Source organism: Prosopis cineraria, unplaced genomic scaffold (assembly GCF_029017545.1).
Source record: "Prosopis cineraria cultivar Desert tree isolate PC_DT_omini unplaced genomic scaffold, ASM2901754v1 PC4, whole genome shotgun sequence".
Lineage (NCBI taxonomy): Eukaryota > Viridiplantae > Streptophyta > Magnoliopsida > Fabales > Fabaceae > Prosopis > Prosopis cineraria.
Window position 1 is genome coordinate 42,873,901 of NW_026555335.1, and position 71,063 is coordinate 42,944,963.

Here is a 71,063-nt window from a genome sequence, read left to right on the forward strand (position 1 = left end):
CCAAATCCTCCTCCACTTCTATCAAATACGGGGACGCGAGCGAGTTCCCAAGCATTAGCCTGGAAGATAGCTCTTGTGAAGATAATGGGAATAAGATAATGGTGGTCGTCAATTCCACCTTTGAAGCCAAATGTGCTCTTGACTGGGCTCTCTCTCACGCCGTGCAGTCTCAGGACACTGTTCTTCTTGTTCACGTACTCAAGCCCTCCTCATCACAGGGTCAACAACACTCACCGTTATAACTCCTTCTACCTTTCTTCTTCTGCTTCAAACATCAGGCATTCATACTTGTAAGCTGAATGATGTTGTGATTGCAGGTACGGAGTGTGGTAAGGAGCTTAATCCGAAGACGTATCAACTCGTGCTGGATATGAAAAATATGTGCCAGATGAAGAGACCAGGGGTATGTTAGAAAGAGCCCTAAACATATGTTTGGAAAATGATTGATGAGTTGAAGAGGCTAAGGTTGGTGTTGCAGGTGCAAGTGAAAGTGGTGAAGGTGGAAGGAGAGGAGCAGGGGAGAACAATAGTGGAAGAGGCGAAGCAACAGAGTGTGTCGCTGCTGGTGATAGGGCAGAGAAAGAGATCTCTGTGGCGGGGCCTCGTGCGGAGGTTGTGGGCCGGCAACAACAAGAGAGCAGCCTCAAACGGAGTTGCGGACTATTGCATTCAGAATGCTTCCTGCATGACCATCGCTGTCAGGAGGAAGAACAGGAAACTTGGAGGTTATTTGATCACTACTAAACGTCATAAAAAATTTTGGCTTTTGGCTTAAGCGTTGTTGTCCCTGGAAAAGCAATTGCAACGTCCATAATGTTGCAGTTTATTTCTCTATTTGCAATACACAGCCGTTTTTGTTCCTATATTATTTGCAATACCGGTTATACTAAGTTTCTGTTATGCATGTGGTTTGTCTATAAACGTTTCCTAACCAAACATCCACTGTGTGATGGTGGGAAAGTAGTGGTCTGGCCAACTCGTATCTAGCTGTCGCTTGGGTTGTCCGGTGTGATTTGGCCTGGTGCAGAGATAAATCCCATAACAAAAGAAAAGGTATATAAAAAGAATAAAAGATCCATAAATTTAATATCTTACATTTTTAGGTTAAGTTGTGGTATCATGTTTACTTATATTTATCCAAAATAAACGGCTAAGCTTTTATATACAAAAGAGTAGTAGGGTAGGCGGCGAAAACCCCAAATCTACAATCTATAATTAATTATAATACGTCATTCATTTAGGCGGGAAAAACATCAAATCCTCTTTGCAAGACTAACTCATATGATAAGGATGGTGGTGTAATCGTATGTAAGTGTGAAAGAGATCATAAATCCTAACATTGTGTCCGCCCAAAAGCCAAGTTGAGAGGGAGTCATTCTTGAGTCACAAATTATCGTTGATTCTTGTGAGTAGTTTTCTCACTAATATAAAATAAGCTTTTTATATTAAACTTTCTATATTGATTGGAAGACAAATAATATAAAAAATTAAGACAGGTGATATTTTTATAATATTTGTCATTGATTGTTGGACTTTTTATATCAAATGCTTTTGCAAGTGATGTAGAAAGTCAATTTTTTAAATTGAATGATAAGGTATCCTAGCACCTAATATTGAAAAACATTTTAATTTTTTTCATCCTCCCTCTCCTTTCTTCTTCGCCTCTCTCATCGTCACGCATCTCCCTCTTCCTTCCTTGTTGTTGCTGTTATCATCCCTCCTCCTCCCTCATCATTGTCCTCCTCCCCACAAAATCCAAAACCCCTTTTCCCTTCCCTTGACCTCCTCCTTCTCCCTTCTCTCTTGTCTGGATTCTTCAAGAATTATGGATATTTCTTTTCCCTTTCTTTCTTTCCTTTCTATTTTTTAATCTATATATATATATGATGAAATTAGGGCTGAGCAACAAGCAGGACGGGCTGGCCTGTAGGACTGCTCGTGGCCCGTCTCGTTTTTTTCAAAACGGGTTAGGCCAGCCCGTACCTGTTTACAGCCCGTTTGAAAACAGGTTGGGTGGGCTGCAAACGGGCTGGGGAGGTTGACCAGCACACACACACACACCCCAACCAACCAACCAACCACTATTAAAGGAAACAAGCTCTCATATTAGCAATTATATATTACAGTCATCCAAGCATCATTAATCTTCATAACATTAATCAAATCAAAACAACCACACAAGTTGACAAATAGTCTTACCACAAGTCACAAGCAAAAATCCAAAACAAGTAGCCTTGTCACAAGGCAACAACACAACTAAACAATAAGTGAAAAAAGTTCTTCAAACAATCAACCACATGTCTAATTTTGCATTAGGTCGTCGTCGTCGTCGTCGTCGTCATCATCATCATCATCATCATCATCATCATCATCATCATCATCTTCAGAATCACTAGAAATGGTTGAACGTTGAGTCCCTGATTCTTCCTCTACAAAACAAGTTAAGAAAATCATATTCATTAACATTTGAACAATATAAAGTAATATAAAGTAGTTAATGAAATTACCAATAATAAGATTATCAGACTCATCAAAATTATCAACATCAAGCTCTTTCAATTTGAAAGTAGGTTGAGAAAGCCAACTTTGACCACAAATGAGTGCCTCAACCATCTTTGCAGATAAGGAGTTCCTAGAAGTATCCAATACTCAACCTCCCGTACTAAAGGTAGATTCTGAAGACATAGTAGAGACAGGTAAAGCCAAAACATCACGTGCAATCAAACTTAAGACTTTATACTTGAAAGCGTTCACTTTCCACCAAGCTAAAACATCAAATTTTAGATCACGAGAAGCAACTAACTTAGCACGAAAATATTCACCCACCTCTAAATTTTTTTCCTCTTGGCGTTCAGTGCTTGCAATTGTATAAAATTGTCTTATTGTTTCATCATCCATGACTACCAAGACATCATCATCGAGAATTGACACTTGATTCCCCCCAATATTGTTATCTCCATGCTCTGCTCTTGCTTGAGTTTGAGAAGCTTCACCATCAGAGGCATCCTTTGAATATTCCTCATATAAGCTATGCAAGACATCCATGACATTTTTTGTGACTAGCTCACGTTGCATGGGCTCATAATACATATTTTTCAAAGCAACTTGGACATATTTAAATTTATATTCAGGGTCTAATATCACTGCTATCACCAACAACAGATTCATGTTATCTGCCTTACCCCAATACTTATCCAACTTACTTTGCATCCGTCTCACCATGTCACCCAATAGAGCACTAGAATTAGTTGCACTTTTCTTAAGCTTGGTTTGCATTGCAACTATTTGCTGAAAACATGTGTTGGATGTCACCAAATTTGATGCAGAAAATTTTAAAGTCATGGAGTAAAACAGCTTCAAGAAGACTATAAACTCCTTTGCAACACCCCAATCATATGGACTAGGAGGTTTTTCTTCAACTTTCTTTTTGAAGTATTTATTATAATCTTTATCCTCTTCCTCCATTCGATCAAAAACCTTAATGAACTTCACAGTATTTTCCAACATAATGTATGTTGAATTCTACCTAACAACATAAACAAAGCTTGATTAATATTAAAAAAATAAACATTAATTAACAATTCATAACAATAATTAAAATTACCTAGTGGGATAATCCATACTAAGCAAACTTTTTGAATCAATTATTTGCTTTCCCATGAGCTCCTTGAATCTATACAGCCTTACTAGAGAAGATCTAACAAACTTTATCGCATGCCGAATGAGTTCAATGGACTTATTCATTTCCTTCAATCCTTCAGAAACAATCAAATTTAAAATGTGAGTAGCACACCACATATGCATATACTCTCCATCACACACAAGGCCATTTCATTCCCTCAAATGTTTTTTTAAATATGCAATTGCAGTGTCATTGGAAGAAACATTGTCAACTGTAATGGTAAATACTTTGTCAATACCCTAACTAAATAAGCATCCCTCAATTTCCTTCCTAATTGTATCTCCTTTGTGATTTTCAATCACAGAAAAATTCAAAATTCATTTTTGTAATGTCCAATTCTCATCAATCCAGTGAGCAGTCAAGCACATATAGTTGGCATTTTGGATTGAAGTCCAACAATCTGTGGTAAGGGACACACGGACTTTAGATTTCTTAAAATATTTCTTTAAATGTCTTGCTTCTTCAAGATGTAGCTTGTAACAATCCTTAGGAACTGTCTATCGTGAAGGGATTTGAAATCTAAGCTCAAGTCCATGCAATAGATCTTTAAAATCCTCTCCTTCCACAACTCTAAACGGTATCTCATCTTTTATGATAAATTTTGCAAGATCCTTCTTGCACCACTCTTGATTGAACAATTATGTTGACATTGTTTAGCTAAAAGTAATAGAGAATAAAGACTGTGTTGTCTTGTTGGCTTTGTTTGGATTCTTTGGGCACTTTTCAAAATGCCACCAAAGTGCTTTAGTCCCGATGCTTCTCTTTTGTTTGCTCAAGTGGTATCCTTGTAAAATGCTTCCAAGCTTTAGATCTTTGCTTCTTCCTTTTCCTAACCGGTTCTTGTTTTTGTCCCTCATTATTTATGGCATTCTCTACTCGAGTAGTAGGACTGGGTGATGTTGCAGTAGCTCTAGTTTCAACATCACCTTCTTCCACATTTGCTTTAAGGGTTAGGATGTTGCTCATCTTTTTAAATTCTAAAAACAATTATAACATCAATAGAAAAAATTAGGAAGGCACAATTATTCCAATCAATCATGCAATCCCTTAAGGTTATAATATAAACAAAATCATATAATTTCATTCAGGCATAATATGGGTCAGGCAATGTACTTATGCGTATAAACTAAAAATTTAATCAGGGCACCATTTAATCAGAATATCAGATAATTTAATCAAAATAAACAAAAAATTAATATATATCATCATACTCAATTGTCTTTCATGCACATTGCACAAGTCACAATCACAGCAATTAGAGATAATCAGCCTAAAAAATAACTATACTTATACTGATACAATCACCAAAATCCAGATCAGAGGTAGAATCGAAGAATTATCACTACAATTATAGAGTTAAAACTTAACTTACCTGGTCTTCCTTGGCTTATCAGGCAGAGATGGATGAGCATAATAAACTGATGAAGTAGAAACGAGGGCGGTGTTAGGAAAGATGGGATCGACTTTGAGTAGGAGTGGGTCTGAGCAAGAGTCAAAGCTAAGCACGAGTAGCTATGAGCCATGAGCCTGAGTGAGCGCTGCCGGTGTGAGGGTGAATGAATAGTGTGAACTGCTTGATCAGGAGTCTATGGCTCTGTGACTGAGTATGAGTCAGTGGCTATGTGAACTGTGAGGCACTATTGGCTACCGCACTGTCACTGAGAATCTGAGATTGCAACTTGCGAGGGAGCGAGCAAAGAGAAAGCCAGTGCGAGTGACTAACAATAGCAGCGAGCAACAGATGTAGAGGCCATTTTTAGATGCAAGTGAGCAAAGAGCCGAGGTGAGGAGGCTTTAAAGTTCAGAGTCTTTAGGTGCAATTCAGAGTGAGCGAGTATGCATCTCTGCAAGATAAGATTTGAAGATTGCAACCGAGGGAGAAAGAGAAGCTGAGACGGTGAGAACTGAGAACTGAGAAGCGTCCGAGAGGGACGAGTCACGAGGGTTTCTTTTTTGCCTTTTTTCTTTTGATTTAAGAGGGAAAATCACGCAAGTTTAGGCATTTATACTTTAGCCTTAGGTCTGCCTACAGTTGCACTTTCTGACCTCTGTCTCTGCTCTCTAGAGTCTGACGACTGGACCAAATTTTTTTTTAAATTTAAAACAGGACGGGACGGGTAGCCCGGTGGCTAACCTGTAGCCCGTCCCGCCCATTTACAAAAAAAATGGGCTAGCCTATTTTTTTAACCCCGCCCGTTTTTTTCTTTATTAAATGGGTTCAAACCCGCCCGTTTTCAACGGGTTCAGGCGGGTCCCACGGGTTGCAGGTTGTCTGCTCACCCCTAATGATGATAGTTTAATTTAATTTTTAATTTTAATTTATTTTTTTTTGTTTTTTGATTAATTCTTTTAATTAGTTATTTACTTTAGCTATTGTTAAATATTTTGGTTAATTATTTTTAATTAGTTTTTATATAATTGCTTGCTAGGGAATGCTGTTAATGGCTGTTTAATGCCTTAGGTTATTGCATGTAATCAAATTATTGTTGTTGTTGACATTGTTTAAGCATATAAAATTGTGTATTTTTTGCTTCTAAAATTTTTAGAAGTTCAATTTCTAAGGGAGATTTTGCCAAATTTTTTTAATTTCATTCTTTTCCTTAAATTGTTTCAAATTTAATTGTTACTAATATTGATTGTTGCTGAGAGCATTGTTAGTAACTTCATAAAGCCTTAGGTTGTTGCAAGCAATCATTTATTTGGTATAAAATCATGATTTTCTCTTGTAAAATTTTGTACAAGGCCGTGGGAGGTTTAGTTTTTAAGGAAGACTCTGCCAAAATTTTTTTAAACTTTATTATTTTCCCTAAATTACTCAACTCTTAGGTGAATTAAGAATTTAGATTTTTAAAACAGTTTGAAGGTGGTAACCCATTCGTTCTAAATATTCTTCTTTAGGTAGTAACATATAGATTGTTTTTGGATAAATACTAGACAAATGAGTGATGAGTATGATAATGAGAGGAAAGAGTTTTTGGACTTTGCTAAGAACAAAGCTATTTCCAATAGTGAGACGTTCTATTGTCCTAGTGTAAATTGCTTGAATGAGAGAAGACTAGGTGTTGTCAAAATTAGAGAACATTTGATTTGTGATAGAATTTGCAAAAATTATATGGTATGAATTTGGCATGGAGAACGATTGAAAAATTATAATAGTATGTTTCATATGTGAAAGTTGATAACATTGATAATGAAGCAGATATAAATGATGATCGATTAGGGGACATGATTGTGATGTTGGGGAAGAAGCCTTTGAGCGAGAACTCATGTATGATAACTCGTACGCTGATGCGGAGAAGACCTTATACTTAGGGTGCACCAATTTTAATCTATTGTTTAGGATGTCAAAATTGGTTACCTTGAAGGCAAGAGGTAGGTGAAGTGACAAGAATTTTATATGATTGCTAGAGTTGCTTCAATAAATATTTATGAAAAGCAATGTTCTACTAGATTATTACTGTAATGCTAAGAAGATCTTATGACTAATAGGTATGAAGTATAAAAAGATACACGGATGTCCTAATTATTTCTTATTATACAAAAAAAAAGCTCGAAGGGGAGGAGAAGTGTCCAAAATGTGAGGCATCATGATATCAAAGGAGGGAGCTCTTGCAAAGGCAATATGATATCTTTCAATTATACCAAGATTCAAATAGTTGTTTGTAAATATAAATGATGTGAAGAACTTAAAGTGGCATGCAGAAGATATCAAATGAAAAACACTGACATCTAGTCGATTCTACTCAATGGAAGAAAATTAATCAATTATTTCTTGAACTTGGCAATGAGCTAGGTTTGGATTATCTACCGATGGAATGAATCCTTACAGTAATCTTAGCAATATATATAATTCATTGCTTATTCTTTTAGTGATTTACAATCTATCACTCTAGCTGTGTATGAAACAAAAGTATATAATGTTTTTTTAATTGAAACAGGACAACAATATACTTTTAATTATAATAATAAAATGAATTATATGTTATTTGATTAAGAGTTAATGAGCATTCTAAATCTTAAAATATAACATCATGGACTTTAAATTTTTGAAATGTGCAAAAACTTTCTTTAACTTTTAAATTTTGTATGCCTAAAACCTCACTTTTAAGTTAGAGAAAATAACTATTACTTTTGTAATTGTGAGCCTAGTCACACACTGATATGGCTCTTATCTTGGCTCTTAAAAATAATGGCTATTTTTTTCTACTTTAACGGCAGGGTTTCAATTGCTTGAAATTTAAAAATTAATGGGAGTTTTTATATATTTTAGGAGTTCAGGGTTTATGATATTATTCGTGCAATGATTTAGGATCTAAAATACCCATTAACTCTTTAATTAATTACAAACAAAACAGTTATTTACTGAAAATCTACATTTGTTAGAATCTTGATCCTTTCAAGAATTAGGCATATGATCTTTGATCCTTCAATAAATTATATTTTGACTACTTAGAATAAAATATTAAATTACCAATGAGCACATAACTCAATTAATAAGAAGTTGTGCTAGCTTAACTAATGGTTTTCAGTTCGAGTCTTAAGTATGTAGCTATATTAAATACTTGTTGGAAGAGCTTTGTTGCTAATATGGTCCTAATAATGGATAATTATATCAAAAAAATATTAAAATAATAAAACAACAAAATGCAAATAAAATAAATTTGATCTAAACGACATAAAATAAGGATAGATTCCATTGTATAAAAATATTTTTTTTATCATCCATTTAATTTCTAGGATAGCAATTGAAATTTGAAAATTCTATAGCTTTTCTAATGTGATTTTTTATTCATAAGGCTTGAAATATAATTAATTAATTTATGATGTTTTAAAATATGAATAAAAGTACTTTGATTCATTGTAAGTTGAGTTAAATATAAATATTTTTAATTTCATCAAAAAGCTTAATCAATTATATCAGCTGAAATTAAAAATTACAAATAATGGTCGTTTACACTAATATTTGCTTGGCAAAATTTCACAACCGCATAGGTAGAACGTGCATTTATGTAAACATAAATTTTCAATCATCCGTTTAAAACTAATCCCTTTTACCCTTTTCATTTAGGATGACGTATAAACCAGGTTTATAATGTATTTATTATTTATTTTTCTTTTACTCTTTTAGTTTTTATACAACCAAAGCAGCTCTATTTTTTAAATAATAAAAACTTGTGATTTTTTTAATTTTAATTTTATTATTCTTGGGCCTTCTCCTGCGCTCCCCGGGCTCTTGCAGTGAGCTCTCGCGCAGAACGTCGGTTAGTTTCTTTCTCTTTCTTTCTTTCTTTTTTTAAATTGATTTATTCTCTACTCGATTTACTGTCACTAAAAATGAACTGATCACCATTTCCATTGGCCTTTCGTGAACAAAGCCAACTGTTTTTCTGATTCCTGCTTCTTCAATTCCTTGTCCAAAGAAAATGCGTGAACTGGATCATTACATGGTGTGCACCATGAAGGTTAAGAAGGGCGTAGAGTGATATCTCTATGAAAAAAAATCTTTTTCTCGTTCTTTTGTGGGTTGCAAAACCAACCCAATCCATATTATGGGTCTTTCTGAATCCTTGATTCGGTGGTGAATTGTGGACGCAATCGGTGAAAAATGCGACGACGGGCGGCCGAGTATCGGCGCCCGGTTCGACGGAGGTTTTCATGTTGGATCTGGTTGCTTCTTGGCTTGTTCTGTGTAGCAGGCTTTGTCTTGTTTATTGTACAACACAATCACCATGAAGATCGGGTCGAGCTTGCCTTTCTGGTAAGAAAAACAGAGGAGCCGCATGTTTCTTGTTCCCCCCCTACATACATGTTTCTTTTATTGCGCCCGTTATTTAGTTAATAGACAAAGCATTTTTAAATATCAGAACCACTGGCTGTTTGAATTGGTTTCATAGTTTTTGTGTGACGTTGAAAAGGTGTTGTTGGTTTTTCAGGGTTCCTCCTTACGTAGTCTTCAAATCTTATTCATTCATACACAAAGTTCTATGAATAGCTTTTTCTATTAATTAATTGATTAATTGATCGGAATCGTTTGATAAGTGTTAACCGTATTAACTTCTAACAATTAGCTCGTGTTTGACGCTTCCCATTATGAAATTGGTGTATGAGGAGTCCTAGTTACGTCAGCATTTCAAATCAGTAGAATCTGAATGCTCTTGAAATGATAGAATTGACTTTGGCTACTATCTGCCGCTTAGCTGTAGTGTTCTGTTTTATAATGCAGTTACATTTTAGTATTAAGTGCGTTTTGCTTTCAATGAGGATCGAGTGTAATCAAGAATCTGAATCATTTGCACTTTCCATTGCTTTACATCCAGAAGTCTCATATTTGCAGACTGAAATTAGTCAGTAGCTCATATTGTTTCTTCTTCTTGCTTTCCTTCTTATATCTAGACTGTATGGAATATGCGACTGTGCTTATGGTCTTTGTTGTATGTGAGGAATCAAAGGTAGTTATTGATTAATGATGTTAAACATAAGCTTCTTTTATTTATTTAGTAAACTTTTCAATTTTGAGTTTATGATCATAACTTCTTTACTTTCATGTATCTCTACTTCAGCACATGATCTTCCGTTAATCTTTAAACGGATTTTTTTGTAATTTCTTGGAGACTAATCCATGGCTAATCAAATCAAGATGGAACGGGTTGTGTGATATTTCTCTGGTCCCAATTTGAGTCAGCTTCTGTTCCTCTACTGGGTCAGAGGTGGTTGCAGCCAACAATACAATATTAGCTTTGATCCATGACATCATCTCTAACAAAGAACTGAAATTTCAGATAAATAAATTTAGATTTAGTTCTTTGTTTCATAGAATAACTGACATGATGAAATGCAATGGAATTTGAGGATTTTGTGCATGCATATATGATCAAATGGTAAGCCAAATTTAAATTTTATCAGATGATGGAACAACTTTTTGTTGTTTTCTCTTTTAATCAAGTTTAGTTTAGTGTTGATGGATCTTCTTGTCACTGTGATGTATTTTGGGCACAAGGCTGATGCCCAGGCAATGGTCCAGTACTTTGAGCGGCGACTCAAGTTTTTCTCTAGCCATAAGACATGTTGCTGCGGAAAAAAAGAATAGGACTTGTATTTCAATTAATTACATTTTCCCTTCCCTTTTGGTGGATGATTTTTGTTTTATGGACATCATGGTGTGTTTTCCTTTGTACTATCTTTGAACTGTTGGCATTGCGTTTTTTGATCTTTTGATTGTACAATCTTTTGTTTTATTGCAAATGATATTCCTCTTAAATTCTGAACTGTCTCCTTGAAATATGCTTAGTTATTCTATGATTCTATCACTGTGTGACATGCGAGAAGGCAGAAAACCCCCTGGATTTTTTTTTAATTATTGTTTGAATATTTTCTCTGTTTATATGTTATTTGAAATTTTGGAACAAAGTACACTTTTCTTGTTACTAGCCAGCTTATTTATTGGTCAATTTTCCATGTAATTGAGTGTAATGCTGGGTCAACTTACTAGTAATTTTGGTACTCTTAGTCTCTGGCGTTTGTGTTTGTAATTTGTACCAAAAGAGAAGAAAAAGAAAGCTTTTGATTAAATCACCAAGCTTTTACTATATGAATGTGTTGTGCATAAGGATAGGAAACAACTTTATTGTTGGGGGCCTTTAAAGGGAAAGAGATTGAACTAATATTTTTGGTAGAATTCATTTAGTCACTATGACTACTATGATAAACAGGCCCCACGTATCACCATTGCCAACTGTTAAACCTGCATGACTCTGACACCACCCAGTCCACAGGAATTTTTATGCATTAGGTCATTGATACTTCCAAATAGAATCGTGCCATCTTTTCTTCATGCCAACAGAACTTCTAGTCTGTTTCAACAGCAATAACTTATTTTCAATCTATTATTGATTTAATTGTGTCCTGTTAATGACATTTCTTATGTATAACATATTCATTTGATCTGTTCCGGAAATCTAGTTAAATTGTTTGTGTAGCAAAGGTGATCCGTGTTTCAACGTTGTGTTGCAGCTATGAAGTTATCCTGTTTGTTATTTTCATTGTTGCAAGCATTATGGTATTCCTGCTGTTGTTAATTTCTTTGGAATCATTTAGTAAGATCCATAAAATGTCATAAATGATATCATGTACTTATGGAAGTTTTTTCATGAATATGGAGCTCATCATTCAAATTCTTCTATTGCATATACATGTTATAGGAAAAGGTTTATATGCCAAGGTGTCCTGCTAATATTATAAAAGTTGAGTGATTGGTCACTTGAAGCAGAAAGAATGAAATGTTAACATGACTGGGTGGCCTTAACAATTATGGAATGGATAAGGGGAGGAAGGATTTGGTCAATGGTGATGTCTTCCGAGATGGCTGTGGAAAGTCACCTAAATAGCTTTTGAATAAAAGACGAGGACCTTTGACATTTGATGCATCTTTACATTCCATTTTTACATATGCAACTGTAGCTGTTGATATTCTGTCATGGACATAGATGTTACAGTCGTGTTTTGTAGTCCAAATAACTGAATAACTCATAGTCTTAACTAAATGATATAACTCATTGTATTTAACTGCTTTCTTCTTGGCAATTCTGAGCACTAAGCGACATTCCTTTGCAATTTCAGGAGAGAGATGAAATAACGGAACCCACTGATAAGGATAGTTTGAATTTTACAGAAGAAATATCAAGTGTAACCTCATTTTCACGGCAGCTAGCAGAACAAATGATTTTGGCCAAGGCTTATGTGATAATTTCCAAAGAGCACAATAACCTTCACCTAGCCTGGGAGCTTAGCTCAAAGATAAGAAGTTGTCAGCTTTTGCTTTCTAAAGCTGCCATGACAGGAAAGCCCATTTCATTTGAGCAAGCAGAGCCAATTATAAAAAGCCTGTCTTCTCTGATTTTCAAGGCACAAGATATTCATTATGATGTTGCAACCACAATAATGACAATGAAGTCGCGTATTCAATTTCTTGAAGACCGAGCACATTCAGCAACAGTCCAAGGCAACTTTTTTAGCCAAGTAGTAGCTGAAGGACTACCCAAGAGCCTTCATTGCCTACACGTCAAACTTATGACAGATTGGGTCAAAATGCCATCCCTACATGAACTTGCAGATCAGAAGAGAAAATCTCCACATCTAACGGACAACAATCTCTATCATTTCTGCATATTTTCAGATAATGTGCTTGCTACTTCTGTAGTTGTGAATTCCACAGTCTTGAATGCTGACCATCCAAAACAGTTGGTCTTTCACATTGTTACTAATGGCGTCAATTATGGAGCAATGCAAGCATGGTTCCTAATTAATGACTTTAGAGGGGCCACCATAGAAGTGCAGAATGTTGAGAATTTTCATTGGTTAAATGAATCTTATTCTCCAGTTGTCAAGCAACTCCTCAATGCAGATTCACGAGCCTTCTATTTTGGAGCATATAAAGATTTAGATGTTGAAGCAAAACTGCATAATCCTAAGTATTTGTCATTACTGAATCATCTTCGGTTCTACATCCCTGAGATATATCCACAGCTTGAGAAGGTTCTATTCCTGGATGATGATGTTGTTGTCCAGCAGGATCTGACCCTTCTTTTCTCATTGGATCTGCATGGGAATGTGAATGGTGCAGTGGAAACTTGTCTTGAAGTATTTCATCGTTTTTACAAGTATCTCAACTTCTCAAATCCGATCATAAGCTCAAAATATGATCCTCAGGCGTGTGGGTGGGCTTTTGGTATGAACGTTTTTGACTTGGTTGCCTGGAGGAAAGCAGACGTGACTGCAAGATATCATTATTGGCAAGAGCAGAATGCTGATGGGTCACTTTGGAATCTGGGCACTCTACCTCCTGGTCTTCTAAGTTTTTATGGTCTGACAGAGATAATTGACAGGAGATGGCATGTTTTAGGATTGGGGAACGACGTAAATATTGATCATCGCCTGATAGAAAGTGCAGCAGTCATTCACTTCAATGGGAACATGAAGCCTTGGCTGAAGTTGGCTGTTAGCAAGTACAAGCTGCTGTGGGATCGGTACATAAATCAAAGTCACCCTTATCTCCAAGATTGTGCCACAGGTTGAAATGCACTATCTGATAGTTGAAGAACTGTGCAATCTCTATATTTTCTTGGTTTTTTTTTTTTTAACACCTCGGTTACATGGTTGCCTCAGTGTAGTGTCAGAAGTACACGATCTTGATTTTTCTAGGAGTTTCCTTTTCTTTTTTTCTTTTCTTTTTTTTTTTTTGTGGCTTTCACCTTTTCAGTCAGAGCCACAATATCCCAAAAGAAGGAAAAATGATGCTTCTATACTAGAAAGTTCAAACATGCTAGGTTAAGAGACGTGGGAGATTTTTATTATTATTTTTTTTCTCTTTTTGGGAGTTATCTTCCCCTTCTGCATGCTGCAGAATTCTTTAGTAATTCTTATAATTTTTCAGCACCTTCAAATTGTAATGTAATTGAGCGGAAACAATTTTTTCATTTGCCATCTCTTGCATGTTATAATGCAATTTTTTCATTTGGAATTGAATATATTGGTCCGTATATTGATACAAGAAGAGTGTTTCTGGACATTCTGTTTGGAAACAGACATGAGAATATTTACTTTTTGGACGAGGAAGTGCCCAAATTTTTAATTGATATCAAAGTATAGTTGCCTTCACTTTTCTATTCTTAAATTGAGTATATGAATTCTGCGCTTCAGTTTTATGCAATCAGGGAAAGGATGAAAGTACTTTACTAACGAGGAGGGAGAGGGAGAGGGGAATAAGTACCATTAAAATAAAACAATCCCAGAGGGTGATTTTGGGGAAACTGGTATAAAATCTTAGTCCGTACTTATCTCTCTACAATCCCAAGCATGTCGATGGCGCCTCAGCTTATAGTTTTCAAATGCCATGACCAGGTCAGAGGCACTTTAGCCGATAGTTTTCAAGTATCATATTCTTATTAATCATTATTCTGAGAGCATTTTTGTCATTTCGAACTTTCCTTTTATTTTTTCAGGCTTTCCACTTTTCTCTATAAAAGGAACAAAAGTGATACTATTGCAACACTGGGAATGGTGACATGTCTTCATCCTAAACAACGGATTATTCGAGCCTTTAACTGTGACACAGATCGGCAAAACAATTATAGATGGCTGACATGTTTTGCTTACGAGATAACGATAAACAGAGTAAAAAATACAGTTTTCCACAGCCAGGAAAGCAGAATCCTTCAAATCACTCAATTTAGGCCAGAAGACCAAATAGCAATATCTGAATAGCCATCTTCAGAAGCACATGCTCGGAACATGCCCGTAGTGTTGTAAGAGATAGCAATTTCCCCTTTTGCAGACACAGCAACCAAGCCAACAGTGCCTTTTGGGGTCCGTTCATCAACAACACATTTAGCAGCTTCTTCAAGAGATAGGCCTTTGAACTCCATCAGGGCTGCCACATCTCTTGCAACAGTTCCGCGTATTATTGACTCCCCTTTACCTGTGGCAGAAACTGCACAGAGCTCATTAGCATATGTCCCGGCTCCGATGAGTGGTGTGTCACCGATTCTACCAACCATTTTGTTCACTAGTCCACCAGTAGAAGTTGCAGAAGCCAGATTCCCATGACTGTCAACAGCCACACACCCAACTGTTCCTAATTGACTATCACCATTAGCCATTGGTGTTTCCTTCTTAGCATCAATTTTTTGGACTGGTTGAGTGTAATCGATCTGTATATTTGAGTCATAAGTAATGTTAACATCTTAGGGACAGATAATTTCAGATTATTGATGGAACATAAATATCACATGCTTTAAGCAATAGTCAGCATCAGCCTACTCTTAGAAACAGGCAAAACTGAATACCTGAACCCTATTTGCTTCCCGTGCCTGCTCTAGTCTTTCAATGTTTTCCGCAGTGATAAAGTGGCTTGAATCTATAGTCTCAACACCCTGTAAAACACAATTGCCTTTGAAGATAAAATACATATTGCGATTATTCAGTTTAAATCAAAATTGACTCTACTGCGACTTTCGTGGTGGCTAATATTATGGTGATGCTGTTCTAGTGGCGAGGGAGAGAGCACTAGGAGCGAAGACTGCATTTATCTATTGGTTTTTCACGACTATTCCCGCAACACCAGTTTGGTGTGGGATTGATATTGCTTGAGGTTTGTAGCTGGTCACTTCCACAAGTGTTTATAGCATCTTTCATCCACCTTTGGGTTCAAGTGGTAAGGCTTCAAGCGTGTTTTACCACTTGAACAACTCCTTTGCGGTTTGGATAATAGTCATGGGTATTAAGTAGAGCTCGATGAAGGACCAGATTCCTACTGCGAAACTAACTTATGACACCAATGGTCAAAACAAGATTTCTAAGTAGAGATACTTGCATAATCAAGGTGTGCACATTTAGTTTCTGCATTCAACCAATAGAAGCCATGCAACGAACTTCAATTGCATAGAACGTCCCCAGTCTGAAATTTCAAACCAGCTCATAATTGGTCCAGCGTGCAAACAGCACATACGCGACATAGTGGACCAAGTTATCTAAAGTTACATTGGTGTTAGCAAGATTCCACTTGCAGAAATTCTTAATTGCATAATTGGAGTTATATCATCGTCACACGTTGCTGTTTGAATTCATTTTAATTATATGTTAGTAATGTTACTCTATTTCGCAGGGAACTAGCACAAACAGTTAAAAATCAGTGTATAATCCTGAGAGAGGTGAAGTCAATAGAGTCTGCTCAAAAAAGGGAACAAACGGCAAAAAAGAAAAGAAGAAGAAATCAATGAATGGAGGCTTAAATTAAACATACATAAAAAGACTCCCAAGGAAATCATGTAATAAAACCGCACACTCACTTGTTCTTTAGCAAATTCCTCTGCTCCATCAAACGCTAGATATATATGAGGTGTCTTCTCCATGACCAATCGAGCTAAAGATATTGCATTGACAACCGTATTGAGCCCAGAAACAGCTCCACATTTCTTAGTATTGCCTTCCATAATTGAAGCTTCCATTTCAACCGTGCCTTTTGTTGTCAGCACAGATCCCCTGCCCGCATTAAAATGTGGACAGTTCTCCAATTCACGAACCTAAACAGAGAAAATTTGAGGCAGATCATGTTACAGAGTGAGAAGGGACGGAGGACAATGTCACGCTCATTGAAAATAAAAAATTCAATTGCAGCACCACACAGGCAATATTCAAACGTCGAATTAGAACCCAGAAACACAGATCTGCCCCTCTTTTCCCATGAATTGTCTCAGGATTTGTAAAATCCTGTTATAAAACTGACTTTGGAATTGTTCTCTATTCACACACTCATGGAGACCGAGAGAGAATCAATTTATCTTACTTCCAGGTGACCAGTCACAGAAAGTGGTCTCAAGTTCACATCTCCGTTGATATAATATATTCTTCTCTTTATCTAATGGCACATTCTTCGTAATTTTTAGCTCTGGTCGTATTCTAATTCGTAGTAACACGAAAGTGTTTTTTAAGGCATCATATGTGAAGCGAAAGTGATCGAGCATACTCTATGACATCGTCATTCTGACTCATGAGGTTTCTCAAAACGAATAAAGTCCTCTCAAGCTTTAAATAATTAGACCTTAATTGAGGATATACGATAAACACATGCATTTGGAGTAAAAATACATTAGTGTCCTAATCATAACAGAATCATTCGTAAGCAATGCTAGATCAAATTACGACAAGAGATAGATAGAGGGGGCGGGTTCTGGATCTTACCACAAGCTCGACCACGTCTAGGGGAGGCATTTTGGATTTTAGAGCTTCGACACCGATCTGAAGGCAGCGCCGGAGGGCTTCCTCGCGCGGCTGACGGCGTTCTGGTGGCAAGGAGAGAGGAATGTCGCCGGCACCACCATGAAGAGCAACGGCCCAACCCATGTACCCTCGGCTGCGCGCAACGCCCTGAAACTGGGATGAATTGTCGTGTAGCACAAGCCTGTAAAAGGCTAAAGGAGGGGCTTGCGTAACTGAAGCGACAAGATCAGTGAACGGATATTTTTAAGAAATGCACGCGGATTCCCAATTATTCCGGGTGTTGATTCATAATAAAAGGACAAAGCACAAATGTGGGAAACAATGAATGTGGCGTCAGGTGAAGCGGACAGTGGAGGCCACCGAGGTCGCATCTATGACTACCTTCATCACCGTGTGATCAAGTTGATTTGATTCACGGCATCGATGGCGTACATTGGATTTCTTCTGCACTTGAACCAGAAAGTTAGGTCGTAATGACGTAACGTTACCAATAAATTACTCACGCGTTCTGCTTCTGAGATGATAGATTAGATACTCTTGACTTGTAGTGTATAAACTCTTCGGCCTTGTAGAAATGCATGCAGCGCTAAATTTCAAAGAGAATCACAATCGGAGTAAAAGTAAATTAGAGTGATATTGGTATTAATGACTTCCCATGGTTTCTGTGTTTGTGGCCTGTTGATTTGACCCACATGGAGATGGACACCGTCTCCTCCCACTGTCACTGTCACTTTTCTGTTTGTGGTTTTATACTGATTCCGGTCCCACACTCCCACTTCCACGATTATGCTTGCGTTCCACAGATTTCTCATTACCTTTTTTCAACATTTTATCATTCATGTCCTTGGTTTTCATGTTTGGCCAATCATTTTTTTTTTTTCAAAGACCCCGTACGTGGCATAGCATGGGGCCTGACAGTTTTGAATAATGTTTTTTTAGGCAAATAAAATCACCTTCCTCAAATAGGATTTAACCTCGGCTATGGTGGCCCTTTTCATTAAATCGCCACAAGAATTATTCTCATTCTTAACCTCTTATCTGTGACCAATAAATATTAACTTTGTTCTCATCAAAATGATTTTTTAATTTAAACCTCAAAAAATAATTACAAATCTCTTCTGTTAATCTATTGCAATGTTTTATTATACAGTTCATAACTCGTCAATATTATAAAATCATATCCGATTGTTCCAAATTATAAGATTATTTTAAAAATGATTCAATATTCCAAAATATAAAACAATAAAAAATAAGATTTTATCAAATATACTTTTTCAATATTACAATTCTCTCCTAATTATAAAATCTAATCATTTAAGGTTATAATAAACAAAGAATATTTTTAAAAATTCATATTTTTTGTTTTAAAAAATAAAATTGTAAAGTGTATTAAATAAACTTTATTAGTATGCATAATTTTGACAAAATTTATCTCATAAATTAGAATGGAGGGAATATAATGTAATTATGTGATACGTAAATTGAAAATCTATTTTGCAATGAATTAATTGATAGAAAGGGTTTATCAATAATAATAATATTTATAAAAAAAACTGAAAAGTTTTCAATGTAAGAGACAATTGTACACCCACCCCCCCTTCAAAAAAAAAAAAAAAGCAGCAGCAGCAGCAGCAAGCTTCTGAGAAGCGAGTTTATTTAGGCACATTTCTAGCTGAAAACCGTTTATCCTCTCTCTTTTGTGATGAGAAAAAAAGGAGGGTATATGTTGGGTTTGCATTTCATTCTCAAGGTTGACAGGATCATGCTAAGTTTGGTGCAGTAGGAAATGAAACAATGTTCACTTTAGCACACAACTACTAAATTGCATGCCCCCCCCCCCCCCCCCCAAAAAAACAAAAAACAAAAAAAAAAACACTGGGACGAGCTTGAGAACCCATTTAGATACTCAGCCAATATATCATCGCAACCCAACGGGACTTCTTTATACAGACTTCAGAAGAACCGGTGAAGTCCTCCGAATACTATTCTGTATCCAGAACACCCTGAATGGACAACATCTCGGGTCATCAAAAATGAAAGTAATTGCAAGCGCGGCTTAAAATTCACGAGGTTCAAGTGATAACCTTGATGATCATAATGGCTGCATCCTTGTGTAAAACTTCATTATACTCTTGGCAAGCAAAGCTCTATAACATGCCAAAAAATTTATATAAAATTTGCTTGTGAAGCTTGGTAAATTTAGTTTGATATATTTCACAGCCTACTATTTTTCTTCTTAATCAAAACTAGCCTAGTATTTCAACCAGAATAAGCAGGAAAGACAGAATTAAAGAAAAGTTTTGCGATAAACCTGAGCACAGTCAGGACAACCCACTTCCACTGAGCAATGGCAAGATGAAAGAAGCTCTAGTGCAGCTGCCAACAACTTCGGGAAACAACGTTGGACCTATCAAACATTTCATCATATTGACACAAACTAGAAAGGACGTCCCTAAATGGCACATAGGAAGATCGTTAAAAATACATGCAGTCTTCCACAGTAATGCACCCTGCATTAATTTGAGTGGCAACAAAATAGAGGCATGTGTGGGGTCCACATCCTTTCTTTCCATCGACTACCTATTCTCTCTCTCTCTCTTTCTAAACGTATCACGCTACGCATTTACTTGCTGATTCAGATCCTATTTAAAACATCAAATTATCATCCAAAGGCCAAAACCACCATAACAAAAAAGAATTAAGAAAAATGTTTGGAAAAAGATAAAAGAAGCAAAATACAAACTCCATCATTAGACTAAAGTTTAATGTCAATTACCTGTAACGATAAACCAGATCCTCCAGGATGTTGATCATATATTAGAATTCTCTCTGGTTGATAACGGCGATCATGAGGATTCGGACACTCTGGAGCCAAGTCAGACAAGTTGCATGTTATGTACCTATAAGCATAAACACCATAATATAGAAAACCTGAGCATAAATTTATAACTACATGACGAAAGGAAATAGCAGCTCGGATATTAAAAAATAGCATCATGGTTAGCCTAGTGCCCAGCCATTTAGTTAGATAGAATGTCTGGACTGCCAGATGAAGTGTTTTTAATTTTTTTATGAGAAAAAAGTGTCTTTGTAACAATGCAACCACATGAACAAATTTCGGGCATTTCTTAAGGTGTTAGTACATTATATCAGGTGGCCGAAAATACAAGCACATTATATCCAAATTTTCTAACGATCCCTAAAAAAGGAAGCATCAGTATGCATACTGAAAAATGGATTATGCTATGTTGGCGCAAAAAAAAAAAAAAAAAAAAGGATTATGCTATATCTTCTATTCCATTTTTTGTTCGAACAGAAATGCCAGAGGCAGGTCGCTAATGCAATAATTAGACAGTTTATGAGCAATTTTGCTTTTACAAACATTAATGAGATTATAAAGCTATTTGCAATAGTTTTATATGATTTAAGCGCAGAACTTTTACCAAAAAACAGAGATTTTATTCTGCTGAACAAAATAGCATTATAATTGCAATTAATCAATTAATTAATCTCAAGAATAAGTTTACATCTTACTGAATATATAATAGTGCTCAACCGTACAATATGTAATTTGTAAATAAGAATTTTGATACACATTAAAATATAGCTCAGCATATGTACGAACATCAAGTGCAAAGAAATAGGTCATTCCACAGAACTGGAATATAGCATATCATGGAGAGGCCAAAACTCTAGTATGAAAGTCTACAAGAGACTTACAGAGGCACTACATTTAAAACTGCATGTGATGCAGCATGCAGACCTCCACGAAAATCATAGGTTTGCTTGACTACTGCTTCTTTTATTGATTGTGGCACAGGAATCCAAACCGCCTGTTACATGCAAAGAACACGAGTATTAGTACAGAATCAGATGACACAAGAATAATTGGAATTAATAATTGGAATTAGAAGTCATTTTAAAAAAAAAAAAAAAGACTAATGACTAACGGTCCTCAAGTTTACCTGTGACTCGTATGAATATTGAGGAAGTGATAGGTCAACAGAATCAAATATTTGATTGCTTCCTCTCCAAATACGATAAAAACCAAACCAAGTAGTTGTTACTTTGCACAAATCAGCACGAGCATTTGTTTTTGGAAACACATCAGTCGAAATCTTTACTGGATAAGCCTACAAATAAGTGCACCTTGTGAGAATACATGACCTGAACATCACTAACATATCCAAACAATATAAAGTGGAAGCCTCACTAGCAAATTTAAGTGAAACTAAAATGGAGAAATTCAACTACATCAATGGATGATGCATGTTAAAATATGACTGTTAACTTTTCTTAATTTCCAGAGGCTGGTAATTTATTTACATTTCATTCATCCTGATCGATGCAGCATATTAAGCATGTAATACAGAACTTCCATTTCCGGTCATACACACGCACAAATCTAAAGCACAATTAACAATGACCATTGCAATAAAATATATTTAGAGGCTACCCACATGAATCATCATACTGCGTTAACAAGTAGGAGTCACATACTATATTACCCCCAATGACATGAATGTCAGTGTAATCTCGAGTCTTAGTATAATACTTCAAATCAGCCTCTTTGCAGAAAGCAACCTTGTTGGATAGGTCCAATTTCTCGACCAAATAGGTTTTACCTTGGCACAGGTACACAGCCCCTTCATAAATCTGAATTGAAAAAAAGAAAAGAAAAGGTAAATATACAAGTTTGTGAGCACAAAACATCAAACAATACATAGTACCTTACCTAATATAAAGAAGAAAGTAAAGTTATTCCCGCTCCTCCTTTGGGCAGGGATGAAAGAACATAGAAGTCTGCGGAAGTTATTACCTGAAAAAAAGCCTTGCTCTCCTCTATCTCTTCAAGGACTTTTTTCCTCTGCTGATCCACGACCTCATATCTTATGGTTTCTATTGCTCTGATGTTGACAGCATGTGAAGGCAATTTCTGGAAGAGAGAAAATTCAATGAACAGAACAAGGGATCAATCTCAATGTTTCAAAAGTTCTTAGAGATCAGGCATAACTTCAACCAACCAGAAAGTTTCACGGATTAAAACGAAGATGTTATTACCTGAGGACCAATGTAATTCCATATTCTAGTAGAAGAATCTGATGATTGCTCGTAACTCAAGTATCCTCCAGCTTTTAAAGAAACTAAAGAACTCTCTAAGCAAAAACCAAAATACTGTTCATCATAAGGCACACTCAAAGGGTGTTCGTGAGCTGCACAGACCAAATGCTGTTCCAGAACCTGAACAAAGTTTGTCAGGATAAGCCTAAACCAGGGGGGGGGGGGGAAGATAGAGGCGTAAGTAGAAAATAAGTCCCAAGTACAGAACCTGCTTGTTTTGGGCATCAACATAGCAGCATTCAATTGGTCTACCAAACAGTTTTTCTGGATGCTTCATAAAGTATTGATCAAGGGGATCTCCAAATGCAACATACACAGCAAGAGATGGTTTATCTCTCCTTCCAGCCCTGCCAGCCTGTTGCCACAAGCTAAAAACATAATAGAATTAGAAAAGAAAATGAAAAAGGGAAAAATCAGTTAGTCCCAAAAAAACAAGAAACCAGGGAAAGAAAAGCCAATTTAGATTAAAAAAAATGAGTGTCACTGATCAGTTTACCTAGCAATACTACCAGGAAATCCTAAATGCAGGGTCACATCAATTTCTCCGACATCAATGCCCAACTCAAGAGCATTGGTTGCAACAACACCGCAAATTTTACCCCCAAAAAATCCACTCTCTATTTTTCTCCTATCCTGTCAATGTAAAGCCACCAGTAGTATATCTCAGAATCATATGAAAAACAAAAGCTAATTACCAGGGTAGTAAAAAATACAACAGAATGACATAGCACGTGCATTATGATGAGAAATGGGCAAGCAACCCAACTGTAGAGGTTCAAAGCATGAAAACAAACCAGTAAATTTGGGGGGGGGGGGGAGAAGAGAAAAGAATACTGGTTATGGTGTGCCATATTTACGCTCCTAGTAGCCTTCTGATACAATCCCTCCAGCATATCCTCTGCACACTTATTTCAGAGTTACGTGGGAGTGCTGTTACCAGGAGAGAGGAGGGGGGTCATCAGGAAGCCAGGGGTAGTAGTTATGGACCATATATATCTTGACTGAGTCATAATTCACATTTTCTGACCCTCTCCTGTAACTTCAACCCCACACTGTTAAACATGTGCCTACATTTTAAAATTCATCAATATCCATACTTCTGTTGTCTTACCTTTTAAATTCTGCAATGTTCACGATAAATGAACAGTGTGCCTCATTTCAAGCTACTTGCAAATACACAAGGACTACTCAAGCTAAGTTATCTATTTCCTTCCACTATTTCTCTAAATTCTGGCTCTGCTTTTTCATCTACAATCACCTTAAGTCTATCTATCACTTTTACTCATCAACAACAAATCCCGTCAGCAGGAAATTCAAATGTTTTCCAAAAGTAGTTAGCATCTGCTTTAAATTAGTGAACATACAATAACCCCCCTCTCCACAATTTAGGCCAAACAAATACATCATTTTTTTTTTTTTTACTCGTCATGAGCAGGTCAGTAGTTTTACTAAACTATGATGACGTTCTAAAATGGAAAGGTTGATGGTCTAAAATTGGTTCCTTACCAAGAAAGAGCAATGAAAAGTGTGTTGATCAAAGTAGTTTTGATGAATACTCAAGTGGGATGGAAAACTCTCACCCCCAAAGCTAGCTAGTGAGGGGGGAAATCCAAACCACTAAAATACTCTATAGAACATCCCATACTACTTAATATAAGACTTAGGCATCCCATGTTATTTAAGTCTCCATCAATTGGCCTATATTGAAGAGTCGATATTTTGACAACCTCACTTTATGACACTTCATGATACGTCACTTAGCTACGTCACTTAGCTTCCTTGCTAGTCAAAACCCACCAAAAGCAGCCCTTTCCAAAAAGTCGACCACTAACTCTAGTACCAATTAATAAGTACACAACGGAGATGAGGAACCCATCCCCAAAAGCTAACTATTGAGGTAGAAGAACCACCCCACCCATATATCCCATATAGCATCCCATTCTTCTAGGAAAAAAAGTGAATCCCATTCTATTGAATACAAAACCCATGCATATGATGGGTAGTGGGGGGCAAGGAGGGAGAGAGAGAGAGAAGAGAGAGAAGAAACCGAGAGATAGAAAACTGAATATGTAGTTCAATAAATCAAAGTGAAATTTTAGTACCATATTGCCTCTTATTTATAGGCATTAGATCTATCCTAATCCTATTCAAACTCCACTAATAATATAATTAAATATTAAATCTTATCTAGCTGAATAGTAAATGCTATCTAACCTATCATAAATCATAAATAATCTACATCTATTAAATCTAAACCCAATCATAAATTATAAATAATCCAAACCTATTAAATCCTGACTACTAACTAATTCTTTTCTTATTTACAATAATTACATAACAGCATCCCATGCTATGTAAGTCTCCATCAAAGTGCAAATAACATTTAGGAGGAAAATCTGAATTAATTGCATCAGATATAGGAGAACCAGGAATATATAGGAAAATCAAGGATTGATAGCATCAGTTTCCATTATATTTATTGCATTTATTATATTGCATTTATTGTAAATTATCATCCTTGCTGTATAAATTCCCCTAAGATGTACGAGTGAACTATGAAATGAGAATATACAATCTTTCCTCTCCAAATTTCCACAATTTCTTATTTGGAACAATCTGAGAAACAAATTTAAAACTGCGATTTTCCTTCTACAATGAAGAGGGAAAACGTAGGATAAAACAAGGGGGTCATATGCAGAGAAATCAAGAAAAGCAACAATCATGCTATTGACTTTTCTATCCACAAAATAAGATAGATAAAATATACTTATTCATTTCTACCCATGCTAATCAAGCTAGAAACTTCAAACCCAGGTGGTAAACATTCCATAAAGGAACTGTTAGGAGAAAAGAGCAAGAAGGGAGAGAAGAGGGAGAGAAATAACAACTTCATTCACACAACCCCATTAAATCCTTAAGACCCTGATGGATACCTAAGTAGGATGGAGAACCCTACCTCAAAAGCTAGCTGTTGAAGTGGGAGAACCAACCCACTTATATACCCCATTGAGCATCCCATACTACTCAATGTGGGACTTGGTATCTCATACTACCAAGTCTCTATCAGACCCTATTTATAGATGATATAACTAAATACCCAAACTACCCTTTTATTCCTAATTCCCCTTACTATTCCCAATTCCCATGTATCAGGAACAGTAGATATTTGACCCACAAAAAGGAGCTATAAAAAAATGTGAGAGATGATAGGGGCATTAGCATTTCTCATTTGGAGCAATAATGAAACGTTTCAAATACAATTTTCCTCATATTGATAAGGAGGGGGGAATCAAAAAAAGTCAACTATAGGCCCTTCATATGTGGGTATAATTAGATTACACCAGGGAATGATCAAGCAAGAGAGAGGCAATCAGTATTCAGCAGAACATAAAAGCATCAAACTTGTTGACAATATCCAATGTCCAACAGCAAGATCACAGCAAACTCAAAAACAAAATCAAGGTTGAAACATTTATATCTGGCGGAGGGGAAAACTCCTTTAAAAATAACTCTTTAAAGAACATTAATGGCAAGTCCCTATGCTCTAAATTTACAACAGTGTTGTATATCATATAGGTTTCTGTTAAATCTTTAATTAACCATAACTTTGTTAAAAAGATCAATGTTAGTGACATGAATTTTATATGAAATAGAACGTGAATATGGAATTCAGAAAGAACAAAGCATAAACAAAACCGAAGACCACATAAAATAAGGACTTTACACCCCATGGAATCAAAGTACACAAAAACTAACATGGATATACATGTGCATTATCAGAAATCAATATTTAAAAAGAGAAATAGAAATAAAACTAACCTCTGCAATGTAGCCTCCACGATATGCGCATATCAAATTTACCAGATGTGGGGCTGTCTCATGGAGGATCTCCTGTCTATGACATAAAAAGTCATCAATGGTTTAAGCTTCTACTTTCATTTAAGAACTACATAACCATTAAAACTTTCGCACAAAACCGAGTATCAGATTTTTTTTTTTTTTTAAGATAATCTTCTCATTCAGTGATAAACTACATAAATGCACAAAATCATTTGACATACGCATAGGATAGAACAAGTTCACAAAGTTTCCGTGATCTGCAAAATGTTATGCAACGAAGACCATGCTGAACCATTTCCGCGAAAAGTCGTGAAACATCCACAATTGAACTGCCAAGAAAAACCAAGAAGCAGCATTCACATAAAGATACCAAAGAAATACAATAAACAAGATAAAGCACATTATCTTTTACATTCTCTTAAGCACTTTCATCATTTATAACTGTTCATTATGTAAATCAACATGTTGACTTGAGTGATGATTTATGCCACTAAACATGAATGACAATATAAATAATAAATGTATGAATCTTGTTGGGGCCTCAACTACAGAAACATATACATATGTATGTATGTATGTAGAAGAGAAACAAAAGAAGAAAATAACACATATGATATTTGGTTTGGTCACTCAAATAGACCTACATCACAGTAACTTCGTATCATCATGTCTCCATCAAATTTTTGACTGAAAAATTACAAACTACTCACAATTTTTAATGGAAAAAGTTATCAAATTCTCAGCAAATACAATTTTGAATGGAAAATTTGTAAAATTCTCCTCAAAATTCACAAACATTGAAATCCCTGATTACTCTCAATTATAGTCCTATACAGTTGATTGTGATTCCCAGAGCAATTGATCACAACTACAATATACCCAGATTACAACCTTTTGGTAATCCTGTGATAAGGCTAATTTGATGGTAAAAAATCCAACGCCTAAAGGTTCTATTTACAAGAAAAGCTAATCCCTCCTCCCAAACTCCTAATCAATCTGAGACTAGAAGCACTTTTCAAACAAATAATCTCATTAGCTGAAGTCCTAAACATCATTCTTTCATCCAAAAAGCACGTACTAATTTCAAAACATGTAGACGTTTCTTCTTCCAATGTGGGACTTGGGAAAATCGGCACACAAGAACTTTCACAGTTTATCTACTCTCCCAGAGCAAATATTATGAATTTCCACAAATTTTCTCCTACTCAATTGTCATTCTTCACATTCAAGCTGAAACCTTACTTTGATTAATTGAAGCAGACAGATTAAGAAGGAAAAATATGCACAAAGACATATTTTAATAGATAGTAGCCAAGAATTATAATGCTCATGCTCATGAAAAGGAGGGTTATCACCTTGAACGAACAAAAGTAGCACTTTCATCAGCAACTTCATCAACAGCCATAACAAACTTAGCTCTTTTCAAGAACTGAAATCAGGCAGTATCAGCATTTCATTGGTAAAATATTTGTTTTCAACTAAAGTTATCCAAGCTATAAAATGGTAAACCATCCAAACTTACAGGTTTTGGGCGCAGAATGGGATTCCAAAGGATAAAAAGCTTCCTCGCAGATGGACTGCCATCATTCCTAACCAGCTCCACTGTTGATAAATTTGCAAGTTCCTAAAGCATTAAAATTCCTGATTAAATCTTGTCATAACAACATAACAATTGTTCGATAATAACCAAGTTACCTACATCATAATGCATGCCTGCATTAGTTCATGTTGCTGACATCATTAATTTTATAACACGGCAACATGTCAAAGAGATGTGAAATTGAATCAGTTTATCAAAGACATCTTTACCATACAGTGCTCACGAGGATTTGCAGAGGTTGCAGTAGAAAAAACAAAAGATGGAACAGTTCCATATACTGCATGTAGAAGCAAACATCATATTCATATTTCCCTTCAAACTGAAATATTCGTATGAAGACACTTCTTGAAACTTCAAAATCATGTTGAAAAATGTACCATGTGAACAGAGTCGCTTCAGCCTCCTTAATATAAAAGCAGTATGACATCCAAATGCTCCCTTGTAAGTATGAGTCTCGTCTATTACTACAAACCTAATGAACAAACGCATTCACATCTTCAAATTTGACATAACTTTTAAGGAGAAATTCAACAATGTAAAACAATACAGATAAGACAATACCTGAGATTTGATAAAATCCGACAAAATCTCTGATGATGAGGCAAGATGGATATGTGCAACATATCTGGATTTGTGATCAACTGCAGCATAAGAATGACAAATGAGGCTCATTTCACTCATATCTGTCTGGGACGAGAAAGCCTCTAGTTATTAATATTACCAGCCTAGAATTATCAAGTAGCCATGTCCTCTCATTCTGAGAAGTATCTCCATCATATATACCAATATTGAAGTCAACATCCAATACTTTTGTCATATGTAGCAAAGCTCTTAATTGATCTTGAGCCAATGCCTGCATGCATCATGTACTTGAACCACCTTATTAGATCCTCACCCAGTCAAATGAAAATGAAAAAATTATGGCTCTCCAAGAATATAGAGTAGCCAATGACCTTTGTTGGGAATATGTACAGAGCACATGATGATTGATTCTTTGACAGCCATTCCAAGACTGGCAAGTTATAACATAGTGATTTGCCACTGGATGTCATAGTTGACACGACAACATTCTTCCCGGAAAAGGATGCTTTTATAGACTCTGCCTATGTACAAAATACAGCAAAACCTGATGATGAGAAACTATTAGCCAGAAGACAATGATTCCACTAATTCAAGCAGTACCTGATGGCTATACAATTTGGAAATTCCCATTTGACGTAGTGCAGATTTCAGGTTTTCTGATAATTCAAGTTCTGCATAAATTGCTTTCCTGGCGGAAATGTCTTCAATGTGCACAATCTGCATCAGTCGTTGACAATCTGCATTAGTGTTTCTCCACTACAGTCACTGAGGGCATGCCAAGATGCATGTTTATCAGTAAGAGTAGAGCATCAAGTTTGACAGTATATATATTATTGGTTGCACCTATTTAACATAGGGAGAATGACAAAGAGATCTCAAAAGAACCAATTAATTCAAATTAGGTCCCAAATGTCAAATTTTAAGAATTTGCAACTTGTATACTAAATTTTAACAAGGAAAATAATTTTTTTATTCTTCAATCATGTTAAAATTTGAAAAACAAGTTGCAAATTCATCACAACACGATTGCAAAATTGAGAGCTTGAGTTGCAAATTCCTGAAATTTGGCATTTCAGACCTAACTTGAATTAATTATTCCTTTTGGGACCTCTTTGTCATCCTCCCCTCAACATATGCAATTGGCTGATGACAAGCAAAGTGTAGTGAAGTTAGTTTTCATGTATAACAATTCAAATTAAAGTGGGTCCTGTACATTTGCAAAAAACTTTATTTGAGCTGAACTATTTACAGCTTCTGAACAGTATAGCTCAATACTTATAAAAGATTATTATAGATATTGATTGCCAAAAAGAACAGTGCAGGGAAAACCTGTCCTTCAGATCCAATTCCTTTTTGAAGATGTTCAACCACTTCCATGGGAAGCAAAGATGATGTTTCCTGCCAAACCCACAAGTTAATGGAGAGGCAACATAGTTCCTTTTCTGAAAATATATATTGCAGCAGAAATTATCACCAAAGCAGAAGAAACAGAAGCAATAAAGGTAAGTGCAATTTAATTTTCCCAGCCCAAGAGTTAATAGACTGGCAATATAATTACCATTCCAGCATTGACTGAAATTATCCAAACCTAAAACTCAATGGTATTATTCATGACTAACTCCCTTGAACATGAAACCGAATTTTTGCCTGGGAAATTTAGGTCACATATAAAACACATACCACAAAACCAACAGATCTAGAATCTGCTATGTTGTTCCACCGTATTATTTGAGGTAGAATGAGGAATAGTCATAAACTCATGATATAAGACTAGCTGAGTGAGGAAAAGTAGATAATAGCATTGCATCAACAACATTGACCACTAAAACAACAACAATAAACACAGAAGTATAAAAAAAGCAATGCGCAATGAAACCACAGAATTAGTACACATGAATCTCAACATTCTTTTTTGCTTTCCCATTTCCTTCATTTTTTTCTTTGATAAATTTCATTTTTATTCAAAAACATATCAAATTATAATAACTAGGTAAAATGAGATTATATGAACACATACATGACACTTCACACAATCTGAATCACATTTTGAATTATTCAAGCTTCTCTTTATGGGTCTTGCTGTTCTTTCATTTTGAGTAGAACATTGGTCCTTGATGGATGCAATCAAATCTTCCAAGGAAATTTTCAAGGCCATCTCATCTCCACAAGCACTCTGCAAATAAAACAATCCACATTATTCAATACCATGTAAAAATAAGTTGCAGCAGTTAAAATGTTCTCAGCCCAACAGCTAACAAGGGTTTCATGAATAAACAATGATGTAAATTAGAGGAACTGAATATGTAAAGGTAATCATTAAGCTTCAAGATGAGAGAGAAATGAAAGTGGCACTATTAAGGACATAGCTACAACTCCACTTCTTCATCAAGATTAAAACCAGGGAGAAAAAAATGGATGAATCTCAATCTTATGCCTTCCTCCACACAAATCATCAACTTCTTGATCAATTATTATGGCTGACCACAAGTTTAGAACAATATTCCAATCAAAAATATACAGCAGCTATCTCAAGTGGATGTACATACTACTGCTAGGTGGAAGTCAGAGTTCATATGCATGAGCGCATCTGTTGCAACAAGGCTAACAGCAAAGAGCAATAAATACATGATGTTATATGTTAAGTAAACATACCAGCAGCCCTGAAAATGCCAGCCACAGATTGTTTTGAAAGAAACTTTCCCTTCTCTTCAATGCACTGGCAATCTTTGAAACAAGCAACAACTTGCGACCTATTTAAACAGGATGTTTCAGACAATATATAAAGTGCCGTATGTGCCTCTGTCTGCACTAAGGGTGAATCTCAAAACCAGAACAAAATAACGTTCAGTAATACCTCTTTTTGGTGTATCCTTTTTGTTAACTTCATCTCTTGTTGAATGTTCAATGATGATCATGACATCATCATAACTTGTCTTTTCGATATCATCCGTAAAACATATTAGCTATAAAGGATGCAATCCACAAATTAGAGCAGGAAAAGATAAATAATTAGTTCCACAAATGTGTCACAAATGCATATCAGGAAATAAAAAAAAAATTAGGGCATTCTACAGTTGACTAACACAAGAACACTTGTTTTTCAACCAAAAGTTAAAAAAAAAAAAAAAGGTTCATTTCTAAAGACTTAGTAAGTAGTAAACATAGCATACTTCATCACGTGAATTATAGATTTATAAGGTGAGGGTAGGTATGTATAAAACTTAGGCTTTTGAAAAGGATAAATCTTCAGAGGGGAAAACAAAAGGAAAGCATTTAATCAGTTTACCTCGGGACAAAGAAGGGAAAGACGCTTCATATCCTGAATATTAAGTTTAACTCCAAATTTTCCAAGCTGATTCAGTGCATTTTCCAATAGATTTGAAGTTGTTTTCTTACCCAGTAAATGAAGCCACGCAGAAAAAATATTTATGAAAGTAAACGCCTTCATCACCATCTTCAACCATTGGGGACACAAGCATGAAATATCATTATTCACGTAAGACCCCAAATCCACTCCCTTCAGACGGGCTCTCTTAAATAACTTGCAATGCCCAAGAGGCAGATCTGATAAACAAGTTATCGAAGCCAAAACCTTGGCAAGGACTTCACAATTGCGTTCTCCAAGAGCATCCTCAGTCTCACTAGTATACTGCAGTGTATTCAATATAAGGTGATAAGGAAGCTCTATCTGCTTATCAGAACCAAAATCCCACTTGGATTTTGACTCGGTGCAATTAGAACTAGGGGTCTCCGCCATCTTCTTTTTCCTACGTTCATCAGTAAAACTGTTGAACTTTAAATGAGATGCTTCATCGTCATTTTTAGCGTCGCTCTGAGTCTCACGTAAATATGATATATCCTCCATTATATTGGACCAGGTAGAATCAGCAAGATTTGAAATTGAAGCTGTATCAGCAACATTGGAGGGAGTTGCAGAAGCATCACATTGGTTTGGTTTCTTGGTAAACGGAACTAAAACAAGGAAGTCACCGGTCTCGATGGGGTAACAGCCAATTTGACTCTGCAATCTCAATTTGTCACCCTGGAACCAGAACACTGTTATCCCATTATTCATAAAGTGAAATAGACACGTCATAACGACGAAAAATTGGAAAACTTCAAAAACTGCAGAACAGGAAAACTGCGAAGGTAGAGTAAGAGTGGGAATTGAAGGAATGTGATGGGAATGAAAGGAAAGAAAACTGTACGGGGAGAGAGTGAGAACAATACCTTGAAGAAAAGGTGGAAATTGGGGAAGTGAGTGGCAGGAGGGAAGGATTGGTTGAGTAGAAGCTTGAGTTCTCGAACGGTGCTGCTGGAAGGGAAGCGAAGAGCGATGGATTCGCCCGAAAGGGTTCGGATTTGAATTTCTTTACAGGCGTTCTCCTCCATTGTCCGTCTCAGTCTCGAGGGCGTTGCGAATGGCGGGAAGGGTTTATAGACAATTCATCATCAAAGGGATATCCCACGATATAATCTTCTCACCCGAAGGAATAGAGAGAGGGAGGGAGGGGGAATGAGATCTAAAGAGGAATTTAGAACTTGAAAACAAGTTTGTTTCTTAATTTTATAATTTTATTGTGATAAATTTATAATTTTTTTAAAATTTTAATATAATTGAAGAATAAATAAATTTATTTTTTTAATTAAAATTTAAAATATAAATTATAAATTTATTATAATAAAGTTATAAAATTGAAAGTTAAACTTGTAAATTTATGAAATTTAACACTTAAAACTTAATTTAATTTTATGTCATTCTCCTAAAAAAAAATGTTGAGCCCGACACTAGAATGACAAGGTTGTAATAGAGGCATAAACCCAATTAATTATAAAAGACTCATTTGAAACATTGTTCTAAAAATTGATAGTTTGTAAAAAGATAAAGGTGTAAATATAACATTGAACTATTTTTCGAGGAGTATCTGAGGAGTGTCTGGTAGCTTATATTATGGGGTTGGTACAAAATAAGTTATCAATTACTCAAAATGGAGCACCCGACACCTTTCATCCATATGAGAAACTTCCATCCATTTTTAATGGTAGGGCCCGCATTGATGACATCATCATCCTCACCTCCCTTCATCTCATCCCCCCTCCCTCTCTCTCATATTCATCCTTCATGGCTTTTCACAAACTAGAAATAGCATTATTAGCACCCATCATCATTGTTGTCTTCATTTCTTCTTTATGGATTACACAACATGGTAACTACAACAACGCTAAGCATTTGCAGATAAGGCATCCTATTTGGAATACCATTAAGCAGCATCTGGTCCTTAAGGGAGATGAAGGGGGTTATGTAGTGAATGAGAAAGGGGGGAAAGAGAGGAGGGAGAGCTCTACTCTCCATAAGTGGTTGACATCTTAACGTTGTTCCTCAGCTTTGCACTCACCACTTTCATAGGTGTCTTGCCATGTCGTCTCTTTGTCTGTCAACAATCTCATCATCGAACCATACACGATATCACTTAGCATCTTGATCTTGTCCTCCTCCCTTACACATCTCTCATTGTAAGCCACCATTTTCTATGCTAGAACTCCAAATCCACTTAGTGTTATCTCATTCCTTCTAATTGGCTCCATCTTATACCACCGTCACATCACTCTTCTCCACTAGATTGTCGCCTACTATATGGACCGTCGCATCTAGAGCTTTCCCAATCGTTTTTGTCTCCTATAGTCGCCATGCTTAACTGTTCATAGTTAATGTGTCAACTACTCAGGGATTATTTTCACGTGTCGACCATCGAAGGTGATTATTTTCCACAATTCTCATCTGTATGGTTTTGTGAAAGCTAAATAGATGAAGAGGATGAAGTCATCAAAGTAGGCCTCATAAGTAAAAATAGATGGATGTGACTCATGCAGATGGAAAGGTGCTAAGTGCTCCATTTTGAGTAGTTCATAATTTGTTTTGTACTAACCTATAGCATTGGCTATCAGACGCTCCTCAAAAAATAATTCAAGATCAAAATTACATTTTTATCCTTTTGTAAAATAAGTTTTGAGAATAAAAAAAATTATAAAAGCAAGTTGTAACCTCCCTAAGGTTAAATCACACTTAACTCCAAATTATGGTAATCTAGGGCTTAACTCACAAAAATTACCAAACTATAGAGTTTCTAAATGAATTTCTCAATATCTATTTCAAGGAATCCCAATTTTCAACCTTTCCAAATCTCAAATATAATTTAAGGACTCCAAATCAAAGTTTTAAAAATAAAGCGGAAGCTTGAAAATCAATTAGGACCCAAAAATAAGTTTTAAAAACTCAAAATAGATTTTACACAAAATTTGACACATGCACCGTGGCGTGTCTCCTCTGTATCATGCACTGCGGCGTGAGCCATGCGCCGCGACGCATTGCACAAAATTTGACAGATCAGTGCTGTCATTTGACAACACCAGGAGCGAACTTCCGACGCATTTCAAATCTCTGTCCGACATCCGATTGAGGTGATTTTGATGTCTATATGGAGCTTTTTCCTAACTCTAGCTAATGGCACCGATTTCACACTCAAATTTATTTTCTATTAAAAGTTGGACACTAAAACCTATGTTGACACATTTTCACAAAATTTTCCAAATGGAGTATCCCAACTTAACCACACGTGCCAGTAGCCTACACCAACTATCCAACCATACTCAATGGACTCTTATGAACTTGTGCAACATACCAAACACAGCTAAAAACACTTATTTCACAAAATTCCCACTCAACCCCAATTTTCACAAAACATAAAAGGGGAAGAAAAATTGCACAAAATCAACCATTGCATTTATATTTCTCAAAAATACATATGTTCTTATTTGCACAGGTATTTTGGCCCTATCCACGAGTTCACAATAAAAACTCACTAACCCAGAGCACAAAATACACTAGTTAAATACAAAACCATGCAATTAGTACACCTATCATGGCAATTAATTACTAGTTGGCAATTACATTAACAAATACACATGAAAACAACTAAAGAGAGACATAAAGAAGATTTACTCCATAAATCCTAAGTCTCTGTGTGTTTTTCCCGACTTGGATCTAATGAACTAGTCCCAGAAAATATTGAGAATTGAGGGGTGCGTACAACCACTCAGTAACCAAGTTTCACTTAACCCTTACAGTTACATATTAATTGTAAATAGATACAAGAAGGCATATAACACATATATCACATAGTATTAGGCCATGATTCACAAAATTAACAACCATGTGATCGGGCTTGCCTTAAAACACTATGCCATGTTTTCAAAAACATAACTCAGGGTCGCAAAAATAACAACCATGCGCCTTTAACACGTGCCGAACCACAATATTAACAACCATATAGCCGGACTTATATGCATGATCATATGCCAACTTATATCCTCTTGTTACCTCCAACACGAAACTAGCGGACGTGGCTATGTCCCTTACTGACTAATCCAGCCTTCTACTTGTGAGGAGTTACTGGGCTAGAGTTAACTCATTCACTTATGTAATCTGGTTTCCCACAATACTAACAACCATAGGGTGTCGTACCCCTAATCTAGCCTCCTCATAAATCGGTGGAGACTAGTTAGGTTTGAGTCCCTCGTAGAACAAGTAGGACAGTCTCGAATCAACCATGGGACAAAGGCTACCTCCCGATTCCAACGATCGGTGCCAAGGCTAGTTCTCGATTCTAATGGTCACTGTTAATACCACGTGGATTTCAAATCAAACTACTTCTCTCCTTAGGCGAACTCCCGCCAATGATCATGCCATGCACATCACACATTTTATGCATTTCAACATTCATTACTTAACACATGAACTCACATAACACGTATACTCCACATTTTGACACGTAATTCATCACAATTCTCCACTCATAGCAATAAATCACAATTAATTTTATAAAATATCAAGGATGGTAAAATCAAGGTTTTCTTTCTTAAAACCATTTCATACTCAAACATTTGCTTATATGCATCATCAAATTATCTCACAAATTATATTTTACAACACAATTAACATTTAACTATAAAAATTAAGTTTCCTTCGGTTATCTCAAACCTTTGAGAAGTCAAAAATTTACCCCTTACTATAGCAACTTCCCGAGCTTCAACAAGCTCGAAAGGTGCCAAGACGAACCTCTCTACAACCAAATCATAAGGATATCATCATTTAGCTCTTCAAGCTTTAACAATATAAAAACTCCTCATACACTATTTTACCAACTCATAACCACTACCCATTCATACCTAATGAGCTCATTAGATTTCACTAATGTACATTATCATTAATAACACCTCAAACCATCATTAATGCACATTAACCTCTCTCAACTACATCATAAATACCAATTTTTGAATATTGAATGCTCCTATAGACCAACCACTTTCAAAATTATCAATATGGTGTTCCAATACATTAAATCACTCCCATTAATCTCATTTTAACTAATAGAATTGGACCCATACTCTTATGGATCGAAAATCTATCTTCCAACTCAAACCCTACTATAAATAATCATAAATGAAAAAGGGAAGGGAAGAAGGAAGCACCATAATCATACCTTGAGTGTTTGAGAGCTTCAATCTATCCACAGTAGGGCCAAATATCGTGCCTAGCAGAGCTAAAACTAAGCTCTCCATTTTCCTCCTCTCTTCCTCTTCTGTTTTTACGTAGCTCACGTATCAAATTTATTAGATTTTTGACCATGCACTACAGCGCACGTTGCCCTCCGCTACGGCACATGGCACAGAGGAGCCCGTTACGTTCAAATTGTGTCCGTATGCTACAGTGAACCAACCACACACTGCGGCGTATGGCACAGAACACAACTCTTCACTTATTCATCCTTTTTCCTTGCCCGGGTGGCCCGCCATCAATCTGGACCCACTTCTAGAACTGAAATCATAACAATTTTATCAAGTTAAGCCCATTTGACCACACACCTCATTAACTCACTAACTACCCTAATTAAATTAATAAATTAGGGTTAAAATCTTTTGGATGTTACACAAGTGTTTTTCATATTCTTCAAAACAATAACTCTAAAACACTTAAAAGATGTTGTCATTTTTCTTTTTTTCAAACCAATATTTTATTTTTTTATTCTTCAAAACATTTTTAAGAAGTACATTGTCAAACAGATTTTTTTGTTCTAGAAAATAAAAAATTATTCTTAAAATAGATTGCAAACAAATCCAACTCACTCACATCACTTGGGAATAAAACTTTGGAAAAATGACAACTATAATTATATAAAAAAAATCAGGAAACATTTAAGAACCCTTAACTGCACTTAATTAAAAAGAAAGCCCCTTAAACTTTGAAACTTCATTTCAATTCAAGGGTTGTGAAGTAAAATTAAATGTGAAGAGAAATACAAAATCAACCCTCTTTTAAATCAAAAAACAATAAACCATTTTGCCTTTCCTCTTCTCTCTTCAAAGGCAATCAAGCAAGCTCCATGAAGCATCGTTGTTGAGCATTCCACCCTTGGTTGAGCTTGCCATTAGACACCATCTACTGTTGTCAACCCTGCATGGTTGTTCTCAAGCAAGTATTGAAAAAGGTATGAACTTTCTCTTCTCCCAAAATCTGGTGACCATTAAATTGATTTCCTATTCTGAATAGGGGACACAATGCATTTGGGACTAGTTCTTGAGATAGGAAGGGCATTTAGAAGGAAGCAAACTTTGTCCCTTGACAGACTATAGACAAAACGTGCTCCTTGAGGTTATTACAAAGGGAAAAATTGCAAGCCTGCTATTTCCACACGTACAAAGGTTTGTTGACAAACTTGTTAAATTAACAAACTTATTAGCTAACATACAATAAGTTATTAATTTTCCTTTTGCGTTTGTTAATGCAACGTACTAGAGTTCTTAGGACTTATAGGGGGAAGTCTATTAAGTCCTCCCAATTTGATGGCAACAAACACTCCTTTACCCTTACAAAGTGTGCCACAAGGCTCAGAAGAAGAAGGACTTGTAAATGGAAGTTTATTGAGTTTTTGGAAGTAACAAGCCTAATAAGAACCAAAGATGAATGACTTTTGTTACAATATTAACAATGTCAATGTTGTTATAACTTTTGTCATGTTTGTAATGTTATTTTTCTGTGTATATATGAACAAGTCATTGAATGAGAATAAATAACTCATTTATGGTTCATTTGTGATGGGAATGAATAACTCGCTTATAACTCATTCACAATTGTATTTAAAAGGAAAAAATGAACTATAAATATTGACAAGTGCTGGAAGGGATATAAATAACTCTTGTAGAAAAATAAATAACTTTTGCAAGGAAATTAGCAACTCCTATATGGGCAATAAACAACTCATTTTACTATGATAAAATCACTAAATAAGATCAAGTGAACTTATGTGCACAAAAAACTCTTGTAGATCAATTAATAATTTCATGTAAGGAAATGAATAACTTTAGTATAGGTAATAAAAATAACTTATTTTACCATAATTACAACACTTGAAATACAATCAAGATTTAGTAATGACAAACAATTTCTATAGATCAATGGACAACTTCATGTTGAGAAATAAATAACTTGTTTTAGCAAGATTACAACACGAAATAAAATCAAAATTCAATAATAACACAAACAACTCATGTAGGTCAATGAATAACTTCATGTAAGGAAATAAACAGCTTGTTTTACCATAATTACAACACAGAATAAAATCAAGACTCAATAATGATACAAACACCTCATGTAAGTCAATGAATAATTTTATGTAGGTCAATGACACAAATAACTCTTATAGGTCAATGAATATGCTTCATGTAGTAAAATAAACAGTTTCAGTTTGAGCAATAAACAATTTGTTTTACCATGATTCCAATTATTGAATAAAATTAACATTCAGTAATGGTACAAAAAAAAATTTATAAGTCAATGAATAATTTTATGTCGGAAAATGAACAATTTCAGTAGAAAATCAGAGGGGATGAGAGATAATAAAATAATTTTACTCTGCATTGGAAGTAAATTTTCAGAGTTTAAGAGGCTTTCTTTTTCATTAAGTGTGATCAAGGAAACTTAAATGAAATTTTCTAAAATAATTTTATTACTTTTTGACTTATTTACAAGTCAAATATTTATAAGTAGTCGGGATCTATGAATAATTAATTTTTTCATATAAGATCTATATGTAATTTTTCTTGATTTTTTTTTTTTTTGTTTTTCAGCCACTGAAAAAACTTAGGAATGGAACCTGCGACACTCACTTGAGTGAAAAAAAACGTTGCGAATCAACATAGCCTTTTAATTGGAGGAACCATGGGCAGCCTGAAAAATATATAGAACAATGTAGTGATAATTTTTTAAAGTAGTTCAATTTTTTATTTTTCCTTTTTTAATAGTTAATGCCGAGCTCTGCCGACATACTTACAATGTGAGGATGTACTCTTAAATATATGTTATCTTCTTTCACAAATGGTCTTAAAGAGATTTTTTTTTTTGGCACCATCCAATTCATTTGAAATTTTACTCTAAAATATTTGCTATAAAAATACTTTAATTGAAAAAATATCAGTCTCTTCCTATTGTCTCAAACACAATTAGACGAATCTTTATATATTACACCAAATTTAAAGAATAAAATAGACTGTTAACAACTTATAGATAACCCAACCTAATTAATAATATAAAGTTTGTATATTATCTTAAATTAATTTCTACATTGAGATTAATTATGCCACAGGCGTTCTGACCCAAAAAAATAAAAATTCATACCACACGCTGTGAATTACTTGAACGACATGACACACCATGTATGCAAAGACTAGATATATTGTATGCATAACAAGATTCCGGCCGAAAGAAACAAGATTCAAAATTCTATCTTTCTTTAAAAAACAAAAATGAAAGCATACGTAAAATGGCACATTAATTTCAATGGTATAATAAATTTGGTGCCCCACTGGAGCATCTTCTAATTTGCTCTTTTGACACAAGGATAAATGATTTTGAACTTTAAAAAAAATAATAAAAGAAGATTATTACATCTTTATAAAAAATAAAACTATTTACGTAATTATTATAAATAATATTGTTATCACACTATGTGAAACGATTAAAAAACATTATAAAGAGATAAAAATAATTCTACACAAGCGAGATTCATCTACGAATGTTTACAATGAAAAAAATCGAATGCTAACTAGTAATTGCCTTCCCATTCTCTCATGAAAAGCACGAGGAAAAAAACACCATGCGTTCAGAGCATACTTTACAGCTAGCGTAGCATGATTACAAATATACATTAATATATATTTAACAATGAACTCGACATTCCACCGACTGACCCTAGCAACTTCTTCCACTAAAAAGGAAAAATTCACAAGGAATAAAGCGTTCTCGTTTAATAGAATTTCGATAAATAAAGTCACTAACGTCCCCAAATCTCAATCTTACATGAGCACAAGATCTTGTGGCTATGAGCACGCAGCCAGGTTTCTCCAAGGGAACAGCAACATAACTCTGAAAGAACATCCAAATGTGAACAATGTAGGAGGTCCCTTTATCTGTTACAGATACAATGGTAATTACAGCCTATACAATGGTAATTACAGCCCCAAGCCAGAGACAGAAGTGATGACTGCTGTATATGGAGTAATCTACAACTCCTTCAGATATGGTCAAACCATAAGCATTTGTAAACTTGAAAAGGATTTGGGAAATTAAGATGTACGGAAATGCAGTTAGAGCCCCTAAAGACAAATTCTCCTCATTAATAGAGCTCTAGTTTATGAGAGTAAAATCTTCAAAATGCAGATCATACCACGAATTTGCATATCAAATAAGCTTACAATCACAAATCACTTTCTCTTGCACAGACTAGCGGGCACATACGCACGGTGGATTAGTGCTACTACGATTTGGGTAAAGGACCAAGCGTGTAAATATTTGGGAAAAGAGCTAGTAAATTCAAACGCTAAAATTTTTGGCTCTGGAAACGAATGATTGAAGCTGTAACCTAGCATTGGAGGCAGCAGCAAGGGATTCTTCGTCTTGTTTTTTCTTGGCCACAGCTACCGCAGCAATATAAGCTTTTCTTGCTTCTTCCATCTTCTGCATCTCCATCTCGTCCAAATCATCCTGTTCAAGCAGAGATATTTACTTTTAAAGTCAGCATGAAAGATGGCCAAAAGGAAAGTCAACATAAAAGAATATGCATTTCTCCAGCCTTAAGACAAGGCTGTTGGGTAAAATAAACAAGAGATTGACTAACTCATGAGTCACCATTTTAGGAAGGTGACCTAAATCACACAGTGCAGCCTTGGAACCTTTGGCATACACAGAAAGCATGCAAAATGAAGTTGCGCATCATTGTTGTCAAAGTTTTCATGAACTCACAATACTAGGCACGTGACTGAATTCATTCAGCTTGAAGTCAGAGTCATCAGTGTATTCGACAGGATCATATTTAGTCAAGCCTTCAAGTAGCAGCATGAATGATGAAATATCCCCCTGCATGGAATCTAGCTCTTCTTGAAGCTTCTCCACTTTCTTGTTGGATGTCATTGCTTCCCACCGTGTCTTTTCAAGAGCAGCTTGCTTGTCTGCAAGTTTTATCTGTGGCAAAGGGGAGAGAGATAAAAAACTTTCCTCCAACAGGGATACCTTTTTCGGCCTTATGTTATTCATGAGATGCTGGAACAGAAGTTCTAAACATTGAAAAAAAATAAAGTTTTGATTTTGGATATTGATGAATCCTTATGAGGATAGAGGTTTCTTCACACCAAAATGAGTCTTCGCCACAAAACCATTGTGGCACTACCCGTCACAATCTAGACAAGAATCAAAGTTTCAAGAACAATGTTATCCTTGAGTTGAACCAAAACAAACAACAAAATCATGTTAGTGCTAACTTTGCACCTATAACACCTTCGTAGTTTCCCCATGCATAGAGCTATCTACATCCATCACAATTCTAGGAATTAGCTTTCAACACACAGCAATCATGGCTTTCATTTCCAGTGACATGCAGAGGCATGCATTGAGTTTCAGAAATTTGAGGCGACTAATCCACCTCATAATGAATGAACTCTGCAATTTATTATGCCAAATTAGTAATGGAATAACTAAAAAAGTAGAATGGCACCTTAGTGTCAGAAAGTTGTCGCTGAGTAGACTTGAGTAAAGAGTCCTTCTCTAAAGCCTGGCGCATCAGTTCATCAAGTTTTATCTTAAGATCATTCACCTGGATCCTTGAGTTTTCTGCTGACTTTAGAAGTTCATCTTTCTCCAGTAATTTCCTCTGCAGATCCTCCACCTGCTCCTTCAATATAAATAATTCTTCTCTCTCCTTTTCAGATGTCGAAGCTCTTGAAGAAAACGTTGGTAAGTTGTCTGTGTCAAGGTTATTACTATCATTTTTTCCCTGTTCCTTTTCTGCATGGTCCTTTTTCCTTCTGGTAGGAATAGATTGAGCAGTGTTCCTACCTCTTGAATCTGCTATCTATCAAGGGTCAGAAAACATCAGCTATGATGATCATGACAGATGAATATCAGCAGAGACGCTGCAATCAAAACAAACTAAACAGTCTAACAAGAAATTGTAGCTGCAAAAAGAAAAGCATCAGATGGCCCCATGTGAGTAATAGAAAGTAGTAATACCAATATAATAATGACAATGAAAACAACAAAGTTTTAACAAGTATAGATAAATAATACAGCTCTTTATAAAATAAAGCTTCAATCATTGAAAATAAGAATGAAACAGAGTAATAGACCTATATACAGACAGTATGTAGATCAGAGAGCATCCACTGAAAACTGTGTTCTTTTAATTTCAATAATAAAATATTGCACCATCAAAGTCATTCCAATAGGCCTAGCACACTCATTTCACTGATGTTATGTAAACACTATGACTCACATCATAATCAACGACCTCTCAGAAAATCATCTCACTGAGGGCTTTCCAGTCTAAAAGCTTGAAATGAAGGAAATCAAACAAAGGTAATTTGAGAAATAAAGTAATAATATGTTAGGAAAGAGACAAACATTCTTAGGAGCTTACACAATCAAAAGATTGCATCTCAATTGTAGAATCTAATGCTCACAGGCAAGAAGGGCTACTGCACATAAATCAATATTGACAAAGTAAAATGTACAGAAGAATATTTCATTCGATGAAGGGCTAGAGGAAGGAAGTTGCTAAATCAAGTGAGATGGATGTGTGCTCCATGTCAGCTAAACAACTCCAGGAAACCTCTAGATAAATGAAGGAATGACAAGGAAGGAAAGAGGAAAAACTTATAAAGAACAACTGATCCTATTTAACTTAAAAGTTAAAACATACAATTCAAGAGAAGAAAAATGATCCTTGTCCCAGATGTGCTTTAAATAAACCTATCTCATATCACAACCAGTATAGAAAAGAATTTCGTAAGAGTATGTTTGGCTGGGGCGGGGGGTAGTGGAGAGAAGGGTTGGGAAGGGATGGTCAAACTGTAATTTCCCTTCCCCTTGTTCACGAAAAGTTCTCCTCTAGAATTCTCCAAATTAGCAGACCTTAAAATTACAAAGCAAAGAGGATTTTGGAGGCTTTGTTAAAAAATCTTAGTCTCCCAGGGCAAAACAAACGTTAGGAATAAATATTGTATATGATTTGTTCCGTGCATTAGTAAAGGCCATTTTTGCCTTTGTGATGCCAAACAGACCCTCCTTGTAACAAAATCCCAGACGAGGGAGAGATTTCAATGAACACTTCAATTCCCCTCCAATCTCCATTATCCCCTAATACAAACATACCCCAAGGGTTAATGCAGCAAACTATGAAATTCTGACTATTAACGCACAAAGAACATGCATTTAGAAAGTGTTAAGAAGCTCAAAAACTCAAATCATGAGCTAAACAAATGAGCATAAGAAAAGTCTTGCAGTCTTACTCTTTTAGATAATGTTTCTCTTGAGGGTGTCTTGGTGTAGATTATAGAACCACGGCGGGTGAATGAACTGCTTGCTTTACGATCCTAATCATATTTAAACAATAGGGCTCAGACCATTAACAGAGAAAGTCCCGTGTCAGGACACGTTTGACAAAAGAAAAGAAAAGAACACAGAGAGAGATGGAAAAGGAAAAAGAATAAAAGATCGAACTTACTGCAATTTCATTGTTTGCAGTTAAATTTACTATCTTTACAGCACAAAAAGTCACAAAAAAGAAAGTTTTATGGTCTAAGTTATAACATTTCCTTCTCGTTTCTTCATCTTTAACTTTCAGGGATCCGGTTTCCCAACAAGGTAATTCATTTAACAACGGAGAACAGACAACTCATAAATCATCATGGAGCTGAATTTATCCATCTCGCATAAAAATCCAACATTGCAATACCATCAAATCCTCCCACCAACAATTAGTGAACAATTTTTGATTATATTAAGCCGAAAATGATAAAGGGGGAAGGGAAATTACGATGAGGGACTGAACGAGCGGGACAATCTCGACGAGGTCGTTGAAAAGGACGCGATCCAAGCTCCCATTAGTCCCGGACGCAGTAGCAGGGTTAGCAAGCGAGAACTGAGCTTGACGTTGAGCGAAGGACGAGTTGTCGTCTGCCGAAAGCCAAGAATTTGGGTCACCAAAATTGGAATTTTCTTGCAAATCCATGAAATGCTGCCCCTCGTACATTTCTTCTTTCCCCTGATTTTTCAAAGGGGCATAGAAGATCCGGATGAAAAAAAGAGGCGATTGGGCAGAGAAGAACACAGAGAGAGAATGATAGATGAAGTAAAAGCTCAGCCAGCAGAGAGTGACTCCTTGAGAGACCGTTTTGAAAATGCTTCCGTTTCCAGAAATCCTGGAATGACAATATTGCCACTGCAACTTTCTTTCCAGTTTCCAGTACGGTTCAACCGGCTAGAAATTTTTTGAATAAGTAAACGGGAAACGAGCGATGATAGCACCGTCAATTTTAAAAAGAAAAAGTTAAAAGTATTAATAATAAAAGTTTTTGTTTTTTGACATCATACTAAAAGTTAGTTTGTGGGTGAATAATTGGGAAAAAATTGCATTGGGTATACTGCCGTAAAGGTAAAATCTTTTTTTGGTGTGAGACTTTAAATTTATTTTTTTATAGAGTTAAGGAGAAAAATATTTTAAAAGTTTTTTTAAAAATAGCACTAGGTACCCTTACCTTTTAAAAGGAACAATGTCATTTTAAAAGTATTAAAAATGATGCAATGTTGCTTTACCGTTACGATTGATTGTTTATTGTATTTTATTTAACACGTGGCATATATCTAGCATCTTTAAAAAAGTTAATAAAATTTATACATGTAAAAACAATAGAATTCTCTCCCTACTTCTAGTTCTTCGAGCACCTTCAAGAGGTGAATGGCCTTTGCAATCTTCAATCTTCAAGCACCTTCTCCATGTCCATACTCGCCTCCCTTCTTTGTCTCTAATTTCTGCCAACCTTTCAGATCTTGCTTTCCCTCTCACACTCTCCCTTTAACCCTCTCACTTTGAACTTATCAATGTCCACTGCTGTCAATTTTGATTACACACGCCACCATCAAAGTCTTCACGCACAACATTGTTGAACTCAGTTCTTCTTATATCTGTTGAGTTGTCAAACTGCTTTCCTCATCTTATTGAAATAATGTCCAATCTTTCTTCTTCATATTCATTGTTATTTGTAGCTGTGTTAGTTAGATAGGAGTGTTTAGGTGCCGATATCGATTTTCATGGCAGAGATCGATTTTCTTCTTTATACCCATTGTTCTTCTGTTGGTTGGAAATGGATGTAGGGGCTTTAAATTTTGTATCTTTAAGATACGTTCAAGGTTCAATTTGAAATGGATTTCACTTTACTTTTTTTTTTGAGATCTTGAAATGATTGAATTTAAGGTTCGATTTTTGCTTTGATTTTTCTCTAATTAAATCCCACACACTAGTGTTGAATTTTATGATCTGGTTTCCTCTTATTTTTGCTTCTCTGCTTCATATTGTTTTCTTCGTGAACGATTAAAACTCTAGTGTTGAAATTTTTATTTTCTTCTACCACAACTTTGAATATTTTTTAGCTTGATTAAAGCTCTGAATGGCACATAAGGTTTGATTTGTTTTCTTTAATTAAAGCTTTAAAACATTCACCGGGCGAGGTTGTGCATGTGTCGTTGGTGTGTCTAAAATTTAAGATGGAAGAGAATTTGGACAAAGCTTTCATGGCTTGCCATGTCATCAAATTTTTCAGTCTTCTATTAATCAAATATTGGTCAAAGGTTCACTTTTAACATTTTCGGTTGCTCCTTCTAAAAGATGACAGTACCCAGTGCTCCTTTTAAAAAGCTTCTGAAACATTTTTTCCCTTTAACCTTTTTTTATATAATAAATAGAAGAATCACATTGTAGTAAGGAAGTAAATGCAACCCCTCACTTAAATAAATATTATAATTAGGGTATGTAAATTTCGTAAATTTATATCCCTATTTTTAATATTTTGCATCCTCTAAACTAAAAAAGATTATGGGAAATTATGTTGAAGTCCTACACAAAAAATTAATTATTACAAAGTTCATTGATAATTAATTGTGTTGTTAATGACTTTAGTTCATTTACTAATAGACCTTATAGTAATTAATTTTCTTATATGAGACATGTATCTAATTCTCCCAAAAAATTATTTGAGCTCAAAAACTTATTAGATATAAAATAGCTTAATGATTTACATAACATATAAAAAGTATATTTACAAAAAAGATCATATCAATCTATTTAATATAATTTTTAAAAAAGAAAATGATAATCAATCTTTTTATATTATTATAATTTTAGTCCTATAGTGTAATTATTGTTTTTAATTATTAAATTATTACTTTTAAAAAACATCAATTTTTTTATTAAACATCCCATAGCCTCGACTTTGGGTCCTAGCTCTATCACTATGTATAATGTTCCTTTTTAACTTTTAAAAACAATATAATTTGACTCCTGCTATTAATAAAAATTAATTTTGATCATTAGTTAATCAAGAAATAATAAAAATGACTTAAAAAATTATAGAAAATGACAAAAAAAAACTATAGTATGAATCCAAAAATTACAAATAATAACTTTAAAAAAATATGGAGAAAGGTCCAAGAAAATTTTATTGGCCTTTTTTTGCAATTTTTTATATCATTTTATGTCCTTTTTCTGATCAATTAATAATTAAAGTTAATTTTTATTAATAGCAGGAACCAAAGTATATCATTTTTAAAAATTAAAAAAAAATATTATGTAAAAAATATTCCTAAATTTGTTGTTTATGGACTGATTTGGTATTTTATACCTCCCAAAAGTGTCCAATTATTTTTCTTTATAAAATGAATGAGAATGATACTTTTGTACTTTTAAGAAAATCAATTTTTTATTACTTAGAGTTACAGTTATTATTCTATTAGAAGCAATCATATTAAAATTATGGTCAGATATTAAATAAGAGTATATCTCTTAATAAAAATTTAAATTTTAATTTATTATATTGTGAAAGACTAACGCTTTTTATAAGACCAAATGCCTTTGGTAAAAAATTAATTTTACACCCACAAGATTGAAATCCTAAATTTCATGCTCAATGGGAGATGGCAGTATTTGAAAAGTATAAGTTACTGATTTTAATAAAAGACTAAAATAGTTTAAAATTTTTTTCCGGCCAGAAAATAATTTAAAATTTTAATAAAAGAAATATGTTTATAAATGGACACAATTTTCAAAATTAAATTACTTTAATGCTTATAGAGTTTTTTCTTTTTAATAACTTTAAATTGTCTGCTTAAAAATTTTACTCCTGTCTTTCTAAATTTACAACCTGTTAAAAAGTATTTTACAACCAACACTCACAGAAAATTTTAAAAATTTATTAATTCAATGTAAAAATGGGAAAAAAAATTAGTGATGAGTTACTGTTTAATGAGTTGCAAATTTAAGAAATAAAATCTGCCTACACCTGTTGCTACAATTTTCCCGTCATATCTCCCTCTGCTTCATTCCATCTATTCATTTTAGGTCATTGTTAACATGTTGGGCCATTTCAGGCCCATCAACCAACCTTTATTTTTTATATTTTGCATTGATATTTAATTTGTGTTAATTTTGTTATGCGTGTTTGTTTAAAATTCTTTCATTCTATATGTGTTTGTTTTAATTTAGACTAAAGTATAATTTTAATCCTCTAAATTTAATTTATATAAAATTTTAATTTGATCCTTTAATTTTATAAAGTATCTTTTTAGTTCTTTAACTCTAACATATTTAATTTCAAATGATTATTTTTTATATCAATCATTATTATTTTAAAAAATTAAAATTAATATGTCAATATTTAATAACATTTTGTCAATATCTAAAATTTTGATATAAAAAATTGTTAAAATAAAACTAATAATATTAAAGTTAAATGATTGAAAAGATACTTTATAAATTTAAAAGATTAAAATAAAACAACGTGTAAAGTTAAAACATTAAATGTATACTTTTTTTAAAATTTTATTTTATTGTAACAATTACCTCATTTTTTTAACTCGTTATTGTTTAAGCCTACAGTCATTTAAACTAGACTTTTTTCTTGACCTAATTAAATCATAGTTGTTAATATCATAAAGAGAAGGAAAAAAAACACGACCACTGCATGGTTTAATTTGCAAGAAAGCATGTTATTCATAATATATTTGTAGCAACGCTTCCTAAAGATTTTATATTTTCTATTAATGTTAATATTGACACTAATATTCGTATTAAAACTACCGAGATTTTTTAAGTTTTACACGGAGTTGCTTGAAATTAAATTGGCATTATATTTGCATTGACATTATTGATTAATCATTTTACTATTTATTCCTTTTCAAAGCCTGTCATTATCCCTTGATTTTACCTCCTTTGTTACTTTGCCCTTTCTTTCCAGACACGGATGATACCTCGAAACCAATATATGTGTGATGAAATCCAGTTCATACCATTAAAAGTTTATTAGTTACGCATTTTTTTATCACCCAGATAAATTTTAAATGGGCTTTTGCTGACAAAGTCAAATTCACATCAGCCTTCGTCACTGAGGCTCAAGCACTTGATCGAGATCTTCTATTGGCAGTGGGATCTGTGAACATTGGTAAGGCTTATTTTGAAAGTGAGTCTCTCTCCCTTGTCTCCTGCATTCAAAAAGGCCAAACTGATTTGGGGGATTAGACCTGTAGAGAAATTGTTGAAGATGCTTTCGTGGCATCAAATGTTGGCTTGCTCTTCCCTTTGTCCTACAGCTGATCTTGTTGCTACTATTGCTATCAAGGGACCATCACTCCCGTTGCCTCGTCTTTTAGCCTTGGATGTTGCGGGATAGCTTCAAGCTCAAATGGGTTCACATTGTGACGACGGAGACGCATTAAAGTTTGCATGAAGTTTTCATGATGATCAGCTTATAGGAGATGGCCACGTGGCAGACAGAAAGCATGAGGGAAGCATGGATCAAAACAGCCAGGGCAAGATGAGGCATAGCCTACGCCAATCAACTCCCACATGGAAGATGCATGAGGCACAAGAGAGCATGTAAAAGGGGATCGTGTAGGAACATTAGGGGTTATCTGTGAAGAACTTTCCCTCTATACTCTCTCTCTCTCTTCCATTTCTGTTACTCTACTTCCATTTCAGTGTGACAAAACCTTTCCATTAGTGAATAATATTAGCTGCCTTGAGCTGTTTCTAAGATTAACCATTGCATACGTGCGTGTGAGTTGATAATGGTGTGACAAAGGTGCTCTCATTGAGAGTTGAGCACTGCCTCATCATGATGGCTAAGAATACCAAAATGAAGGAGATTTTGAAGGATGTGAAGCAACTAAGCGACACATGGAGATGATGTGAGAATTTGTTAAGCGAATTCAAGTGGCCAACGCCAAACAAATTGATTATCTGGCAGCGACCTTTAACGCACTAGCTAAGCGCCTAACACTCACATGGAAACACTCTCCAAGATGGTGGAGAACGGCAACTGAGGACTGGAGAAGCTCGCATTGGAGAAATTGTCATTGGGAGCCAATATTGATAAGACGCAGAGCTCATAACCATTCCAGCTTAGATAGGTAAAACTTGACATCCCAAAATTTGATGGGACTGATCCACTTGGTTGGATATTTCGTGTAAAGCAGTACTTCTTTTTTTACAACACACCAAAACCCACACCACTTGATCATTGCTTCTGTTTGTTGAACCATGTGTTTGTTACTTGTGCAAATGTCAAAAATTCATGGATATGACAAAACCTCCAAGAAATTGAAGAACTAAGAGAAGAAGAAGATATATAGATTTAAGTTATTTATTTCTCTTAAATTCAATATAAACGCTATGGGAGTTTAATCACATGTTATCAATTTAAAAGTGAATACATCATCTTATACTCATAAGTCTTTATTGTGCATTATAGGACTTATCTTAATCAATTCAAACTTGAAAGAAGAGTAAATCACGCTTGAATTGGATTAGAGAAGTTGACATTTATTGTACATGATGTTTCACGCCTGAATAAAAAATGGTCCACGCGTGATTTGTCACTTGAGGAACACTGCATGATGTTTCACGCCTAAATCAGAAATGGTCCACGCATGATTTATCACTTATGTATGTGAGATGTCTTGATGAAGCTTTTGTGATCCAATTCATGCTTGAAAGGATTTTGCACACACGCTTGAATTGTTACATAATATTAGATTGCATTTAGAGCAATGATGATTCACGCTTGGAAAGGAAATTTTCATGCTTGATTCATCACTTGTTTACTTGAGCATAACTTTGGCTTAAGTAAGCATAAAGCCAATTCAAGCTTGATCTGTAATGTGCTCAAGCATGATTTGTTACTTATAGGAACTAAGTATTTCTATCATGGTATTCACGCTTGAATACATATTAGTTCCACACGTGATCTGTCTTACAAAATGGTTAGTGTTTTTTACTAGTCATATCACATGTGAATGGAAGAGTGTTTTATGCGTCATTTGTTATCCAGAATGGCTTGGGTTTTCTGACTAGTCATTTCACACATGAAAGTAGAATGTTCCACTTATGATCTGTCACCTAGAATGGCTTTAGCATTCTCCAATTCATTTCATAGTTGAGAGATTGAGGGATCCATGCCTGATTTGTCACACAAAATGGTATGATTATTTCACCTTACAAATCATGTGTAAGTCATCCTGTATCCATACTTGAATTGTCATATATGCTTAAATGAAACTTTCCTAAGTTCTATTTCATGTGTAAATCGTCTGATTTCTCACATGAAATGTCACCAATAGCTACATTTACTATTCTAATAGTCTAAACATTGCCAAACTATAAATATGACTCAATTCAATTTTTGAGCTTGAATTTTTATCTTTGTGCGAGCTATTGTAAGTCTAAACATTTTTGAAAATATTCAATTTGTGCAATAAAGGTCTTGCATTCATTCACATAGCATCTCTTGATAAACTTTGCGAAAAAGCTCTCATTAGTTTTTAAGCTTTTATTGTATTTAATCTACTCTTTATAGAGAGTTTATTTTTAAGAGAATTTTTCTTTGAAACAAAGTTAAAATCTTAAAAAGAGATTTTTCAAGTGAGTTATAACAACTTATTAGTTGTAGAAAGGTTTGTTATTAAAACAAAACTAGTTAAGTCTTGAGAGTTATACTAAGGTTGCAAGAACCCACTTAAACTTATGATTAAAGTTAAAAATCTCAAGGGTAATCTTGAAGATTGGACTTGGGCCAAGTTTTAAGCTGAATTAGGATAAATCGTTGGTGTCAAAGTTTGTCCTTCTTGAATCTCTCTTTATCTACCTCTACTCTTATTTATAATCCAAAAAAATTAAGTATCACCCAATTCACCCCTTTTAAGGTGCCAGTCTTATCCAACACGGTCTATGTGGAAGGATTAGTGGTATCATGATTTCATATGTTACAAAAGTTGAATTTGATCCTAATATGGTAGGCTCTGGCTGACGCTATGAAATGTCAATTTGGTCCTTTACCCTTTGAGAAACCACGAGTTTAACTTTTCAAGCTCACTCAGATTGATTCTTTTTATTCATATCATCAGAATTTCATAGTGCTAGCCAATAGAATAGAAGGAGCATCCAAAGTTTCCTTGCTAGATTGTTTTATAGGGGGTCTCAAACTAGAACTTCGATGAGAGGTACTTACTCATACTCTGAGCACTTTATTAAAGGTTGTCAATTTTTATCGACTTTTTACTAATAAACGAATTGTGATTGATCTTATATTGGAGTTCATATTACCTTTAATAGGCTCCTTCCACCCTTTACTACTAGCAACTAAACCACTAATGACTATCTCTACTTCAGCATTAGGGAAATAGTCCTCTACCCTGGCTCTGTTATTAACATCGAGTATCAAGCCATTGACAACAATCAGAAAGATTCTCTAGCAAAGATGCAAGATTGAAAGGAGAAAAGCCTTTATTATACATGCAATCAAAAGTTCACTCATAATCATCATTGTGCCAACTGCCAGTTATTGTTAATATAGTATGTGGACAATCCAGTGGTTGATGAGGCCCCACTTGAGGTGGAGAAAATTGAGCCTAAAAGTGAGGGAATGACAACATTCCACCATATATTATTGCAAGCATTTCACGGCATCAATAGTTAGATGATAATTCAATTCTTAAGATTGATAAATGCAACATCTTGAAAATTAACCTCCTGTTAATAGGACTATGATAAATCATAATTTTTATATATTTTATCCCACCCTTTCTGTATATTTTAATGATAATTTTGGTTAATTTTGGTTTATTAGATATTATTTGAATTATTAGCCAATTTTAAGGAATAATATATTTTTGGATTAATTATGGGAATTTTGGGCTTAAATTGTTAATATTTTATTTTTTTCTATTTTTAACATGGTTTAATGTTGCTAATCTTTAACTGAGCTTAATTTGAAATATTAGACATTATTTGAGTTGTTTGGCCATTTTGTAGAAAAATTATAATTGCTGAAGAATTAATTTAAAAATATTTTATGAGATATGAGATTTATTTTGGACATAATCTATACTAATAGGTTGATATTGACTATTCAGGTTATAGAAACACAATTAACAAAAGTCAATAATGAAGATTAATTCTTAGATTTCAAGAGACATCCAATGGTCAAGATTTTGAAAGACATTTTTAAAGTTTATTAATAGTACAATGGGTATTTTTAACTGAAGAAAATTTGAGAACTTGTATTCTTTTCTTTTTATCTTTTTTCTTATTGGCTCTTTTTGAATTCAGCAGTTTTAATTTTTCTTAAACTCTCTACCATCTTTCTAGCCATTAGATCATTTGTTCCTAACAATATCTTCCTCGCACCAATATACACAGCATCGTCCCTTAAAGGCTCTGAGGAGTATGGGGGATTTTTCCAACATTATCATCTCCAATATCTTCATTCTTCCATCGAGCAGCATCTTTATTACTTTTTCCTTTCATCCATTGATTCTACTATAATCTTCCACAGCCATGCACACCATTCATTTCCCTATTTAATTTTTCATGTCATTGTTCAATCTTCTTTTCTCCACAGCCATGCACAGTCCATCTTCCACTCTTTTATTTCTTTCCTGCGCTACCTCATACTCTACCATCCCATCTCCCTCCATTAGCCATTAATTAATCTTTCATCAAATTAGTCAGATGGCCGAGGTGATTAAGTATCTTGGAGGAAGAGCTTCCTTCATAGGAGCTTGAGCTAGCTTGGGAAATAACTTAGGATGGGTATGGTGTAACAACCTCAATTTTAATTTGTAAATTTTAAGTGTTAAAATGGGGAAATTGGTAAATTTTGGATGATTAATGGTTTAATGATGTTTTTAAATTGCTAATGTGGTATTGGATTATTAGATAGCCTTGGAAGTGGGATAGTTTGGTGTACAATCAGACTAGGCATCATATGAGACCCAAACTCATTCTTGGCTTTACTATGCCATCTACCACGATGGACACACCATGTGTTGTGGCAAATACGCAAAAATCTGGTTAAATGATATAGCACACGCGAGCTGAAATAGAGGGAGAAATAGAAGAGGACATGAAGGGTGACAGAGAAGGAGTATTTCTTAGGTAGGGCTTCATGTATTAAACTCTTGGGAAGTATTCTAAGCTAGCCACACGCTTGGGTAAGCTTTCCATCCACTCTCCTTCCTCTCTATATGAATTTTTAGTAGATTTAAGTAGTGTAAATGTTGATTTTCTTCCTTCCTTAGGTTATGACAGAACCCATTAGCTTAAATGAGGCTTTAGAAAGTTAAATCAAGTTTCTAAACCTATATTTAAGGTTATAGTGATTTGGAGTTTTGAGTTAGGGTTTGAACAATCTTAAGTAAAAATTAAAAGATTAGGAGCAATATGGGTCAAGAATTGAGGTTATCTAAGTGTTTAAGTGTTATTAAAGTTAATGAAATGAGTTGGAAGCCGTAATTTTGCAAAAGAGGAAATGTGAATATTGTGGGTACCTAAAATTAGGTTAAAAAGGGGGTTTAATTAGAGTTATCATTGATGAATAGTGCTTAGTCTTGTAGATTAAATATTGATCGAGCTTGTTAAACTTGTGGACTCTTGAGGAATAGTCAAATTGCCATGGTATTCCTTTTTTATGATAAAAGGATTAAGATAACTGAATGTGATAAAAGAATTGAGATAACTAAATAATCTAATCTTTTTTATTTACGTGTTTGGATAGTTGTGGGACTTGTGAAAAATATATAGATTATTGAGGCTACCTCCCATAATCAGTCAATTTGGGCTAATCCAATCATATAGACTTGGTTCTATTAAATTGTTAGTCCATAAATTCAGTCAAATGAAATAAGGAAGATATAAGGTAATGTGTTGATCATACATTTGTTATGGTTATATATACATGTGCTCACATAAATGATATTTGAATAACTTGTTTTTTTACCACTTCACATGCTCGTAGACTGTTCTTGCACATGAGCAATTAGATTAGATTATTTAGTTAATGAGTCATTAACTCACCCTATGGTTAAATTTTACAGGTGAAAGATCTACTAAGAGCAAAGGGAAGGAGAACACTACTAAGGATCTAGAGAGCTAGTATGTATAGGTCTTTACTTGGCATTTGATGTGACTAAATTGGATATATATATATATATATTACTAACTCTAGGATGCATATTCTTTTGGATGCACTTGCATGAGAAATTTATGTTATTCTGGTGTATTTCAGCCTAGAATATTGTATCTGAGTTGAAAATTATTGTAAGAGGCTAAAATAATAGTATAAGTGCCATTGTTGTGATAATTGTATGTGTTCGAATGGCCATAGAATGATTATGATAAGTTTTATGTACACCCCTTGATTAATGTGAAATCAAGGTTTAAATAGTCAAATTGTATTTAGAATGCATGTAATGTTATATAACTATTCTATTAGGTGCATTGTGGCCTATTTGAGTTGGTTCAAGTGGTCCTGAGGCCATTGGCACTTGGTTGGTGGATTTGGACATCCTTAGCTTTGTTCAGAAAGAAAAAAGGACAATTTTATATTCGAATGTCTAACTACTAATGGTAAAGTGTTTGGTTGTAAAATTAGTGCCAATAGCTAGAAAGCTTAAAAAGTTACGTGTGGACATTTGAATAACTCAAATTAGATGTCGGATGGGAAAATGGCGTACTCCAAAACTTGATCTGGAAGTGATATCATGACAATAGTAATACGCTATGGTTCAGGGCTTGTGTGCCATGTTGCATTATATAATAAGGGGGGTTTCCCTCTCTATGCCATCTGTCGCAGCAGGTGACACATGCATTATGGCATATGTAGCATTTTGAGAGATGTCCTTTTTGCACTCTTTCTATATTTGGATGTGCTTTAACTTATTTTCATGCTTCCGTTACTTCTTTAATTATGTTTTTAAACTATTCTTTGAGTTCAAACATACTTCTAAAAATGATTTCTTAGGATCCCAAACTTTTAAACTTATTTTAAACCCTTGTATTATGGTAACCTATTGTAAAAAATTATCTTAATCCTGATTATCATAACGGTGTTGTAATCTGTGTTCTAGTAATGTTAAAGTGGACATTACACATGAAGGAACCTAGAGCCTTGAATTTGCACTTGAAGACCATAAGGGAGTGATTTTCCATTTATCGTTTTAGTTTAAGAGTTTAGAATTATTTAGTTTTAAATTATTTTAAGTTGTAATGCTTGAGTATAATCTAGTTCTAGATTATAAATATTTTTTAATCTTGGATTGGATTGACATTTGAATTGATTTTTTATTGAATGAATTTATGAAATTTATGCTTGTTATCCTTGTTTTGTCAATTAAATTAATGATGGAATTCTCATTGTTGATTTAATTATCATTATGATTTTATTGCAAATTTAGATTTCTTTTTTTACCTCTTGACTATTCAATTAAGTGGCTAATTTATCTAATAGTTCAATTAGATAATTTAAGCATACTTTCCAAATTTATTTTTGAATTAATTATCATTAATTTTAATGGTTTTAATTAACCCAATTCATAGTTATAACATTTAGTTTACTATGAGTTTTCCAGTATATTAGATATTATACTTTGTGCTTATGGATTTTCTTTACTTTTATTAGGTAATTAAATTTATTAATTCCACTCTTCTATCATTTCCCTTTGATTTAACTAATTGAATTAGGCTAGAAAGGTTAAATTCATGTGAAGTCCTAAGTTGTCCCCTTAACCTGAATTGAATCAAGCTTTTTTTAACTTTTTGTTAATTAATCTTTTTTTATCACTTAATTAATTTCTTATGCTTACATTTCATTTCTCTTACACAAAACTCCCCAATCATAATTAGGACTCTTGCATTGCATAATAGAATTTAGGTGTTAGACATTAGCATCAGTATCCGTTCAGATAATTTTGGTGGCATAAATTGCATTTTTTCATTTGTATTTTAGTGTACGAATCTAGCATTTAGGTTTAAATCTTTTTGTATTAGTATTTAAATACCTAAAAAATTTAAGATAACCCCTAAATTGCTCCTTGAAAAGAATAACCTAGGGTTAACCTATAAGTTAATTTTAATTTAATTGAGTGCTGATACTACTTAGGCAATCATTAGACTAACCAATGATAATTTAGTAAAATTAATGAAATTAATGTGGCATGTGGTTAGAAAGGCTTAATAAGTGCTTTCAGTTGTGGTTTCAGTTATAAAATTGGGTTAAAAATAAGGTTAGGTCACTTGGACATTAAAAAAAGAAAAGAACAAAGAGAAATCTCTGCGCTACATGTGGTGGCACGTGAGTCATGTGCCATAGCGCATTTGGCCAAAAAACGTAAAACAACCTCCTCTGTACCATGTGTCATGATGTGTGTGGTGTGTGCTGCAGTGTATGGTCTTGTTTCTGCAGAAATAATGAGTGAAACAAAAGGAAGAAATCAAAAGGGAAAGAAAGAGAAAATAAAGAGCATTGGAAGAGCTCTGCTAGGGTTTCAATTCTAAGGGGATTATAAGTGTTTCTTATAACGTCTCCTAATATCCGTCTAACATTAAAAAGGGTTAACTCAATCATCACATGCACAAACCAAACTGTACTTAAAAAAATTATTTGAAAAGCTTGAGACCTAAGACTTATTTCACAAAACATGTAAAATCATTTGAAATCCAATCCATAATAATCATTGCATAGCGGAAGGCTAATGCTTACATTCACACATTCAATACAAGTCTTTAAAACAAAGAAACAGGGTTAGAAATTGGGCCATGTGCCACTGCATGCACCATATGTGTCGCAACGTGACACAAAATGAGCCGCAGCACACATGACAAAATTTCTACTATTAAAAACTAGTTCACATAAGCAAACTTTTGGCATGTGCTGTTTTCACATACGACATTAAATTGGAGTGATTAAAGCGTTCACATGAAGCTTATTTCATAAGCTAACTAATGAGATAAATTTAGACATGATCTAACAATTCGATTGGAATTTGGACACTCAGGTGCAAAAAATTAAATATTCAACTCAACCATTTTTCTTATAAGGAGCAGACTTAAATACTTACAACTTATCATTATATACTTAACATACTTTTATCTAGTCAAATCAAAACAAATGAATTTGAAAGTGTCAATAATAAGAATTTATTATAAAATAAACAATATATAAAAATTAACATTTTGAATTAATGGGAAGCAAGTGCCTTAAATATACACTCCCCCCGTTTAAAAATATAAAATATTTTTAATCGAATTTCATTCTCAATAAAGTAGTTGGCTACTTTCAAACTAACCTTATCTTTCTATATTTAACCCTATTAAACATCCTACAATATAGAAAAAGTCATTATTAATATGGAGACTTTTGAAAAAAAGGTAATGGTTACACATCAAAAAATAAAAAATACCTTACATTTTTTAATATTCAACTTCTTAAAAAATGTCTTACATTTTTAAATGGAGGGAGTAATTTTTTTTTAATAAATCCAACTATGATTAAGCGTCAATTGGTATCATCGCACGCCACTTATTAATCAAGGGACAGGAAAAAAATATTGCAACTTAAATAGGATTCCTGCACCAGATGGGAGTCCTAATTGTTGCTTTAATTACTATTCCTAATTGTGGAATTTACTTTAGTTGTTTCACGTTTGTACAATATTGTTTAATATTTCAATATTATTTACCAACAAGAGCTAAATTTAATGAAAGATGTTAGTTTCTTATAATGTTATGAACTGATATTTAAATTTTTGAGAAGGTAGGTGCTCATACTTAGTATTTGCTTATTTTTAAGGTAAAATTATCTCTAATAAAAAAATGCAAGTACTATACAAATAAGGTTCCATGCATGCAATCATCTCTATGTATGTTTGCAATCCATCTCCCATCGAAAATTTTTAAATCTAATTATGATTAAATAGATGTTTTAAAACCTAAATGTCATTTTTCTTTCTTCCTTTTTACTTTTTACCAGAAAGAGAATTCTGTTACACAATGAAAAAACATAAAATATCAATTTTCAATATATTATGCATTGGATATTTGGATCTTTAAATAATATTATATACCTCATACTTTATATAATTCATGAAAAATGTTTCCAATTATTACCAAAAGATGATTTTTTTATATTAATTCCAATAATTAAATTTAATATTAATTATCATGTTACGAATTTTTAATGTAATTTTTAAATTTGGATCTTTAAATGTCACTTTTTCTGAAAATGCAATATTGTAAAAAAGGTCGAGATTCAAAATAGGGGATCTTAATGTAATAAATCTTTCTTTTTAATAAAATATAAAGTATGTTATATTTAATATAATCCTCTCATTGATCAAAATAATTTTTACCAACGAGCATAAGAGGTACTTTTATTTATAAAATTGTTTTTTAATTTGTTGTCTTTGTCATTTAATCCTACTAAATATTTTAGGGAGCAAGAGAGCAAATTGTTTCCATATGACAAAAGTTGAATGCTTATATGACAAATGGCTTGTATGCAGAAAATAATTAATAGCCAGAAGGAATGAATTCTCGTAAGGAAATCTCCAATCTTGGTATCACTCTTATAATGGGAAAATCATTTACTATAATCCCAATCTCGTTCCTTTCCAATCCAACCAGACACGGAATAAACCTCTCAACTTTACATTCAAAATTCCAGAAAAATAAACAAACAAGGGTCTCACTTTTTTGTGTTGATGTCATGCGATTTTCTTGGCCGCCAAACAGAAATAGCATGTCTCGGATCAAACGGCAGCATATGAATCATTAAAAAGAAAAAGAAAAAAAAAAAAAACCTATGAAGGGCATGTATCAGACGTGACACAGAAGTGACACGCAACGTTTGGGTTTGGAAAACTGGCTGTTTGGTGTACAAGTTAAGGATATTAATTAGATTGAACCGTCCATTTATTGTTACTCAAATTCATTTTTACTGATTCTCATTGAAGAGAAATTCATCGGCATTTTGTCTGTCCCGGTTTTCGACTGGCCATCCATGAACAGCCAGAGCTAGCTTGAGGTAATTTTTAAACAAACACTACTCTGTTCTTGACTCTCTCTGTTTGCTCTTTTTCACTTCCAGGACCTGCTTATAGATCACTCCATTGAATATCTAGTAGCGGAGAGGACGGTCTAAAAACCGAAGTCTACTGATTTGAGATTTCATTTCGTACAAGATTCTGAATCATATAAAAATGTAACACCAATCGAAATCGAACGATGATGGGAATTAGGAAATATGAGAGTCAATCTTCTCATCTCTGTCTCTGCTCTGTGTATATTGTTGAGACAGGTGTTAGGCTAGATTACATAAAACTCTTTCGAGCCAGATGTAAATAATTGTCCTTCTTTTGAAAACTTGACGAATAACTCCGTTAGCAGATAAGGGCTTCTGGAATCACGGGGATTTCATGGGTGGCGAAGGATCAAGGAGTCAAAAGCACAAGAGCAATAAGGGTTTTGTGGTAAGGGAGGTTCCAATACAGCGAATGAAGATTAATAATGATGCAGAATGGAGCAAGGGGAAGAGCTTTGCTGAGATGGAGAAAGCGATGATGATGGACTATGACGCACCAGAGTTGGTAGTATTCCTTCAAGAGGACCGAGGAGCGTCAGCAAAAGACGAATGTGTGATGGAAGATTGTGAATCCTACGAAGAAGCGGCAGAGACAACGTGTTCTTCCTCTGTTTCAAAAGGGTCAGACTCTGCATGTCGGAATCCTCGCATTGTAAAGGATTCGACCAACAAGTGTGGTTTCGGAAACCACCCCACTGAGGTGACACATTTTTACCTAATCCTCTGTTTCATGGTGTTGGACATTCATGCGTGAAGAACAACTGATTTTCGACAAGGTTTCACTCATATAGAATAATCATTGTTTCAGATGAATTTTTAAAAGAATCAAACTTATCATTCACTCCTTCACAAGACTAATTTATGCATGACATTGACAAACCTTACATTATGATCATATATAACCTTCATAACTATTAAAGCTGGATAATAAATCACCGTAAACTTGTAAATTTAGGTAGATAACTCTCCTGCTATCAGTTATAAAACCAGAAAAATGTTAGGAGAGTGAGAGGGGATGTACATTTGTTGTTAATACTGAGAATTTTAGAGAAGTGCTAATAAGATTTTAAGGCATTCAACTATTCAAGAGCCAGATAAAAAATTTAGGGGACAATACTAAAACTTATTAAGGAAATAATAGAACATACGCGCAAAATACATATAACCTTGAATAGTTGAATGCCTTAAAATAAATTTCCCACGAGAAGGGGTGGGGGTGGGAACCTTAAACGTTATAACCTGGTTTTGATTTTGCTAATCATAATGATTTTTCAGTAAAATTTCTCTTAATTTTTTATTTGACAATGCTGTAATGCTTGTGATTTCTTCCTTTATTGATTTTTTGATTATTGTGCTTCCTCCTTCTAAACAAAGACAAGAATCCATAAAACCATCTTCAGTGAAATAAAGCTTGTTATTATTGGACAAAATCCATCATTAACATATCAGCAGTGAGCACTAGGCCGCTAGCAGATCACATAACTTAGTAGTGGATTATTAATTACCAAGTGTGATGTGCAGGGCAGTGAGGAAGAAGAGGAGGATGCGAGACTATTCAATAATAAGCATGGAGAGTGGTGTTCCTGTGGCACAGGCAGAGTCTCTGCCTCTCACGAGTCTAGTGACAGCATCAGCAGCACACACTCGTTTACTTTTCCCATGTAACAAGCTTCCTCCACTTCCTTTCTTCAAGTGCTTTAACTTGATCATAGCCAGGGCAAGAGTTTGACGATGGTCTGGGTGATGTTGTTGGTGACACAGATTACAGAGAGAATGGAGCGGAAGCCCTGTGAGGATGGCGGAAGCTGGCACAACCTCTCGATCCACAAGGCGTCCATGGCGCAGGATTTTTTGTTCCTTCTGCAAATGCTGATCCGTCATTCCTATCAAGTTTTGAATCTACAGCAAGTTGTATTCATGAATTTGATATTTTTTTCATAGGGTGCAAGAGGCTTGTCATATTGAGTTAGCTGCACCTCTGAACTCAAAATCGCTTGTTGAACTAAAACAATCCCTTGACCCGGATCCGGAATGTATCTTGCATTCCCCATCCCCGGGCATCGGGTCCCACCCTCTTTCTTACATCACCCCGCTTCGCGTCATTCTTCGTTGACGTGGCTGTCATCCCCATCCCCAGCTCCCATTCTTTTCTTTGCATTTCTATCAATAATCAAAGCCATCTAACGGAACCCAGAAAACCAAATTCCCACTCACAAAAACAATATCAAGGCCACGCGAGCCAACTTATATGAAGGCTACTTTGATTCCACTCTCACACCTCTTACACCTTTGCTCATATCTAACTCCATCACCCCCTCACGTTACAATAACCCAAAATAAAAACAGTAACAAAAATTACATATGGTGATTCGCTAATTCTAGGATTTCCTTCCTTGCTCCTCCGGTTTCCCGTCTCAGATTTTCCATTCTTCTATGGATTAAGTTTAAAATGAACAAGTGAAAGTGATAGATTGATTTCGGGATTCCCTTGAGTTTTTCAGCATTCAAGGTAGATGAAAAAGACCCGAATTGTCTTCGTTCCACTGATTGTGACTCCAGAAACCCTGATCAACGGTGTTAGCAACATCAAACAAACCTTGATGATCGGCGCTCCCTTGCCAATCCAACGGCCCAAGTTCTCCGTGCCCCATTATATTTTGCACCGTCTGCTCCGTCAACGATCCAGTCGCCGTCGTCATCATCTCCGGAAACTTCGAGTCCTGATGACGACTATCGCTCGCGTTCGTCCCTTCCTGCCACTGGCTGCGCAGCTGAAACGATGGAGCGTCGATTGTATTCCCATATCCAATTGCCAGGGTCTCGTTCGTGGGTGTGATCAAGCTCGTCAAGTTCTCTATCTCCGAGAAAATCCCGGATTCTCCTCCCTCTCCAGCGACGACTAGTTCCAAGCTAGGCTTCGAATTGGAACGGACGACGAGGCTGGAATCCTGAAGATTGTCAAACAAGTTATTGGACATGGAGTTGGATGAAGGAGCTGAAACCGCTTCTGCGGTGACGGCGGTACTAACACTGGATTTTTCACTGCTGGAATGAGAGTCCGACGTCTTACGCTCGCGCTCCGCTGGTGGTGCCGTTGTCACGGCGGCAGAGGAAGTTTCTGAGTAAGGGTTTTTGGGTTTGGAGCGCTTAGATTTCCGGGAACCGCCGCCGACAGGGACGTTGCGGAGGACGCCGCCTTTGGTCCAGTATCTACGGCAATTCTTGCAGAAATGGCGCGGCTGAGAGAGGTTGTAGTTGTTGTAGTAGCAGAACTTGGTGTTGAGGGAGTCGCACCTCGGGCACTTCAACGTCTGGTGGTTATGGTTGGCATTGTTGTGAGCGCTGGGGAGAGGTTTGAGCCTCCTGTCTACACCGCCACCTCCGGCGCCGAAAAATCTACCTCCTGCGATGGAATGCATTTCCGGCATTTCGCTCAAAACCAATCCTGGCTCCATGCGTGGGAACACGAACCACTCCAGAGTTACGATGTCAGAATCCAGGAATCGAGGGAAAACGATTTAAAAATTATTGCCTTGAAAGTTGGGAGGGTAAAGCTCAGGGCTGAATATCCGGGAAAATGTTGCTAATCCTGCCGACTGAGAAGAAAGGCAGGTTTTGTACCAGTGATATAGGAGTGTGAAGAACAGCACAAATCAGGCAGGGAGAGAGAGAACGAGGTTGGTTCCAAGGTCTGACAAATATCGCTCGCTCGATTCACTGTATGCTGATATAGTGATATCTTCTGTTTCCGATGGTATTAGCCTTGAAATGACCAGAACAACCCCGTAAAAAAGTAAAAATTACAGAGAAGCATTACGAAAGTACGAAAATACCCCTGACGGGTGAATGGGAACTGGGGACAAGTAACAGCAGCTAGAGTCATAGGAATTTTAGAGTTGACGAAGGGGTAGAGGGAGCCGTGGACTGAGGGGGACACGTGGACCAAGACCAAGGGAGGAGGAACACCATTCACAAAACCACGTGGTGACTTTGTCGGCCACCTCATATTTGTAATTTTTTTCGTTGAGAAATTAGTTTTTAAAATTATGATCAATTTTAATCAAATTCTTAAAAATAATGTCTCGATGATATGGCATGTTTAGTAATAGTAGGAACTCTGCCATTGGAGCGGGTCCAAAAATTTTAATTAGAGAGGATGAGATTACAAAATAAAAATAGTTATATATCAGAATTTTCAATAATTTGACAATTATAAAAATAAGCAACTTTTTTTATAAAAAATATCTCCAATGATATTTTAATTTTTGAATGAGTAATTTTATGATAAATATTAAATACATAACATTTAATGGATCTTGAAATTTTTGTTACCGCACTTAACAAAGTTTGCTAGTAACTCTTATGACTTCTTTCAACAAAATATAAAATATAAAATAAAAATAAAATTAAATAATATTAATATTTTAAGAATAATTAAATCATGTGATAACTATATCTTTAAAAATTGAAGTTGTTATATTATACATACATAAAAAAACTATATATATATATATATATATATAATTAAAATGAAAACACCGTCCAATGTATCTAAACCAGTGTAATGTGCTGACATAGCATATTCTTATCTAAATCTCTTCATTTTCAATTGAATTGTAATTTTAAATGCAAAAATATCTTATAATTTATGATTGTGCTTTCAAAAATAAAAAAACACAACATTAACAATCATATTCAAATTTTAAAAGAATTTGAATGTACATCAATTACTTCCTTACCTACAGCAACGCGAGGTGTTTATAATTGAAGAGCTAAGTAGCATATATAATATTTTAGGGAATTAAAAATATATAAACCCTACATTTTATTTAAAAAAATAAAAAAATTAAGGAGCCATAGTCGCTTATCCCCCATGTGCACCCGCCACTGGCCCTGCCTAGAATTAATTACGACTCTAATATTAATTCATTGGTGACAAAATTACTAGTGTCTCAACACACAATCAGAATTAGAAGGATAAAAAATATAACTTCTAATTCGTAAACTTGTTTTTAATCATAAATACCATTTCTAAACTTCAATTCAAAACAAGTCATTCTCTAAAAGAATTAAATATGAATTATTAAATCAATAAACTGCAAGAATTGAATTTTATTGACTTAAAATTCAAGAATTAAGTAGATTATTAAAATAAAATTTGAAAAGTTATATCATTTTATGAAAATCATATTTGACACAATAGTACAAAATCTAATAAAAGTCACGCTACTCATATAATTAGTAGGTAGGGAAGCTGTATAACTTGTAAACATGGATAATGCGGGTTGCATCAGATTGTTAACTTTAATTTATGTAATAGTATGCAGCAATGCTTTATAAATTTTTTAAAAAAACGAATGATTTTATATCAAAGTTTATGCAAATGCATTTGCCATTGCATTAATTCATGATCGATGACGGGGATGATGCGTGGTGCGAGAAAGTCACTGTCCAGTTAAGATGGCAACGAGAAGTGCATGCGCTTGGATTCAGTTTGTTGGACCTGTTTATAAAATTCTGCAATTTTTCTCAACCCCAAAAAACGGTATGTTTTTACGTATATGGCCAATCAGATTGCAATTTTGGGGCAGTACGCGTCGTCAACATTTCAAGGAGGATTGAGGAGCGGAAAACTCCAAAAGAACAAATTTGAATATCGACCTCTGACTCAAATATTACATAATAACCAAGAATCCTGGCATATGACTAGGGATGGAATTTTTTTGAGTGAGTTTAAACACGACTACCAAACCCAAAAAAAGGTTCACAACATCATTTCATGTGTGTGTAATTACTCGACTGAATTATAACAAATTAAGAACATAAGGGAAAACACACACACACACACGAGGGAAAAATTCAATTTAGATCCCTTTATCAAATATAAAGGAAAAAAAAAAACCTCTTAAATTTGAAAATTTCATTGCAAATTAAAGTTCGTAAAATGAAATTAAAATACAAACAAAAATTACCTAATTGTTCTTAGTAGATTGAGTTTGTTAAAAGACACTTGCAAATTTTTTGATATTGAAATTGTTCATTTTTTATGTTGAAGTGGTTAATTTTTTTATCAAGATTATTTGTGCACATAATTTCACTTGATTTTATTCTTAATGTTATTATCATGGTAAAAAGAGTTGTTACTTCCTTACACTATAGCTGTTTATTTTCTATAGTGAAATGATTATTTTTTTTATAGGAGTCATTTAGGTGAATAACTTCACTTAATTTTCTTTCTTAGTGTTATTGTTGTGGTAAAAATAATTGTAAATTTATCATACTAGAATGGTTAATTTTTTTAGAAAAGTTGTTGATACACATAGCTTCACTTGTTTTTATTCAAATTGTTATTATCGTAGCAAATGAAGTTGCACATTCCCCGTGCTAAAATTGATCATTTCCTATACTAAAATAGTGACATGGTTAATTTTTTTAATAGAATTGTTTATTGTATAGTTTCACTCAATTTTATTCATAGTGTTGTTATTATGATAAAAAAGTTGCAAATGTCTCATACTATAGTTGTTTATTGCTTATATCAAAGTAATTATTTTTTCTATAGAAATTGTTTGTGCACATATAGGGATAGATTGATAGAATCAAAGGATTAATTTTATCATTTTCTTTACCATTTTAATTTAATTTCACTATTCTTGATTTTCCGTGAAATTTTAGAGTTTAAGGGATATTTAGGGAAAATAGTAATAAATGACCAGTAAAAAAAAGTTTATATCAATTAAGAACTAATTATCAAAATTTGAATAGAAAGAAACTTGAATGAACTATTGTCAATTTAGAATATACTATTGTTGAAATTTAAATAAATATTCATTGATAAAAGACTAATCTAAATCAACCGGTATCCATTTGAATTTTGATAACAAGCAATCATTGATTGATATAAATTTTCTTCAACAGTCTTTAGTTGATATTTTCTTGGATATTTTTTTCATTATGTTTGGTCAATAGTTTAAATTAAAATACACACATATAACTTACTAAATTTCCTATATTTAATATTTTAGATCAGATGAAGATTATTAAAAAAAATCCTATGCTGTGATTAGTATTGGGCAAACAGGTTAAGAGCCAACTAGCGGGCTAGCTCGCGTGGGCTAGTATTTTTGCAGGTTGGGTTGGGCTAGCCCGTCAGATAAAACGGGCTAAAAAATTCAACCCAACTCATTTTCTAGCGGGCTAGCCAACCTACAGGCTGGCTCGCAAAAAATTATTAATTTTTTTAATAATTTAAAATTTTATATAATATAAACATATATATTTCATATTTTAAAAAAATAGCAATTAAAAAATTATAAATAAATAAAATAAATATAGAATTCAACTAAGAAAATTTATTTTGCTAGATTTTTACTATCAATCACCTTCTCGCCTAGGTGTACTATCTTGATCACTAAGAAAAAAATTTAAATATAAACCCATATTATTTTTTTTCAGTAAATTCATATTTATAATTTCAATTAATAGATCTTATGAGATTAATAAATAATATATATTCAAAACATTTTTATAAAAACTAATAAATCATCTTCACAAACTATAACAAAAATTTTATTTGCAAATTATAAAAAAAATTTACACTATATTTTAAATGTAAAGAATATATTTAAAAGTCATAAATTATATATTTAAAAAATATTATTATTATTGTAAATTTATAAAAAGATATAATAAAATTAAAAAATAAAAAATTATTTTTTAAAAAAATATGCTAACTTGCAGGTCAGCCTGTTTAGTCTGTTTTTTTACAAGTTGGATTAACCTAATCCATTTTAAAAAATAAATTAATTTTTTTAACCTAATTTATTAAATTATATTGATTAAATGAGTTAGTCTTGCGAGCTCAATTTGTATTTTTTTGGCTCTAGCTGTGATTGAGTGAGTGAAGAATAGTAGACAATTATGGAGTAGGGGAGTTGGGCAGGGCAGAATGTGGATGGACAGGAACATCCCAAGAGGGTGAAAACAACACCACGCCACGGAGGTTGATTGGTTGATGCAAACATCTTCACGTGCTCCCCGGGACGCTGCTGCTGAGACCCTGGTTTTGGGACAAGGTGGGGGTGACGTCACTATCCCACTCCTGAGCCACCAACAAGGGGCCTGGGCCCTACCTGCCCCACTCACGACTGCTCAGCGCTCGCCTGAGTTTCACTTTTACCGTGGGTAATCCCAATCGACAAGATTAGGAATGTTCACTGCCCGTGGGTTTGGGTGTCATGCATGTGTGGGCCTCGTGCTCCCCCAAACCCTAGTACCTGCACTATTGGTCAAATTTGGAGCTTTTCCCATTCATTTACAATGGGCCCTCCCATCCTCGCTTTCTTTCTTGCCTTTTCATAAAATTAGACCGTCAAAATTCCCATTCATTACTACACTCTAGTTGAAAAATAAAAGGAATAAATCACGTTGAGATCTTCTACCATATAATTAAATAGCATAAGTTTGTTGGAAAATTGAGCATAACAAAACGACAACATTTTACTTCCCCAATTTTATTTATAAGATAAAGAAAAAATATTTATTTTTATATTATTCATAAGTCACCTAAATAATTATTATGTCTATCAATACCTCTTTGCCCTTATTAAATTTTGAAAATTTATTAAATATTAGAGTATTTTGTTTTTAAAGTAGGTATATTTAATATGAATAAAATTAAAAATTTATTAAATTTTTAGACATAGTTAATAAGATTTTTGATTATCTTTAATTATGATAAAAATGTTAGAAGAGATTTATAATAAAGAAGAGTAGAAGGAATGTATTGTCATCTTGGCATGCTCAATTATCAATGGACTTCATAATATTTAGTCATGTTATGGGAAATCTGACATTAATTGTCTGGCGCAAAATAAAATAGTCCAAACAATCTTTTTACAAATAAAGAATATTACCCAAAATACGTGTGAAGTACGAGGAGAAAGAAACCCATGGATAACAATTAACCTCGCGCGTACGGGCGGCGAGCTACAGTGCACGCAGGGAGATAATATTTGGCCACCTCCATTTACTCCACACCCCACAGCTTCACAGCACCGCCCAATCTCCAGTTACGGTTGTGCTTTTTTTTTTTTTAACAAATTATATGATATAAATATAATCTTTCCACTTACTATTATAGACTTTTTTCAAATAAAGGTTTAAAATCTTAAGAGGTAAAATTAAAATCATAAAAATGCTATGATATGAGAACAGCAGTGTTCTCTTGGTTTGAATGTGAATTATGATCTTGGCCTGGGGGGGAAAAAAAGAACGACAGTCTGATTGCATCCTATTCAACAGCGACACCAAACCTAGGCGGTCTCACAACTCACGTCCATTGGCTGTGAAAATGAAATAATGAGATTTCCCTGTGACTTACTCGAGATTTTAATTATTATAGGGTTGATTAATTACCACTACAACCCAACCACACCAGTGCCCCCTCTTTCTTTAATCCGAAGCCACCCTCATCTCATGCATTCACATTTTATTAATCCCCCCTAACTCCACCACACCCACATCCTATACTATCAGGCATTTGAATAACTTGATGCTTCCATGGTCCCACCTAGCCAGGTAATGGTACATTGTATTATAATCAAGGTATGTAAAACCAAACCGGTCATTAAATCGGTCATGGCATTGGGTCACGGATTAGTGGTTCAATCGGGGTTGAATCGGAGGTTGAACCGGTGGCAAACCGGTCATGATTAAAATAATATAATTTAAATAAAAAGACATTAATTATAAAAATATTCAACCAAATCCAACCACTCAAAAGTCTAACAATAATAAAATACTATATTTTTGGACTTAGCATGCTCTATCTTTAATTTTTCATTTTTTGACTTCAATTTCACTTTTTTTTGTTATCTTTTTTCCGAACTCAGAGCTTTGAAAAATTAAAAATGAAAAAAAAATAAAAAACGACGTCGTTTTGGAGTAAAAGTCTGAAAAAATATTAACCCGGTTAACCCAGTCAACCCACCGGGTTATCCGGGTTATACCGGGTTGAACCCGGGTTGACCGGGTTACATCGGTTTACTCCCTCACTGGGTTAAGAGCCAACCCAGACCGGACAGGGGACCGGTTCACCGGTTTTCGGGTTGACCCGGCCGGTCCGGTCCGGTTTTCAATAGCATGATTATAATACTCCACAACTATGCATGCTGTAAATCATTCCGTACGATCATAGTATATATATATACCAATGTTTCGTGAACTTGTAATTAGCAAAAGGTGGATAGTCATGAGACTGGGTTAGAGCTGAGTTTAAATTCCAAGTTGGAAGAGTGAGGGGATATAATGGTGGTGGTGAAAGAGGGAGGCATTGATACTCCACATGCACCGCATTTAATGAACACCTTGCCTTCCCCAGCTACTCGTCATCCTCAC

At 34.5% G+C, this 71,063-nt stretch overlaps 7 protein-coding genes across 25 annotated transcripts in view; 2 read left to right on the top strand and 5 right to left on the bottom strand.

Annotated features, from left to right (window-relative positions):
* The window catches only part of LOC129310091 (universal stress protein PHOS32-like), a 1,143-nt gene extending 268 nt beyond the window's left edge, over positions 1–875 (top strand). The window contains exons 1-3 of the mRNA XM_054951931.1: positions 1–219; positions 318–403; positions 479–875. The exon at positions 1–219 is cut by the window's left edge and continues 268 nt beyond it. Of these exons, the coding sequence (XP_054807906.1) occupies positions 1–219; positions 318–403; positions 479–775 (602 nt within the window). The 3' untranslated portion in view covers positions 776–875. The remainder of the gene's footprint in view (positions 220–317; positions 404–478) is intronic.
* A 1,774-nt stretch (positions 876–2,649) lies between these two features.
* LOC129309032 (zinc finger BED domain-containing protein RICESLEEPER 2-like) lies at positions 2,650–3,507 on the bottom strand. Its single transcript, XM_054950377.1, has one exon. It carries the CDS (start codon positions 3,505–3,507, stop codon positions 2,650–2,652), a length of 858 nt encoding a protein of 285 aa, XP_054806352.1.
* A 5,414-nt stretch (positions 3,508–8,921) lies between these two features.
* LOC129308567 (hexosyltransferase GAUT11-like) lies at positions 8,922–14,161 on the top strand. Its single transcript, XM_054949763.1, has 2 exons — positions 8,922–9,440; positions 12,299–14,161. Exons 1-2 carry the CDS (start codon positions 9,288–9,290, stop codon positions 13,751–13,753), a joined length of 1,608 nt encoding a protein of 535 aa, XP_054805738.1. The 5' UTR covers positions 8,922–9,287; the 3' UTR covers positions 13,754–14,161.
* A 586-nt stretch (positions 14,162–14,747) lies between these two features.
* On the bottom strand, positions 14,748–18,057 carry LOC129308568 (isoaspartyl peptidase/L-asparaginase). The gene is made up of 4 exons (XM_054949764.1): positions 17,417–18,057; positions 16,525–16,758; positions 15,523–15,609; positions 14,748–15,387 (listed from the first exon to the last, which is right to left on the bottom strand). Exons 1-4 carry the CDS (start codon positions 17,576–17,578, stop codon positions 14,902–14,904), a joined length of 969 nt encoding a protein of 322 aa, XP_054805739.1. The 5' UTR covers positions 17,579–18,057; the 3' UTR covers positions 14,748–14,901.
* A 1,026-nt stretch (positions 18,058–19,083) lies between these two features.
* On the bottom strand, positions 19,084–33,091 carry LOC129308773 (uncharacterized). Of its 17 annotated transcripts, none has more exons than XM_054950126.1 (27): positions 32,829–33,091; positions 31,885–32,640; positions 31,453–31,561; positions 31,251–31,348; positions 30,616–30,771; positions 29,928–29,996; positions 29,199–29,315; positions 28,970–29,119; positions 28,738–28,869; positions 28,578–28,657; positions 28,394–28,488; positions 28,226–28,293; positions 27,939–28,040; positions 27,772–27,845; positions 26,638–26,745; positions 26,396–26,471; positions 23,073–23,209; positions 22,785–22,944; positions 22,517–22,696; positions 22,275–22,391; positions 21,956–22,111; positions 21,421–21,588; positions 21,176–21,288; positions 20,232–20,355; positions 19,767–19,841; positions 19,540–19,602; positions 19,084–19,458 (listed from the first exon to the last, which is right to left on the bottom strand). In XM_054950126.1, the coding sequence occupies exons 1-27, from the start codon at positions 32,988–32,990 to the stop codon at positions 19,438–19,440; spliced, it is 3,666 nt and encodes a 1,221-aa protein (XP_054806101.1). In that variant the 5' UTR covers positions 32,991–33,091; the 3' UTR covers positions 19,084–19,437. The 17 variants fall into 17 exon arrangements, 4 of the variants coding, with proteins under 4 accessions (XP_054806101.1, XP_054806100.1, XP_054806102.1 ...); XM_054950125.1 differs by having other exon boundaries at positions 19,767–19,862; XR_008592734.1 differs by having other exon boundaries at positions 19,540–20,097; positions 20,232–20,320; positions 21,187–21,288.
* Positions 33,092–41,077: 7,986 nt separating this feature from the next.
* On the bottom strand, positions 41,078–45,424 carry LOC129307653 (protein MICROTUBULE BINDING PROTEIN 2C). Of its 3 annotated transcripts, XM_054948507.1 has the most exons (6): positions 45,020–45,424; positions 44,493–44,576; positions 42,701–43,057; positions 41,953–42,171; positions 41,573–41,694; positions 41,078–41,120 (listed from the first exon to the last, which is right to left on the bottom strand). In XM_054948507.1, the coding sequence occupies exons 1-6, from the start codon at positions 45,233–45,235 to the stop codon at positions 41,117–41,119; spliced, it is 1,002 nt and encodes a 333-aa protein (XP_054804482.1). In that variant the 5' UTR covers positions 45,236–45,424; the 3' UTR covers positions 41,078–41,116. The 3 variants fall into 3 exon arrangements, with proteins under 3 accessions (XP_054804482.1, XP_054804481.1, XP_054804483.1); XM_054948506.1 differs by having other exon boundaries at positions 41,078–41,694; positions 45,020–45,421; XM_054948508.1 differs by lacking the exon at positions 44,493–44,576 and having other exon boundaries at positions 41,078–41,694; positions 45,020–45,423.
* A 16,636-nt stretch (positions 45,425–62,060) lies between these two features.
* On the bottom strand, positions 62,061–64,383 carry LOC129308249 (dof zinc finger protein DOF5.4-like). Its single transcript, XM_054949312.1, has 2 exons — positions 63,695–64,383; positions 62,061–63,613 (listed from the first exon to the last, which is right to left on the bottom strand). The coding sequence occupies exons 1-2, from the start codon at positions 64,118–64,120 to the stop codon at positions 63,170–63,172; spliced, it is 870 nt and encodes a 289-aa protein (XP_054805287.1). The 5' UTR covers positions 64,121–64,383; the 3' UTR covers positions 62,061–63,169.
* Between the last annotated feature and the right edge of the window lie 6,680 nt (positions 64,384–71,063).

What these genes read in the sequence shown, in the direction of transcription:
- LOC129309032 (XM_054950377.1), bottom strand. Translation starts at nt 3,507, where the DNA reads ATGTTGGAAAATACTGTGAAGTTCATTAAGGTTTTTGATCGAATGGAG.
- LOC129308567 (XM_054949763.1), top strand. Translation starts at nt 9,288, where the DNA reads ATGCGACGACGGGCGGCCGAGTATCGGCGCCCGGTTCGACGGAGGTTT. An exon ending in GGGTCGAGCTTGCCTTTCTG is followed by an intron (nt 9,441 to 12,298) that starts GTAAGAAAAACA and finishes TTGCAATTTCAG; the next exon opens with GAGAGAGATGAAATAACGGA.
- LOC129308568 (XM_054949764.1), bottom strand. Translation starts at nt 17,578, where the DNA reads ATGGGTTGGGCCGTTGCTCTTCATGGTGGTGCCGGCGACATTCCTCTC. An exon ending in AGGAATTTGCTAAAGAACAA is followed by an intron (nt 15,610 to 16,524) that starts GTGAGTGTGCGG and finishes TGTGTTTTACAG; the next exon opens with GGTGTTGAGACTATAGATTC. An exon ending in GGGAAGCAAATAGGGTTCAG is followed by an intron (nt 15,388 to 15,522) that starts GTATTCAGTTTT and finishes TCAAATATACAG; the next exon opens with ATCGATTACACTCAACCAGT.
- LOC129308773 (XM_054950125.1), bottom strand. Translation starts at nt 32,990, where the DNA reads ATGGAGGAGAACGCCTGTAAAGAAATTCAAATCCGAACCCTTTCGGGC. An exon ending in GAAGCGACTCTGTTCACATG is followed by an intron (nt 28,294 to 28,393) that starts GTACATTTTTCA and finishes TTCTACATGCAG; the next exon opens with TATATGGAACTGTTCCATCT. An exon ending in GGAATTACATTGGTCCTCAG is followed by an intron (nt 22,392 to 22,516) that starts GTAATAACATCT and finishes TCTCTCTTCCAG; the next exon opens with AAATTGCCTTCACATGCTGT.
- LOC129307653 (XM_054948506.1), bottom strand. Translation starts at nt 45,235, where the DNA reads ATGTACGAGGGGCAGCATTTCATGGATTTGCAAGAAAATTCCAATTTT. An exon ending in CGCTCGTTCAGTCCCTCATC is followed by an intron (nt 44,577 to 45,019) that starts GTAATTTCCCTT and finishes AAATATGATTAG; the next exon opens with GATCGTAAAGCAAGCAGTTC. An exon ending in GAGAAACATTATCTAAAAGA is followed by an intron (nt 43,058 to 44,492) that starts GTAAGACTGCAA and finishes GACCCTTGATAG; the next exon opens with ATAGCAGATTCAAGAGGTAG.
- LOC129308249 (XM_054949312.1), bottom strand. Translation starts at nt 64,120, where the DNA reads ATGGAGCCAGGATTGGTTTTGAGCGAAATGCCGGAAATGCATTCCATC. An exon ending in CCAGCAGTGAAAAATCCAGT is followed by an intron (nt 63,614 to 63,694) that starts GTTAGTACCGCC and finishes GACAATCTTCAG; the next exon opens with GATTCCAGCCTCGTCGTCCG.